Raw genomic sequence first — 71,080 nt, 5'->3', positions numbered from 1 at the left:
AGAGACGTAGCAGAGACTGCAGTAGAGACTGCAGTAGAGGCTGTAGTAGAGACTGCAGTAGTGACTGTAATAGAGACTGCAGTAGAGACTGTAGTAGAGACTGCAGTAGAGACTGTAGTAGAGACTGCAGTAGAGACTGCAGTAGAGGCTGTAGTAGAGACTGCAGTAGTGACTGCAATAGAGACTGCAGTAGAGACCGTAGTAGGGACTGCAGTAGAGACTGTAATAGAGATGTAGTAGAGACTGTAATAGAGATGTAGTAGAGACTGTAGTAGAGACTGCAGTAGTGACTGCGGTAGAGGCTGTAATAGAGCCTGCAGTAGAGACTGTAGTAGAGACTGCAGTAGAGACTGTAGTAGAGACTGCAGTAGAGATGTAGTAGAGACTACAGTAGAGACTGTAGTAGAGACTGTAGTAGAGACTGTAGTAGAGACATAGCAGAGACTGCAGTAGAGACGTAGCAGAGACTGCAGTAGAGACTGCAGTAGAGACTGTAGTAGAGACTGTAGTAGAGACGTAGCAGAGACTTCAGTAGAGACTGTAGTAGAGACGTAGCAGAGACTGTAGTAGAGACTGTAGTAGAGACGTAGCAGAGACTGCAGTAGAGACCGCAGTAGAGACTGTAGTAGAGACGTAGCAGAGACTGTAGTAGAGACGTAGCAGAGACTGCAGTAGAGACCGTAGTAGAGACTGTAGCAGAGACTGTAGTAGAGACTGCAGTAGAGACGTAGCAGAGACTGCAGTAGAGACTGCAGTAGAGACCGTAGTAGAGCCTGTAGTAGAGACGTAGCAGAGACTGCAGTAGAGACTGCAGTAGAGACTGTAGTAGAGCCGTAGCAGAGACTGTAGTAGAGACTTTTAGTAGAGACGTAGCACGAGACTGCAGTAGAGACCGCAGTAGAGACTGTAGTAGAGACTGTAGTAGAGACGTAGCAGAGACTGCAGTAGAGACTGTAGTAGAGACTGTAGTAGAGACGTAGAAGAGACTGTAGTAGAGACTGTAGTAGAGACGTAGAAGAGAATGTAGTAGAGACTGTAGTAGAGACTGTAGTAGAGATGTAGTAGAGACTGTAGTAGAGACGTAGAAGAGACTGTAGTAGAGACTGTAGTAGAGACTGTAGTAGAGATGTAGTAGAGACTGCAGTAGAGGCTGTAGTAGAGATGTAGTAGAGACTGCAGTAGAGACTGTAGTAGAGACTGTAGTAGAGACTGTAGTAGAGACTGTAGCAGAGACTGCAGTAGAGATTGCAGTAGAGACTGCAGTAGAGACTGTAGTAGAGACTGTAGTGGAGATGTAGTAGAGACTGCAGTAGAGACTGCGGTAGAGACTGTAGTAGAGACTGTAGTAGAGACTGTAGCCAGATTGTAATAAACAAATGAACAGAAAGGAAGCTGAGTGAGTGAGTGGCAGAATGCTCTGCTGTGCTGTGTCGGCACTCTGATTCCGTTGGTGCTATTACATAATTACATTTGGACTTGGATCATGCTTTTTAAGTGATTATGTGAGCATATGATGCTTGAACACGTGCCAGCCTGTGCAATGCTCGTTGCTCGTTGCCAACAGTTAATGAATTGGTGTTATGATCCTAGTCCAAAGGATGGCTAGTATGCTATAATTTAGGATCGACATCTGCAAGAAAAAATAAGGAAAATCTGCTAAACAAAGATTGTAAATTAAGACGTCTATGTACTTTGGGGGCCTTTAGATTTTATAAGGATTTATTGACTGCCTGCTGTTGGAAATGTACTGTGTGCTATATTTATAGGAAATTAAAAAATGTTGGTGCATGTCTCTCTCTTTCCTCTCTAGTTCACTGTCCCTTTGTCTTCTCTCTAGTTCTCTTCTCTCCACCAAAGACTCCTCCCTTTCTAGGGAGTGTCTCTGTCCCCTATGTGGTCCAATCCACAGTCCAATATTTATTATTCCGTCTCCTCACTCATGTTCCACTACCCTCTCTCTCTCTCTCTCTCTTTCTCTCTCTCTCTCTGTGCCCTCTTCCTATAGTTATCTCTCTCTCTCTGTGCCCTCTTCCTATAGGTATCTCTCTCTGTGCCCTCTTCCTATAGTTCTCTCTCTCTCTCTGTGCCCTCTTCTTATAGTTCTCTCTCTCTCTCTGTGCCCTCTTCCTATAGTTCTCTCTCTCTCTCTGTGCCCTCTTCTTATAGTTCTCTCTCTCTCTGTGCCCTCTTCCTATAGTTCTCTCTCTCTCTCTGTGCCCTCTTCTTATAGTTCTCTCTCTCTCTGTGCCCTCTTCCTATAGTTCTCTCTCTCTCTCTGTGCCCTCTTCTTATAGTTCTCTCTCTCTCTCTGTGCCCTCTTCTTATAGTTATCTCTCTCTCTCTGTGCCCTCTTCCTATAGTTCTCTCTCTCTCTCTGTGCCCTCTTCTTATAGTTCTCTCTCTCTCTGTGCCCTCTTCCTATAGTTCTCTCTCTCTCTCTGTGCCCTCTTCTTATAGTTCTCTCTCTCTCTGTGCCCTCTTCCTATAGTTCTCTCTCTCTCTCTGTGCCCTCTTCTTATAGTTCTCTCTCTCTCTGTGCCCTCTTCCTATAGTTCTCTCTCTCTCTGTGCCCTCTTCCTATAGTTCTCTCTCTCTCTCTCTCTCTCTCTCTCTCTCTCTCTCTCTCTCTCTCTCTGTGCCCTCTTCCTATTGTTCTCTCTCTCACTGTGCCCTCTTCCTATAGTTCTCTCTCTCTCTGTGCCCTCTTCCTATAGTTCTCTCTCTCTCTCTGTGCCCTCTTCCTATTGTTCTCTCTCTCACTGTGCCCTCTTCCTATAGTTCTCTCTCTCTCTCTGTGCCCTCTTCCTGTAGTTCTCTCTCTCTCTCTCTCTCTCTCTCTCTCTCTCTCTCTCTCTCTCTCTCTCTGTGCCCTCTTCCTATAGTTCTCTCTCTCTCTCTCTCTCTCTCTGTGCCCTCTTCCTATTGTTCTCTCTCTCACTGTGCCCTCTTCCTATAGTTCTCTCTCTCTGTGCCCTCTTCCTATAGTTCTCTCTCTCTCTCTCTCTCTCTCTCTCTCTGTGCCCTCTTCCTATTGTTCTCTCTCTCACTGTGCCCTCTTCCTATAGTTCTCTCTCTCTCTCTGTGCCCTCTTCCTATAGTTCTCTCTCTCTCTCTCTCTCTCTCTCTCTCTCTCTCTCTCTCTCTCTCTCTCTGTGCCCTCTTCCTATTGTTCTCCCTCTCACTGTGCCCTCTTCCTATAGTTCTCTCTCTCTCTCTCTCTCTCTCTCTCTCTCTCTCTCTCTCTCTCTCTGTGCCCTCTTCCTATAGTTCTCTCTCTCTCTCTCTCTCTCTGTGCCCTCTTCCTATTGTTCTCTCTCTCTCTGTGCCCTCTTCCTATAGTTCTCTCTCTCTCTCTGTGCCCTCTTCCTATAGTTCTCTCTCTCTCTCTCTCTCTCTCTCTCTCTCTCTCTCTCTCTCTCTCTCTGTGCCCTCTTCCTATAGTTCTCTCTCTCTCTCTCTCTCTCTCTCTCTCTGTGCCCTCTTCCTATTGTTCTCTCTCTCACTGTGCCCTCTTCCTATAGTTCTCTCTCTCTCTCTGTGCCCTTTCCTATTCTCTCTCTCTCTCTCTCTCTCTCTCTGTGCCCTCTTCCTATTGTTCTCTCTCTCACTGTGCCCTCTTCCTATAGTTCTCTCTCTCTCTCTGTGCCCTCTTCCTATAGTTCTCTCTCTCTCTCTCTCTCTCTCTCTCTCTCTCTCTCTCTGTGCCTCTCTTCCTGTTCTTCCTATTCTCCTCTCTCTGTGCCCTCTTCCTATAGTTCTCTCTCTCTCTCTCTCTCTCTCTCTCTCTCTCTCTCTCTCTGTGCCCTCTTCCTATTTCTCTCTCTCTCTCTCTCTGTGCCCTCTTCCTATTGTTCTCTCTCTCACTGTGCCCTCTTCCTATAGTTCTCTCTCTCTCTGCCCTCTTCCTATAGTTCTCTCTCTCTCTCTCTCTCTGTGCCCTCTTCCTATAGTTCTCTCTCTCTCTGTGCCCTCTTCCTATAGTTCTCTCTCTCTCTGTGCCCTCTTCCTATAGTTCTCTCTCTCTCTCTCTCCTCTCTCTGTGCCCTCTTCCTATTGTTCTCTCTCTCTCTGTGCCCCTCTTCCTATAGTTCTCTCTCTGTGCCCTCTTCCTATAGTTCTCTCTCTCTCTGTGCCCTCTTCCTATAGTTCTCTCTCTCTCTCTCCTCTCTCTCTCTGCCCTCTTCCTATAGTTCTCTCTCTCTCTGTGCCCTCTTCCTATAGTTCTCTCTCTCTGTGTGCCCTCTTCCTATAGTTCTCTCTCTGTGCCCTCTTCTCTCTCTCTCTCTCTCTCTCTCTCTCTGTGCCCTCTTCCTATAGTTCTCTCTCTCTCTGTGTCCTCTTCCTATAGTTCTCTCTCTCTCTGTGCCCTCTTCCTATAGTTCTCTCTCTCTGTGCCCTCTTCCTATAGTTCTCTCTCTCTCTTCCTATAGTTCTCTCTCCCTCTTCCTATAGTTCTCTCTCTCTCTGTGCCCTCTTCCTATAGTTCTCTCTCTCTGTGCCCTCTGTGTTCCCTCTTCTTCTATAGTTCTCTCTCTCTTCCTCTCTCTCTCTCTCTCTCTCTCTCTCTCTCTGCCCTCTTCTATCCTCTCTCTCTCTGTGTTCTCTCTCTCTGTTCTCTCTCTCTCTCTGTGCCCTCTTCCTATAGTTCTCTCTCTCTCTGTGCCCCTCTTCCTATAGTTCTCTCTCTCTCTGTGCCCTCTTCCTATAGTTCTCTCTCTCTCTGTGCCCTCTTCCTATCTCTCTCTGTCTCTCTTCCTATAGTTCTCTCTCTCTCTCTGTGCCCCTCTTCCTATAGTTCTCTCTCTCTCTCTGCCCTCTCTCCTCTAGTTCTCTCTCTCTCTGTGCCCTCTTCCTATTGTTCTCTCTCTCTCTGTGCCCTCTTCCTATAGTTCTCTCTCTCTGTGCCCTCTTCCTATAGTTCTCTCTCTCTCTCTCTCTCTCTCTCTCTCTCTGTGCCCTCTTCCTATTGTTCTCTCTCTCACTGTGCCCTCTTCCTATAGTTCTCTCTCTCTCTCTGTGCCCTCTTCCTATAGTTCTCTCTCTCTCTCTCTCTCTCTCTCTCTCTCTCTCTCTCTCTCTCTCTGTTCCCTCTCTCTGTGCTCTTCCTATGTTCTCTCTCTCTCTGTGCCCTCTTCCTATAGTTCTCTCTCTCTCTCTGTGCCCTCTTCCTGTAGTTCTCTCTCTCTCTCTCTCTCTCTCTCTGTGCCCTCTTCCTATTGTTCTCTCTCTCACTGTGCCCTCTTCCTATAGTTCTCTCTCTCTCTCTGTGCCCTCTTCCTATAGTTCTCTCTCTCTCTCTCTCTCTCTCTGTGCCCTCTTCCTATTCCTATTCTCTCTCTCTCTGTGCCCTCTTCCTATAGTTCTCTCTCTCTCTGTGCCCTCTTCCTCTCTCTCTGTGCCCTCTTCCTATAGTTCTCTCTCTCTCTCTCTCTCTCTTCCTCTAGTTCTCTCTCTCTCCCTCTTCCTCTTCTCTCTCTCTTCTCTGCCCTCTTCCTATAGTTCTCTCTCTCTCTGTGCCCTCTTCCTATAGTTCTCTCTCTCTGTGCCCTCTTCCTATAGTTCTCTCTCTCTCTCTCTGTGCCCTCTTCCTATAGTTCTCTCTCTCTGTGTCCTCTTCCTTCTCTCTCTCTCTCCTCTCTCTCTCTCTCTCTCTCTCTCTGCCCTCTTCCTATAGTTCTCTCTCTCTGTCCTCTTCCTATAGTTCTCTCTCTCTCTGTGCCCTCTTCCTATAGTTCTCTCTCTCTCTGTGCCCTCTTCCTATAGTTCTCTCTCTCTCTCTGTGCTCTTCCTATAGTTCTCTCTCTCTGTTCCCTCTTCCTATAGTTCTCTCTCTCTCTGTGCCCTCTTCCTATAGTTCTCTCTCTCTCTGTGCCCTCTTCCTATAGTTCTCTCTCTCTCTCTGTGCCCTCTTCCTATAGTTCTCTCTCTCTCTCTCTCTCTCTCCCTCTTCCTATCTCTCTCTCTCTCTCTCTCTCTCTGTGCCCTCTTCCTATAGTTCTCTCTCTCTCTCTGTGCCCTCTTCCTATAGTTCTCTCTCTCTTCCTGTGCCCTCTTCCTATAGTTCTCTCTCTCTCTCTGTGCCCTCTTCCTATAGTTCTCTCTCTCTCTCTTCTCTCTCTCTGTGCCCTCTTCCTATAGTTCTCTCTCTCTCTGTGCCCTCTTCCTATAGTTCTCTCTCTCTCTCTCTCTCTCTCTCTCTCTCTCTCTCTCTCTCTGTGCCCTCTTCCTATAGTTCTCTCTCTCTCTGTGCCCTCTTCCTATAGTTCTCTCTCTCTCTGTGCCCTCTTCCTATAGTTCTCTCTCTCTCTCTGTGCCCTCTTCCTATAGTTCTCTCTCTCTCTCTCTGTGCCCTCTTCCTATTGTTCTCTCTCTCTGTGTGCCCTCTTCCTATAGTTCTCTCTCTCTCTCTGTGCCCTCTTCCTATAGTTCTCTCTCTCTCTCTCTCCTCTCTTCCTCTCTCTCTCTCTCTCTGCCCTCTTCCTATAGTTCTCTCTCTCTCTGTGCCCTCTTCCTATAGTTCTCTCTCTCTCTCTGTGCCCTCTTCCTATAGTTCTCTCTCTCACTGTGCCTCTTCCTATAGTTCTCTCTCTCTCTGTGCCCTCTTCTCTCTCTCTCTCTCTCTCTCTCTCTGTGCCCTCTTCCTATAGTTCTCTCTCTCTGTGCCCTCTTCCTATAGTTCTCTCTCTCTCTGTGCCCTCTTCCTATAGTTCTCTCTCTCTCTCTGTGCCCTCTTCCTATAGTTCTCTCTCTCTCTGTTCCCTCTTCCTATAGTTCTCTCTCTCTCTGTGCCCTCTTCCTATAGTTCTCTCTCTCTCTGTGCCCTCTTCCTATAGTTCTCTCTCTCTGTTCCCTCTTCCTATAGTTCTCTCTCTCTCTCTCTCTCTCCCTCTTCTCTCTCTCTCTCTCTCTCTGTGCCCTCTTCCTATAGTTCTCTCTCTCTCTCTCTCTCTCTGTGCCCTCTTCCTATTGTTCTCTCTCTCACTGTGCCCTCTTCCTATAGTTCTCTCTCTCTCTCTGTGCCCTCTTCCTATAGTTCTCTCTCTCTCTCTCTCTCTCTCTCTCTGTGCCCTCTTCCTATTGTTCTCTCTCTCTCTGTGCCCTCTTCCTATAGTTCTCTCTCTCTCTCTGTGCCCTCTTCCTATAGTTCTCTCTCTCTCTCTCTCTCTCTCTCTCTCTCTCTCTCTGTGCCCTCTTCCTATTGTTCTCTCTCTCACTGTGCCCTCTTCCTATAGTTCTCTCTCTCTCTCTGTGCCCTCTTCCTGTAGTTCTCTCTCTCTCTCTCTCTCTCTCTCTCTCTGTGCCCTCTTCCTATTGTTCTCTCTCTCACTGTGCACTCTTCCTATAGTTCTCTCTCTCTCTCTGTGCCCTCTTCCTGTAGTTCTCTCTCTCTCTCTCTCTCTCTCTCTCTCTCTCTCTCTCTGTGCCCTCTTCCTATAGTTCTCTCTCTCTCTGTGCCCTCTTCCTATAGTTCTCTCTCTCTCTGTGCCCTCTTCCTATAGTTCTCTCTCTCTCTCTGTGCCCTCTTCCTGCCTCTTCTCTCTCTCTGTGCCCTCTTCCTATAGTTCTCTCTCCCTCTTCCTGCCCTCTTCCTCTTCCCCATAGTTCTCTCTCTCTCTGTGCCCTCTTCCTATAGTTCTCTCTCTCTGTGCCCTCTTCCTATAGTTCTTCTCTCTCTCTCTGTCTCTCTCTCCTCTCTCTCTCTGTGCCCTCTTCCTATAGCCCTCTTCTCTCTGTGCCCTCTTCCTCTAGTTCTCTCTCTCTCTGTGCCCTCTTCCTCTTGTTCTCTCTCTCTCTCTGTGCCCTCTTCCTATAGTTCTCTCTCTCTCTGTGCCCTCTTCCTATAGTTCTCTCTCTCTCTGTGCCCTCTTCCTATAGTTCTCTCTCTCTGTGCCCTCTTCCTATAGTTCTCTCTCTCTCTGTGCCCTCTTCCTATAGTTCTCTCTCTCTCTCTCCCTCTTCTCTGTTCTCTCTTCTCTGTTCTCTCTCTCTATCTGTTCTCTCTCTCTCTGTGCCCTCTTCCTATAGTTCTCTCTCTCTCTGTGCCCTCTTCCTATAGTTCTCTCTCTCTCTCTGTGCCCTCTTCCTATAGTTCTCTCTCTCTCTGCCCTCTTCCTCTCTCTCTCTCTCTCTCTCTCTGCTGTGCCCTCTTCCTATAGTTCTCTCTCTCTCTGTGCCCTCTTCCTATAATTCTCTCTCTCTCTCTGTGCCCTCTTCCTATAGTTCTCTCTCTCTCTCTGTGCCCTCTTCCTATAGTTCTCTCTCTCTGTTCCCTCTTCCTATAGTTCTCTCTCTCTGTGCCCTCTTCCTATAGTTCTCTCTCTCTCTGTGCCCTCTTCCTATAGTTCTCTCTCTCTCTGTGCCCTCTTCCTATAGTTCTCTCTCTCTCTGTGCCCTCTTCCTATAGTTCTCTCTCTCTCTCTGTGCCCTCTTCCTATAGTTCTCTCTCTCTCTCTCTCCTCTCTCTCTCTATAGTCTCTCTCTCTCTGTCTCTCTCTCTCTCTGTGCCCTCTTCCTATAGTTCTCTCTCTCACTGTGCCCTCTTCCTATAGTTCTCTCTCTCTCTCTGTGCCCTCTTCCTATAGTTCTCTCTCTCTCTGTGCCCTCTTCCTATAGTTCTCTCTCTCTCTGTGCCCTCTTCCTATAGTTCTCTCTCTCTCTTCCTATAGTGTGCCCTCTTCCTATAGTTCTCTCTCTCTCTGTGCCCTCTTCCTATAGTTCTCTCTCTCTCTGTGCCCTCTTCCTATAGTTCTCTCTCTCTCTGTGCCCTCTTCCTATAGTTCTCTCTCTCTCTCTGTGCCCTCTTCCTATAGTTCTCTCTCTCTCTCTCTCTCTCTCTCTCTCTCTCTCTCTCTGTGCCCTCTTCCTATAGTTCTCTCTCTCTCTCTGTGCCCTCTTCCTATAGTTCTCTCTCTCTCTCTCTCTCTGTGCCCTCTTCCTATGTTCTCTCTCTCTCACTGTGCCCTCTTCCTATAGTTCTCTCTCTCTCTCTCTCTGTGCCCTCTTCCTATAGTTCTCTCTCTCTCTCTCTCTCTCTCTGTGCCCTCTTCCTATTGTTCTCTCTCTCACTGTGCCCTCTTCCTATAGTTCTCTCTCTCTCTGTGCCCTCTTCCTATAGTTCTCTCTCTCTCTCTCTCTCTCTCTCCTATTGTCTCTCTCTCTGTGCCCTCTTCCTATAGTTCTCTCTCTCTCTGTGCCCTCTTCCTATAGTTCTCTCTCTCTCTTCTCTGTCTCTCTCTGCCCTCTTCCTATTCTTCTCTCTCTGCCCTCTTCTCTGTGCCCTCTTCCTGTAGTTCTCTCTCTCTCTCTCTCTCTCTCTCTCTCTCTCTGTGCCCTCTTCCTATTGTTCTCTCTCTCACTGTGCCCTCTTCCTATAGTTCTCTCTCTCTCTGTGCCCTCTTCCTGTAGTTCTCTCTCTCTCTCTCTCTCTCTCTCTCTGTCTCTCTCTGTGCCCTCTTCTATAATTCTCTCTCTCTCTGTGCCCTCTTCCTATAGTTCTCTCTCTCTCTGTGCCCTCTTCCTATAGTTATCTCTCTCTCTGTGCCCTCTTCCTATAGTTCTCTCTCTCTCTGTGCCCTCTTCCTATAGTTCTCTCTCTCTCTCTCTCTCTGTGCCCTCTTCCTATAGTTCTCTCTCTCTGTGCCCTCTTCCTATAGTTCTCTCTCTCTCTGTGCCCTCTTCCTATAGTTCTCTCTCTCTGTGCCCTCTTCCTATAGTTCTCTCTCTCTCTGTGCCCTCTTCCCTATAGTTCTCTCTCTCTCTCTGCCCTCTTCCTATAGTCTCTCTCTCTCTCTCTCTCTGTGCCCTCTTCCTATAGTTTTCTCTCTCTCTGTGTCCTCTTCCTATAGTTCTCTCTCTCTCTCTCTCTCTCTCTCTCTGCCCTCTTCCTATAGTTCTCTCTCTCTCTGTGCCCTCTTCCTATAGTTCTATCTCTCTCTCTGTGTCCTCTTCCTATAGTTCTCTCTCTCTCTGTGTCCTCTTCCTATAGTTCTCTCTCTCTCTGTGCCCTCTTCCTATAGTTCTCTCTCTCTCTGTGCCCTCTTCCTATAGTTCTCTCTCTCTCTCTGTGCCCTCTTCCTATAGTTCTCTCTCTCTGTTCCCTCTTCCTATGGTTTTCTCTCTCTCTGTGCCCTCTTCCTATAGTTCTCTCTCTCTCTGTGCCCTCTTCCTATAGTTCTCTCTCTCTGTGCCCTCTTCCTATAGTTATCTCTCTCTCTGTTCCCTCTTCCTATAGTTCTCTCTCTCTCTCTCTCTCTCTCTCTCTGTGCCCTCTTACTATAGTTCTCTCTCTCTCTCTCTCTCTCTCTCTCTCTCTCTCTCTGTGCCCTCTTCCTATAGTTCTCTCTCTCTCTGTGCCCTCTTCCTATAGTTCTCTCTCTCTCTGTGCCCTCTTCCTATTGTTCTCTCGCTCACTGTGCCCTCTTCCTATAGTTCTCTCTCTCTCTCTGTGCCCTCTTCCTATAGTTCTCTCTCTCTCTGTGCCCTCTTCCTATAGTTCTCTCTCTCTGTTCCCTCTTCCTATAGTTCTCTCTCTCTCTGTGCCCTCTTCCTATAGTTCTCTCTCTCTCTGTGCCCTCTTCCTATAGTTCTCTCTCTCTCTGTGCCCTCTTCCTATAGTTCTCTCTCTCTCTGTGCCCTCTTCCTATAGTTCTCTCTCTCTCTCTCTGTGCCCTCTTCCTATAGTTCTCTCTCTCTCTGTGTCCTCTTCCTATAGTTCTCTCTCTCTCTCTCTCTCTCCTCTGTGTCCTCTTCCTATAGTTCTCTCTCTCTCTGTGCCCTCTTCCTATAGTTCTCTCTCTCTCTGTGCCCTCTTCCTATAGTTCTCTCTCTCTTTGCCCTCTTCCTATAGTTCTCTCTCTCTCTGTGCTCTCTCTCTCTCTCTGTTCCTCTTCCTATAGTTCTCTCTCTCTCTGTGCCCTCTTCCTATAGTTCCTCTCTTCTCTCTCTCTCTCCCTCTTCTCTAGTTTCTCTCTCTGTCTCTCTGTGCCCTCTTCCTATAGTTCTCTCTCTCTCTCTGTCTCTCTCTTGCCCTCTTCCTATTGTTCTCTCTCTCACTGTGCACTCTTCCTATAGTTCTCTCTCTCTCTGTGCCCCTCTTCCTGTAGTTCTCTCTCTCTCTCTCTCTTCTCTCTCTCTCTCTCTGTGCCCTCTTCCTATAGTTCTCTCTCTCTGTGCCCTCTTCCTATAGTTCTCTCTCTCTCTGTGCCCTCTTCCTATAGTTCTCTCTCTCTCTGTGCCCTCTTCCTATAGTTCTCTCTCTCTGTTCCCTCTTCCTATAGTTCTCTCTCTCTGTGCCCTCTTCCTATAGTTCTCTCTCTCTCTTTGCCCTCTTCCTATAGTTCTCTCTCTCTCTGTGCCCTCTTCCTATAGTTCTCTCTCTCTCTCTGTGCCCTCTTCCTATAGTTCTCTCTCTCTCTCTCTCTCTGTTCCTCTTCCTATAGTTCTCTCTCTCTCTCTCTCTCTCTCTCTCTCTCTCTCTCTCTCTGTGCCCTCTTCCTATAGTTCTCTCTCTCTCTGTGTCCTCTTCCTATAGTTCTCTCTCTCTCTGTGCCCTCTTCCTATAGTTATCTATCTCTCTGTGCCCTCTTCCTATAGTTCTGTCTCTCTCTCTCTGTGCCCTCTTCCTATAGTTCTCTCTCTATGTTCCCTCTTCCTATAGTTCTCTCTCTCTCTGTGCCCTCTTCCTATAGTTCTCTCTCTCTGTGCCCTCTTCCTATAGTTCTCTCTCTCTCTGTGCCCTCTTCCTATAGTTATCTCTCTCTGTTCCCTCTCCCTATAGTTCTCTCTCTCTCTCTGTGCCCTCTTACTATAGTTCTCTCTCTCTCTCTCTCTCTCTCTCTCTCTGTGCCCTCTTCCTATAGTTCTCTCTCTCTCTGTGCCCTCTTCCTATAGTTCTCTCTCTCTCTCTCTCTCTCTCTCTCTCTTCTCTCTCTCTCTGTGCCCTCTTCCTATTGTTCTCTCTCTCACTGTGCCCTCTTCCTGTAGTTCTCTCTCTCTCTCTCTCTGTGCCCTCTTCCTATAGTCTCTCTCTCTCGCTCTCTGTGCCCTCTTCCTATTGTTCTCTCTCACTGTGCCCTCTTCCTATAGTTCTCTCTCTCTCTCTGTGCCCTCTTCCTATAGTTCTCTCTCTCTCTCTCTCTGCCCTCTTCCTATTGTTCTCTCTCTCTCTGTGCCCTCTTCCTATAGTTCTCTCTCTCTGTGCCCTTCCTTAGTTCTCTCTCTCTCTCTCTCTCTCTCTCTCTCTGTCTCTCTCTTCTCTTCCTATTGTTCTCCCTCTCTGTGCCCTCTTCCTATAGTTCTCTCTCTCCTCTCTGTGCCCTCTTCTTCCTATAGTTCTCTCTCTCTCTCTCTCTCTGTGCCCTCTTCCTATAGTTCTCTCTCTCACTGTGCCCTCTTCCTATAGTTCTCTCTCTCTGTGCCCTCTTCCTGTAGTTCCCTCTTCCTCTCTCTCTCTCTCTGTGCCCTCTTCCTATAGTTCTCTCTCTCTCTGTGCCCTCTTCCTATAGTTCTCTCTCTCTCTGTGCCCTCTTCCTATAGTTCTCTCTCTCTCTGTGCCCTCTTCCTATAGTTCTCTCTCTCTGTGCCCTCTTCCTATAGTTCTCTCTCTCTCTCTCTGCCCTCTTCCTATAGTTCTCTCTCTCTCTGTGCCCTCTTCCTATAGTTCTCTCTCTCTCTGTGCCCTCTTCCTATAGTTCTCTCTCTCTCTGTGCCCTCTTCCTATAGTTCTCTCTCTCTGTGCCCTCTTCCTATAGTTCTCTCTCTCTCTGTTCCCTCTTCCTATAGTTCTCTCTCTCTCTGTGCCCTCTTCCTATAGTTCTCTCTCTCTCTCTCTCTCTGCCTCTTCCTATAGTTCTCTCTCTCTCTGTGCCCTCTTCCTATAGTTCTCTCTCTCTCTGTGCCCTCTTCCTATAGTTCTCTCTCTCTCTCTGTGCCCTCTTCCTATAGTTCTCTCTCTCTGTGTCCTCTTCTTCTCTCTCTCTGTGCCCTCTTCCTATAGTTCTCTCTCTCTGTGCCCTCTTCCTATAGTTCTCTCTCTCTCTCTGTGCCCTCTTCCTATAGTTCTCTCTCTCTCTTTCCTCTTCCTAGGTTTTCTCTCTCTCTGTGCCCTCTTCCTATAGTTCTCTCTCTCTCTGTGCCCTCTTCCTATAGTTCTCTCTCTCTCTCCCTCTTCTCTCTCTCTCTGTGCTCTCTCTTCCTATCTCTCCACTGTGCCCTCTTCCTGTGCCCTCTTCCTATAGTTCTCTCTCTCTCTCTCTGTGCCCTCTTCCTGTAGTTCTCTCTCTCTCTCTCTCTCTCTCTCTGTCTCTCTCTGTGCCCTCTTCCTATAATTCTCTCTCTCTCTGTGCCCTCTTCCTATAGTTCTCTCTCTCTCTGTGCCCTCTTCCTATAGTTATCTCTCTCTCTGTGCCCTCTTCCTATAGTTCTCTCTCTCTCTCTGTGCCCTCTTCCTATAGTTCTCTCTCTCTCTCTCTCTCTGTGCCCTCTTCCTATAGTTCTCTCTCTCTGTTCCCTCTTCCTATAGTTCTCTCTCTCTCTGTGCCCTCTTCCTATAGTTCTCTCTCTCTCTGTGCCCTCTTCCTATAGTTCTCTCTCTCTCTGTGCCCTCTTCCTATAGTTCTCTCTCTCTCTGTGCCCTCTTCCTATAGTTCTCTCTCTCTCTCTCTGTGCCCTCTTCCTATAGTTTTCTCTCTCTGTGTCCTCTTCCTATAGTTCTCTCTCTCTCTCTCTCTCTCTCTCTGTGCCCTCTTCCTATAGTTCTCTCTCTCTCTGTGCCCTCTTCCTATAGTTCTATCTCTCTCTCTGTGTCCTCTTCCTATAGTCTCTCTCTCTCTGTGTCCTCTTCCTATAGTTCTCTCTCTCTGTGCCCTCTTCTATAGTTCTCTGTGCCCTCTTCCTATAGTTCTCTCTCTCTCTGTGCCCTCTTCCTATAGTTCTCTCTCTCTGTGCCCTCTTCCTATAGTTCTCTCTCTCTCTGTGCCCTCTTCCTATAGTTCTCTCTCTCTCTCTGCCCTCTTCCTGTAGTTCTCTCTCTCTCTGTGCCCTCTTCCTATAGTTATCTCTCTCTCTCTTCCTATAGTTCTCCTCTTCCTATAGTTCTCTCTCTCTCTGTGCCCTCTTCCTATAGTTCTCTCTCTCTCTCTCTCTCTCTCTTCTCTCTCTGTGCCCTCTTCCTATAGTTCTCTCTCTCTCTGTGCCCTCTTCCTATAGTTCTCTCTCTCTCTGTGCCCTCTTCCTATAGTTCTCTCTCTCTCTGTGCCCTCTTCCTATAGTTCTCTCTCTCTCTGTGCCCTCTTCCTATAGTTCTCTCTCTCTGTGCCCTCTTCCTATAGTTCTCTCTCTCTGTTCCCTCTTCCTATAGTTCTCTCTCTCTCTGTGCCCTCTTCCTATAGTTCTCTCTCTCTCTGTGCCCTCTTCCTATAGTTCTCTCTCTCTCTGTGCCCTCTTCCTATAGTTCTCTCTCTCTCTGTGCCCTCTTCCTATAGTTCTCTCTCTCTCTCTGTGCCCTCTTCCTATAGTTCTCTCTCTCTCTGTGTCCTCTTCCTATAGTTCTCTCTCTCTCTCTCTCTCTCTCTCTGTGCCCTCTTCCTATAGTTCTCTCTCTCTCTGTGCCCTCTTCCTATAGTTCTCTCTCTCTTTGCCCTCTTCCTATAGTTCTCTCTCTCTCTGTGCCCTCTTCCTATAGTTCTCTCTCTCTGTTCCCTCTTCCTATAGTTCTCTCTCTCTCTGTGCCCTCTTCCTATAGTTCTCTCTCTCTCTCTCTCTCTCTGTGCCCTCTTCCTATAGTTCTCTCTCTCTCTGTGCCCTCTTCCTATAGTTCTCTCTCTCTCTCTGTGCCCTCTTCCTATAGTTCTCTCTCTCTCTGTGCCCTCTTCCTATAGTTCTCTCTCTCTCTCTGTGCCCTCTTCCTATAGTTCTCTCTCTCTGTGCCCTCTTCCTATAGTTCTCTCTCTCTGTGCCCTCTTCCTATAGTTCTCTCTCTCTCTGTGCCCTCTTCCTATAGTTCTCTCTCTCTCTGTGCCCTCTTCCTATAGTTCTCTCTCTCTCTCTCTCTCTCTCTCCTCTCTCTCTCTCTCCCCTCTTCTATAGTTCTCTCTCTCTCTGTGCCCTCTTCCTATAGTTCTCTCTCTCTCTGTGCCCTCTTCCTATAGTTCTCTCTCTCTCTGTGCCCTCTTCCTATAGTTCTCTCTCTCTCTCTCTCTCTCTGTGCCCTCTTCCTATTGTTCTCTCTCTCACTGTGCCCTCTTCCTATAGTTCTCTCTCTCTCTCTGTGCCCTCTTCCTATAGTTCTCTCTCTCTCTGTCTGTGCCCTCTTCCTATAGTTCTCTCTCTCTCTGTGCCCTCTTCCTATTGTTCTCTCTCTCTCTGTGCCCTCTTCCTATAGTTCTCTCTCTCTCTGTGCCCTCTTCCTATAGTTCTCTCTCTCTCTCTCTCTCTCTCTCTGTGCCCTCTTCCTATAGTTCTCCCTCTCTCTGTGCCCTCTTCCTATAGTTCTCTCTCTCTCTGTGCCCTCTTCCTATAGTTCTCTCTCTCTCTCTCTCTGCCCTCTTCCTATTGTTCTCTCTCTCTCTGTGCCCTCTTCCTATAGTTCTCTCTCTCTCTGTGTCCCTCTTCCTGTAGTTCTCTCTCTCTCTCTCTCCTGTGCCTCTTCCTATAGTTCTCTCTCTCTGTGTGCCCTCTTCCTATAGTTCTCTCTCTCTCTGTGCCCTCTTCCTATAGTTCTCTCTCTCTCTCTCTGTGCCCTCTTCCTATAGTTCTCTCTCTCTCTCTGTGCCCTCTTCCTATAGTTCTCTCTCTCTGTGCCCTCTTCCTATAGTTCTCTCTCTCTCTGTGCCCTCTTCCTATAGTTCTCTCTCTCTCTCTGCCCTCTTCCTATAGTTCTCTCTCTCTGTGCCCTCTTCCTATAGTTCTCTCTCTCTCTGTGCCTCTTCCTATAGTTCTCTCTCTCTGTCTCTCTCCCTCTTCCTATAGTTCTCTCTCTCTCTGTGCCCTCTTCCTATAGTTCTCTCTCTCTCTCTCTCTCTGTGTTCCCTCTTCCTATAGTTCTCTCTCTCTCTCTGTGTCCTCTTCCTATAGTTCTCTCTCTCTCTGTGCCCTCTTCCTATAGTTCTCTCTCTCTCTGTGCCCTCTTCCTATAGTTCTCTCTCTCTCTGTGCCCTCTTCCTATAGTTCTCTCTCTCTCTGTGCCCTCTTCCTATAGTTCTCTCTCTCTGTTCCCTCTTCCTATAGTTCTCTCTCTCTCTGTGCCCTCTTCCTATAGTTCTCTCTCTCTCTGTGCCCTCTTCCTATAGTTCTCTCTCTCTGTTCCCTCTTCCTATAGTTCTCTCTCTCTCTCTCTCTCTCTCTCTCTCTCTGTGCCCTCTTCCTATAGTTCTCTCTCTCTCTGTGCCCTCTTCCTATAGTTCTCTCTCTCTCTGTGCCCTCTTCCTATAGTTCTCTCTCTCTCTGTGCCCTCTTCCTATAGTTCTCTCTCTCTCTCTCTCTGTGTGCCTCTTCCTATAGTTCTCTCTCTCTCTGTGCCCTCTTCTTCCTATAGTTCTCTCTCTCTCTGTGCCCTCTTCCTATTGTTCTCTCTCTCTCTGTGCCCTCTTCCTATAGTTCTCTCTCTCTCTGTGCCCTCTTCCTCTCTCTCTCTCTCTCTCTCTCTCTCTCTCTCTCTCTCTGTGCCCTCTTCCTATAGTTCTCTCTCTCTGTGCCCTCTTCCTATAGTTCTCTCTCTCTCTGTGCCCTCTTCCTATAGTTCTCTCTCTCTCTCTCTCTCTCTCTCTCTCTCTCTGTGCCCTCTTCCTATAGTTCTCTCTCTCTGTGCCCTCTTCCTATAGTTCTCTCTCTCTCTGTGCCCTCTTCCTATAGTTCTCTCTCTCTCTGTGTCCTCTTCCTATAGTTCTCTCTCTCTCTCTCTCTCTCTCTCTCTCTCTTCTCTCTCTGTATCTTCCTATAGTTCTCTCTCTCTCTGTGCCCTCTTCCTATAGTTCTCTCTCTCTCTGTGCCCTCTTCCTATAGTTCTCTCTCTCTCTGTGCCCTCTTCCTATAGTTCTCTCTCTCTCTGTGCCCTCTTCCTATAGTTCTCTCTCTCTGTTCCCTCTTCCTATAGTTCTCTCTCTCTGTGCCCTCTTCCTATAGTTCTCTCTCTCTCTCTGTGCCCTCTTCCTATAGTTTTCTCTCTCTCTGTGTCCTCTTCCTATAGTTTTCTCTCTCTCTCTCTCTCTCTCTGTGCCCTCTTCCTATAGTTCTCTCTCTCTCTCTGTGTCCTCTTCCTATAGTTCTCTCTCTCTCTGTGCCCTCTTCCTATAGTTCTCTCTCTCTGTGCCCTCTTCCTATAGTTCTCTCTCTCTCTCTGTGCCCTCTTCCTATAGTTCTCTCTCTCTGTTCCCTCTTCCTATAGTTCTCTCTCTCTCTGTGCCCTCTTCCTATAGTTCTCTCTCTCTCTGTGCCCTCTTCCTATAGTTCTCTCTCTCTCTGTGCCCTCTTCCTATAGTTCTCTCTCTCTCTGTGCCCTCTTCCTATAGTTCTCTCTCTCTCTGTGCCCTCTTCCTATAGTTCTCTCTCTCTCTGTGCCCTCTTCCTATAGTTCTCTCTCTCTCTGTGCCCTCTTCCTATAGTTATCTCTCTCTGTTCCCTCTTCCTATAGTTCTCTCTCTCTCTCTCTCTCTCTCTCTCTGTGCCCTCTTACTATAGTTCTCTCTCTCTCTCTCTCTCTCTCTCTCTGTGCCCTCTTCCTATAGTTCTCTCTCTCTCTGTGCCCTCTTCCTATAGTTCTCTCTCTCTCTGTGCCCTCTTCCTATAGTTCTCTCTCTCTCTGTGCCCTCTTCCTATAGTTCTCTCTCTCTCTCTCTGTGCCCTCTTCCTATAGTTCTCTCTCTCTCTCTCTGTGCCCTCTTCCTATTGTTCTCTCTCTCACTGTGCCCTCTTCCTATAGTTCTCTCTCTCTCTCTGTGCCCTCTTCCTATAGTTCTCTCTCTCTCTCTCTCTCTCTCTCTCTGTGCCCTCTTCCTATTGTTCTCTCTCTCACTGTGCCCTCTTCCTATAGTTCTCTCTCTCTCTCTGCCCTCTTCCTGTAGTTCTCTCTCTCTCTCTCTCTCTCTGTGCCCTCTTCCTATTGTTCTCTCTCTCTCTGTGCCCTCTTCCTATAGTTCTCTCTCTCTCTGTGCCCTCTTCCTATAGTTCTCTCTCTCTGTCTCTCTCTCTCTCCCTCTTCCTATAGTTCTCTCTCTCTCTCTGTGCCCTCTTCCTATAGTTCTCTCTCTCTGTGCCCTCTTCCTATAGTTCTCTCTCTCTCTGTGCCCTCTTCCTATAGTTCTCTCTCTCTCTCTCTGTGCCCTCTTCCTATAGTTCTCTCTCTCTGTTCCCTCTTCCTATAGTTCTCTCTCTCTGTGCCCTCTTCCTATAGTTCTCTCTCTCTCTGTGCCCTCTTCCTATAGTTCTCTCTCTCTGTGCCCTCTTCCTATAGTTCTCTCTCTCTCTGTGCCCTCTTCCTATAGTTCTCTCTCTCTCTCTCTCTGTGCCCTCTTCCTATAGTTCTCTCTCTCTGTGTCCTCTTCCTATAGTTCTATCTCTCTCTCTGTGCCCTCTTCCTATAGTTCTCTCTCTCTCTGTGTCCTCTTCCTATAGTTCTCTCTCTCTCTGTGCCCTCTTCCTATAGTTCTCTCTCTCTCTGTGCCCTCTTCCTATAGTTCTCTCTCTCTCTGTGCCCTCTTCCTATAGTTCTCTCTCTCTGTTCCCTCTTCCTATAGTTCTCTCTCTCTCTGTGCCCTCTTCCTATAGTTCTCTCTCTCTCTGTGCCCTCTTCCTATAGTTCTCTCTCTCTCTGTGCCCTCTTCCTATAGTTCTCTCTCTCTCTGTGCCCTCTTCCTATAGTTCTCTCTCTCTCTCTGTGCCCTCTTCCTATAGTTCTCTCTCTCTCTGTGCCCTCTTCCTATTGCTCTCTCTCTCACTTTGCCCTCTTCCTATAGTTCTCTCTCTCTCTCTGTGCCCTCTTCCTATAGTTCTCTCTCTCTCTCTGTGCCCTCTTCCTGTAGTTCTCTCTCTCTCTCTCTCTCTCTCTCTCTCTGTGCCCTCTTCCTATTGTTCTCTCTCTCACTGTGCACTCTTCCTATAGTTCTCTCTCTCTCTGTGCCCTCTTCCTGTAGTTCTCTCTCTCTCTCTCTCTCTCTCTCTCTGTGCCCTCTTCCTATAGTTCTCTCTCTCTCTGTGCCCTCTTCCTATAGTTCTCTCTCTCTCTGTGCCCTCTTCCTATAGTTCTCTCTCTCTCTGTGCCCTCTCTTCCTATAGTTCTCTCTCTCTCTGTGCCCTCTTCCTATAGTTCTCTCTCTCTCTGTGCCCTCTTCCTATAGTTCTCTCTCTCTCTCTCCCTCTTCCTATAGTTCTCTCTCTCTGTGCCCTCTTCCTATAGTTCTCTCTCTCTCTGTGCCCTCTTCCTATAGTTCTCTCTCTCTCTGTGCCCTCTTCCTATAGTTCTCTCTCTCTCTGTGCCCTCTTCCTATAGTTCTCTCTCTCTCTGTGCCCTCTTCCTATAGTTCTCTCTCTCTCTCTGTGCCCTCTTCCTATAGTTCTCTCTCTCTCTCTCTCTCTCTGTGCCCTCTTCCTATAGTTCTCTCTCTCTCTGTGTCCTCTTCCTATAGTTCTCTCTCTCTCTCTCTCTCTCTCTAGTTCTCTCTCTGTGCCCTCTTCCTATAGTTCTCTCTCTCTCTGTGCCCTCTTCCTATAGTTCTCTCTCTCTCTCTCTCTCTCTGTGCCCTCTTCCTATAGTTTTCTCTCTCTGTGTCCTCTTCCTATAGTTTTCTCTCTCTCTGTGCCCTCTTCCTATAGTTCTCTCTCTCTCTGTGCCTCTTCCTATAGTTCTCTCTCTCTCTGTGCCCTCTTCCTATAGTTCTCTCTCTCTCTGTGCCCTCTTCCTATAGTTCTCTCTCTCTCTGTGCCCTCTTCCTATAGTTCTCTCTCTCTGTTCCCTCTTCCTATAGTTCTCTCTCTCTCTCTGTGCCCTCTTCCTATAGTTCTCTCTCTCTCTCTGTGCCCTCTTCCTATAGTTCTCTCTCTCTCTGTGCCCTCTTCCTATAGTTATCTCTCTCTGTTCCCTCTTCCTATAGTTCTCTCTCTCTCTCTCTCTCTCTTCTCTCTCTCTGTGCCCTCTTACTATAGTTCTCTCTCTCTCTCTCTCTCTCTCTCTCTCTCTCTCTGTGCCCTCTTCCTATAGTTCTCTCTCTCTCTGTGCCCTCTTCCTATAGTTCTCTCTCTCTCTCTCTCTCTCTCTCTCTCTCTCTGTGCCCTCTTCCTATTGTTCTCTCTCTCACTGTGCCCTCTTCCTATAGTTCTCTCTCTCTCTGTGCCCTCTTCCTGTAGTTCTCTCTCTCTCTCTCTCTCTCTCTCTGCCCTCTTCCTATTGTTCTCTCTCTCTCTCTCTCTGTGCCCTCTTCCTATTGTTCTCTCTCTCACTGTGCCCTCTTCCTATAGTTCTCTCTCTCTCTCTGTGCCCTCTTCCTATAGTTCTCTCTCTCTCTCTCTCTCTCTCTCTCTGTGCCCTCTTCCTATTGTTCTCCCTCTCACTGTGCCCTCTTCCTATAGTTCTCTCTCTCTCTCTGTGCCCTCTTCCTGTAGTTCTCTCTCTCTCTCTCTCTCTCTCTCTGTGCCCTCTTCCTATTGTTCTCTCTCTCACTGTGCACTCTTCCTATAGTTCTCTCTCTCTCTGTGCCCTCTTCCTGTAGTTCTCTCTCTCTCTCTCTCTCTCTCTCTCTCTCTCTCTCTCTGTGCCCTCTTCCTATAGTTCTCTCTCTCTCTGTGCCCTCTTCCTATAGTTCTCTCTCTCTCTGTGCCCTCTTCCTATAGTTCTCTCTCTCTCTGTGCCCTCTTCCTATAGTTCTCTCTCTCTCTCTGTGCCCTCTTCCTATAGTTCTCTCTCTCTGTTCCCTCTTCCTATAGTTCTCTCTCTCTCTGTGCCCTCTTCCTATAGTTCTCTCTCTCTGTTCCCTCTTCCTATAGTTCTCTCTCTCTGTGCCCTCTTCCTATAGTTCTCTCTCTCTGTGCCCTCTTCCTATAGTTCTCTCTCTCTCTGTGCCCTCTTCCTATAGTTCTCTCTCTCTCTCTGTGCCCTCTTCCTATAGTTCTCTCTCTCTCTCTCTGTGCCCTCTTCCTATAGTTCTCTCTCTCTCTGTGCCCTCTTCCTATAGTTCTCTCTCTCTCTGTGTCCTCTTCCTATAGTTCTCTCTCTCTCTCTCTCTCTCTCTGTGCCCTCTTCCTATAGTTCTCTCTCTCTGTGTGCCTCTTCCTATAGTTCTCTCTCTCTCTGTGCCCTCTTCCTATAGTTCTCTCTCTCTCTGTGCCCTCTTCCTATAGTTCTCTCTCTCTCTCTGCTCTTCCTATAGTTCTCTCTCTCTCTCTTCTCTCTCTCTCTCTGTGCCCTCTTCCTATAGTTCTCTCTCTCTCTGTGCCCTCTTCCTATAGTTCTCTCTCTCTCTGTGCCCTCTTCCTATAGTTCTCTCTCTCTCTCTGTGCCCTCTTCCTATAGTTCTCTCTCTCTGTGCCCTCTTCCTATAGTTCTCTCTCTCTGTGCCCTCTTCCTATAGTTCTCTCTCTCTCTGTGCCCTCTTCCTATAGTTCTCTCTCTCTTCCCTCTTGTATAGTTCTCTCTCTCTGTGCCCTCTTCCTATAGTTCTCTCTCTCTGTGCCCTCTTCCTATAGTTCTCTCTCTCTCTGTGCCCTCTTCCTATAGTTCTCTCTCTCTCTGTGCCCTCTTCCTATAGTTCTCTCTCTCTCTCTGTGCCCTCTTCCTATAGTTCTCTCTCTCTCTCTCTCTCTCTGTGCCCTCTTCCTATAGTTCTCTCTCTCTCTGTGTCCTCTTCCTATAGTTCTCTCTCTCTCTCTCTCTCTCTCTGTGCCCTCTTCCTATAGTTCTCTCTCTCTCTGTGTCCTCTTCCTATAGTTCTCTCTCTCTCTGTGCCCTCTTCCTATAGTTCTCTCTCTCTCTGTGCCCTCTTCCTATAGTTCTCTCTCTCTCTGTGCCCTCTTCCTATAGTTCTCTCTCTCTCTCTCTCTCTCTCTGTTCCCTCTTCCTATAGTTCTCTCTCTCTCTCTGTGCCCTCTTCCTATAGTTCTCTCTCTCTCTGTGCCCTCTTCCTATAGTTCTCTCTCTCTCTGTGCCCCTCTTCCTATAGTTCTCTCTCTCTCTCTCTCTGCCCTCTTCCTATAGTTCTCTCTCTCTGTGCCCTCTTCCTATAGTTCTCTCTCTCTCTCTCTCTCTCTCTCTCTCTCTCTGTGCCCTCTTCCTATAGTTCTCTCTCTCTGTGCCCTCTTCCTATAGTTCTCTCTCTCTGTGCCCTCTTCCTATAGTTCTCTCTCTCTCTGTGCCCTCTTCCTATAGTTCTCTCTCTCTCTCTGTGCCCTCTTCCTATAGTTCTCTCTCTCTGTTCCCTCTTCCTATAGTTCTCTCTCTCTCTGTGCCCTCTTCCTATAGTTCTCTCTCTCTCTGTGCCCTCTTCCTATAGTTCTCTCTCTCTCTGTGCCCTCTTCCTATAGTTCTCTCTCTCTCTCTGTGCCCTCTTCCTATAGTTCTCTCTCTCTCTCTGTGCCCTCTTCCTATAGTTCTCTCTCTCTCTCTCTCTCTGTGCCCTCTTCCTATAGTTCTCTCTCTCTCTGTGTCCTCTTCCTATAGTTCTCTCTCTCTCTCTCTCTCTCTCTCTGTGCCCTCTTCCTATAGTTCTCTCTCTCTCTGTGTCCTCTTCCTATAGTTCTCTCTCTCTCTGTGCCCTCTTCCTATAGTTCTCTCTCTCTCTGTGCCCTCTTTCTATAGTTCTCTCTCTCTCTGTGCCCTCTTCCTATAGTTCTCTCTCTCTGTTCCCTCTTCCTATAGTTCTCTCTCTCTGTTCCCTCTTCCTATAGTTCTCTCTCTCTCTGTGCCCTCTTCCTATAGTTCTCTCTCTCTCTGTGCCCTCTTCCTATAGTTCTCTCTCTCTCTCTCTCTGTGCCCTCTTCCTATAGTTCTCTCTCTCTCTGTGTCCTCTTCCTATAGTTCTCTCTCTCTCTCTCTCTCTCTCTCTGTGCCCTCTTCCTATAGTTCTCTCTCTCTGTGTCCTCTTCCTATAGTTCTCTCTCTCTCTGTGCCCTCTTCCTATAGTTCTCTCTCTCTCTGTGCCCTCTTCCTATAGTTCTCTCTCTCTCTGTGCCCTCTTCCTATAGTTCTCTCTCTCTGTTCCCTCTTCCTATAGTTCTCTCTCTCTCTGTGCCCTCTTCCTATAGTTCTCTCTCTCTCTGTGCCCTCTTCCTATAGTTCTCTCTCTCTGTTCCCTCTTCCTATAGTTCTCTCTCTCTCTCTCTCTGTTCCCTCTTCCTATAGTTCTCTCTCTCTGTTCCCTCTTCCTATAGTTCTCTCTCTCTCTCTCTCTCTCTCTCTCTCTGTGCCCTCTTACTATAGTTCTCTCTCTCTGTGCCCTCTTCCTATAGTTCTCTCCTCTCTTCTCTCTCTCTCTCTGTGCCCTCTTCCTATAGTTCTCTCTCACTGTGCACTCTTCCTATAGTTCTCTCTCTCTGTTCCCTCTTCCTATAGTTCTCTCTCTCTCTCTGTGCCCTCTTCCTATAGTTCTCTCTCTCTCTCTCTCTCTCTCTCTCTCTGTCTCTCTCTCTCTCTCTCTGTGTGCCCTCTTCCTATAGTTCTCTCTCTCTCTGTGCCCTCTTCCTATAGTTCTCTCTCTCTCTCTGTGCCCTCTTCCTATAGTTCTCTCTCTGTTCCCTCTTCCTATAGTTCTCTCTCTCTCTGTGCCCTCTTCCTATAGTTCTCTCTCTCTCTCTCTCTCTCTGTGCCCTCTTCCTATAGTTCTCTCTCTCTCTGTGCCCTCTTCCTATAGTTCTCTCTCTCTCTGTGCCCTCTTCCTATAGTTCTCTCTCTCTCTCTGTGCCCTCTTCCTATAGTTCTCTCTCTCTCTCTCTCTCTGTGCCCTCTTCCTATAGTTTTCTCTCTCTCTGTGTCCTCTTCCTATAGTTCTCTCTCTCTCTCTCTCTCTCTCTCTCTGTGCCCTCTTCCTATAGTTCTCTCTCTCTCTGTGTCCTCTTCCTATAGTTCTCTCTCTCTCTGTGCCCTCTTCCTATAGTTCTCTCTCTCTCTGTGCCCTCTTCCTATAGTTCTCTCTCTCTCTGTGCCCTCTTCCTATAGTTCTCTCTCTCTGTTCCCTCTTCCTATAGTTCTCTCTCTCTGTTCCCTCTTCCTATAGTTCTCTCTCTCTCTGTGCCCTCTTCCTATAGTTCTCTCTCTCTCTCTGTGCCCTCTTCCTATAGTTCTCTCTCTCTCTCTCTCTGTGCCCTCTTCCTATAGTTCTCTCTCTCTCTGTGTCCTCTTCCTATAGTTCTCTCTCTCTCTCTCTCTCTCTCTCTCTGTGCCCTCTTCCTATAGTTCTCTCTCTCTCTGTGTCCTCTTCCTATAGTTCTCTCTCTCTCTGTGCCCTCTTCCTATAGTTCTCTCTCTCTCTGTGCCCTCTTTCTATAGTTCTCTCTCTCTCTGTGCCCTCTTCCTATAGTTCTCTCTCTCTGTTCCCTCTTCCTATAGTTCTCTCTCTCTCTGTGCCCTCTTCCTATAGTTCTCTCTCTCTCTGTGCCCTCTTCCTATAGTTCTCTCTCTCTGTTCCCTCTTCCTATAGTTCTCTCTCTCTCTCTCTCTCTCTGTTCCCTCTTCCTATAGTTCTCTCTCTCTGTTCCCTCTTCCTATAGTTCTCTCTCTCTCTCTCTCTCTCTCTCTCTCTCTCTCTGTGCCCTCTTACTATAGTTCTCTCTCTCTGTTCCCTCTTCCTATAGTTCTCTCTCTCTCTCTCTCTCTCTGTGCCCTCTTACTATAGTTCTCTCTCACTGTGCACTCTTCCTATAGTTCTCTCTCTCTGTTCCCTCTTCCTATAGTTCTCTCTCTCTCTCTCTCTCTGTGCCCTCTTACTATAGTTCTCTCTCTCTCTCTCTCTCTCTCTCTCTCTCTCTCTCTCTCGCTCTCTCTCTGTGTGCCCTCTTCCTATAGTTCTCTCTCTCTCTGTGCCCTCTTCCTACAGTTCTCTGTCTCTCTCTGTGCCCTCTTCCTATAGTTCTCTCTCTCTGTTCCCTCTTCCTATAGTTCTCTCTCTCTCTCTCTCTCTCTCTCTCTCTCTCTCGCTCTCTGTGTGCCCTCTTCCTATAGTTCTCTCTCTCTCTCTCTCTCTCTCTGTTCCCTCTTCCTATAGTTCTCTCTCTCTCTCTCTCTCTCTCTCTCTCTCTCTCTCTCTCTCTCTCTCTGTGCCCTCTTACTATAGTTCTCTCTCTCTCTCTCTCTCTCTCTCTCTCTCTCTCGCTCTCTCTCTGTGTGCCCTCTTCCTATAGTTCTCTCTCTGTCTGTGCCCTCTTCCTATAGTTCTCTCTCTCTCTGTGCCCTCTTCCTATAGTTCTCTCTCTCTCTCTGTGCCCTCTTCCTATAGTTCTCTCTCTCTCTTTGTCCTCTTCCTATAGCTCTCTCTCTCTCTCTCTGTGTCCTCTTCCTATAATTCTCTCGCTCTCCCTCCTTCCCCTCGGTATTCAACTACTCTTTCTATTCCCCTCCTGCTAGGACATTCCTTCATATGAGGGTGGACAGGCCAGTTGGCCCTAGTTTAACAGACACATTTCTCAGGGTGCTCTCTCTCTCTCTCTCTCTCTCTCTCTCTCTCTCTCTCTCTCTCTGTCTCTCTGCATCTGTCATTCCCCTCCCTGTGAAACATGGCCTCTGTCAATGCTCTGGCTGAATATATCACCCTCTCCCCTCCATCGCCACCCCCTCTCCCTGCCGACTCGCCCGTCTGCGCGGGTCCGTAAAGGTTTAAGCAGTTATTCCAGTCATTATTGGCTGTTAAATCTGGTGACGGTCGTAAAGGCCCCGCCGGCCCCCCAATGCCTCCGAGGTCAGCTGACGGCCTGCTTTATGAGCTCCCAGAGCCCTGCTCCCCTCTCCCCTCCACGCTCCAGAGGATGGATGCAGGATGGATAGGCAGGCCGCAGACCGCCATCCATTACCCCTGTCTGGGGGGAGATGCTGGGCTAACGCGTGCCTTCTGCCCACCAGCCTGCACACTATCAGCCCCATATGCATCGCTCCAGTGAGGCAGCGAGGCAGGGAGGGTGGCAGGGAGGGAGGGAGGCAGGCAGGGAGAGAGGCAGGCAGGGAGAGAGGCAGGCAGGGAGGGAGGCAGGCAGGGAGAGAGGCAGGCAGGGAGAGGGGCAGGCAGGGAGAGAGGCAGGCAGGGAGGGAGGCAGGCAGGGAGAGAGGCAGGCAGGGAGAGAGGCAGGCAGGGAGAGAGGCAGGCAGGGAGGGAGGCAGGCAGGGAGAGAGGCAGGCAGGGAGAGAGGCAGGCAGGGAGGGAGGCAGGCAGGGAGAGAGGCAGGCAGGGAGAGGCAGGCAGGGAGGGAGGCAGGCAGGGAGAGAGGCAGGCAGGGAGAGAGGCAGGCAGGGAGAGAGGCAGGCAGGGAAGGAGGCAGGCAGGGAGGGAGGCAGGCAGGGAGAGAGGTAGGCAGGGAGGGAGGGAGGGAGGCAGGCAGGGAGGGAGGGAGGCAGGGAGAGAGGCAGGCAGGGAGAGAGGCAGGCAGGGAGAGAGGCCTTCTGATTTGTGCCTCCACATTGTATGAAGTGACTAGGCTTCTGCGGCCCACGCACAGAAAGCAACTGTCATCATAGAGATGGCAGTGAGCAATTCATCGGATTTATGGCACATTTCAAGAAATTGTCATATTTTACAATCCCATAAGCCCAGGGAGTGAGTTACTCGCACTCATATTTTCTGTCGTTTTCCCATGTTGTTCGTTGGGGTGAAATTCCCAAGTTCATCGTTGAGTTTCTGGAGGGAGCGACATCAATTTTTATTTGACTTGTTTAAAGGCTACAGACTCATAATAAGCATTGTTATATGAGACTTCTGCTACAAGCGGCAGTGCCATGTCAGGAAGAAGTCAAGGAGAGAGAGGACACGTTCTATCAATATCAGAGAACGTATTACAACAGAAATTCATATATTTCCTGTACAGAAATCCTGATACAGATTTTGAAATTGAATATTTGATGGTCAGATACTCTGAGAAAAGAAACACATATTTTTTCTCATGTGATGGTTGTATTCCAATAAGGGACATTGTTCTTGCTGTAGCTACAGTATGTGCTAATAATTCATAGGAATTGTTATATGAGACTTCTGCTACAACTGGCAATGCCATATCATGACGAGGTCAAGAAGAGAGAGGACACTGTCACACTCTGACCATTATTTGAGTTGTTTGTTTTTATGTTTTGTTTTGTCAGGGTGTGATATGAGTGGGCATTCTATGTTGCATGTCTAGTTAGTCTGTTTCTATGTGTTTTGGCCTGATATGGTTCTCAATCAGAGGCAGGTGTTTGTCGTTGTCTCAGATTGGGAACCATATTTAGGTAGCCTGTGTTGTATTGTGGTTCGTGGGTTATTGTCTATGTGTAGTTGCCTGTGGCTGCACTCGTTGTCATAGCATCACGTTCTTTTTGTTTAAGGTTTCTTTGTATTTTTTGGTCATTCAATAAAAGAATGGATTCACACCACGCTGCGACTTTGGTGAACTCCATACGACGAACGTGACAGACACGTTTGATCAACACCACTGATCTTATTCATCATAACAGTAATCAACATTTGATACAACATTTGAATAGAAATATGAGGTAGTCAGATACTTTGAAAAAAGAAACACATCCTTTTGCCAAAAATAGATAGATTTACCCATGTGAACCATAGTTGATGTTCTATCTATAGCTACAGTGCACGGTTATAATGAATTGTCCTGCCAATGATCCTGGTCTTCACAGAGTGATAGATTCACAGAGTAGAAGTATAGAGTAAATGGTATACAGGAAAGAGAATAGGAGAAAGGGGAAGTGTGGCCTGCTCTCTGTCGTTAAAATATCCACTCCAGAGCCATAGACCCTTGGATGTCTCTTTCCCTCTCTTCTCCTCTCTTCCTTAAAGGGTTTTTGAGGACTGTGTGTGTGCTGCTGCTGCATAGCCTCTTTATTGCCAGGCCCCTGGTGACCTCACGCTGCTGAATGAAGTCATTGAGTGAACTGCATGAAGACAAACCAGCGTTCCACAGGAATTAATCAACTCCATCACAGACAGGACTGGGAAACTGGGCAGCCATATTGGATCTAGTACAGGCTCTGCTGGGACAGAGAGAGTGTGAGGTGAAGGAGCTGGGGACAGAGAGAGAGAGAGACAAGCCGTGTCTGAATACCCATACTTGCGTCCTAAATAGAAGGCCGTTTGAGTGTGCAAAAAAATGTAGCTTAATAGTATGCGTCATTTCGAAAATCGAGTATGCTTTAAACTTTTTTTTTTCTTTTTTTTTGTACCTTTATTTAACCATCTAGGCTAGTTGAGAACAAGTTCTCATTTACAACTGCGACCTGGCCAAGATAAAGCATAGCAGTGTGAACAGACAGCAACACAGAGTTACACATGGAGTTAACAATAAACAAGTCAATAACACAGTAGAAAAAAAAGAGTCTATATACATTGTGTGCAAAAGGCATTGTGTGCAAAATGCCCGGATGGCATGCTCTTTTCAGCTTTAACAACAGCTAATCAATTAGATAGGTGGAAATGCTACCGAAATCAACGAATAGCAGGAAACAACGCAATCGTCATGTCGCAGTCTCAGTATGCGAAAAAATAGAGTATGTGATTTTTCAAAAATCAAGTATGGTTTAAATGCCAGGATGTTATTCTCATTTAGGCTCTTCATCTAGTACAGTTAGATGAAAGCTTTTAAATAATGCTTTGGAAGAGGTGGGCTGGGGGTGATAAGCCCTAGTTCTCTTCTAGTAGCCAAACAACAAAACTTATTGGAAAGATGACGAATAGTGAAGCTTCTGTGGTGGTGTTCAAATGTAGGCTAAGTAGTTTTTGTTCTCCATAAAATGATCAAAGAGTATCGCTTCGTAGGCCACATCTTTGAAAACAGTCTTTCAAAAAAATAATTACGTGGATTTCTGATTTCTCATTGGAAAGTGTTTATTGTTCTCTTGGCCTTCGTCAGAGCTTTTAAACTAAATACTAAACCATCTTCTGATTTCTGAGTTTCTGCACCGGGGACTCAGGATGTGGCTGTGTTGATGATGTCATGTTCACCAGGCCTTCTGATTTCTGAGTTTCTGTACCGGGGACTCAGGATGTGGCTGTGTTGATGATGTCATGTTCACCAGGCCTTCTGATTTCTGAGTTTCTGCACCGGGGACTCAGGATGTGGCTGTGTTAATGATGTCATGTTCACCAGGCCTTCTGATTTCTGAGTTTCTGCACCGGGGACTCAGGATGTGGCTGTGTTAATGATGTCATGTTCACCAGGCCTTCTGATTTCTGAGTTTCTGCACCGGGGACTCAGGATGTGGCTGTGTTAATGATGTCATGTTCACCAGGCCTTCTGATTTCTGAGTTTCTGCACCGGGGACTCAGGATGTGGCTGTGTTAATGATGTCATGTTCACCAGGCCTTCTGATTTCTGAGTTTCTGCACCGGGGACTCAGGATGTGGCTGTGTTAATGATGTCATGTTCATCAGGCCTTCTAATTTCTGAGTTTCTGCACCGGGGACTCAGGATGTGGCTGTGTTAATGATGTCATGTTCATCAGGCCTTCTGATTTCTGAGTTTCTGTACCGGGGACTCAGGATGTGGCTGTGTTAATGATGTCATGTTCATCAGGCCTTCTGATTTCTGAGTTTCTGCTCTGGGAACTCAGGATGTGGCTGTGTTAATGATGTCATGTTCATCAGGCCTTCTGATTTCTGAGTTTCTGTACCGGGGACTCAGGATGTGGCTGTGTTAATGATGTCATGTTCATCAGGCCTTCTGATTTCTGAGTTTCTGCACCGGGGACTCAGGATGTGGCTGTGTTAATGATGTCATGTTCATCAGGCCTTCTGATTTCTGAGTTTCTGCACCGGGGACTCAGGATGTGGCTGTGTTAATGATGTCATGTTCGTCCGGCCTTCTGATTTGAACATATGGATTGTTTTAGTTTTGTGGGAGTGGCTACCTATTTCATTTATGGATCAAGTCTTAGCAGTCATTCTGATCTCGTTCCCAATGATCAGTACTTTAGTTCATTATGTTGCTGTCCAGTGGTTCTGAATTTGCGATGAACCCGACTGTCCACGTTTTTCTGTGCAATAGCCTTTTGATTTGAGCATTTGAACAGTTTTGGTGTGTGTACTAGGCTATTTAATTTAATTTATATATGTTACAGAACTTTAGTTTCACTGATAAATATGTTGAAATGGAACCAAATGATCTGTTTCTGTCTTCAGTCCTTTTAAAATAGGATAAATGGGCTGTATGGACTACAGTATAGGTCCAATGTGATAGTCTGACTGTAACCAGCCTGAATAGGCCTATAACTCCATTCATATTATATTCAGAGTTTAGAGAAATGTAATTCAATTGGAAATAAGCTATTATCAGACTGGTTAATGCAATGCATGTCTGTTGAACTTGGAAAAATCCATGTGCCCCGCCCCACCTACTCAGCCAGGCAGGAGCCACTACTGCGTTGTGGCCGTGGCATAATGCATGCCTTTTACTAAACGGTATGGGCTAAATAGTATGCAGTTAAGTATGTAGTACACTAGTATGTGTATTTGGACACGGCCAGTGAGAGGTTAAGGAGCTGACAGCCAACTGATAACCCAACGTCCTTCATGTTACGAGGACATCAAAGTAGGATGAAAAAAGGAGTGGAAGATGAGGCCTCTCACCACTGGATGAGTGCAGAGTGACCTCCTCCCAACCTTGATGGAGCACTGATGAAGGGAGGAGGGGGAAGGAGAGATGAGGCAGGGCAGACTATCTCACTCTCTTCTCTATATTGTTTAGCCTCCTGAAGCACAATAATTCCTCAAACATTAGTACTCATTTCCATGGTAAGATACAATCTCTCTCTCTCTCTCTCTCTCTCTCTCTCTCTCTCTCTCTCTCTCATCTTCTCCCACTCCTATTGCTTTTCAGTCTGTGTGTCTGTGTAATTTGCGTTGCGTGATGGCATGCAGATCTGTCCTAAAATAAAGAGGAGACCCCCTTTAGACATCACCAATTAGAGAGGCAATTACACTGAGCCTGGCCACTCACTCCTGGCTGTGAGGCGTGTGTGTGTGTGTGTGTGTGTGTGTGTGTGTGTGTGTGTGTGTGTGTGTGTGTGTGTGTGTGTGTGTGTGTGTGTGTGTGTGTGTGTGTGTGTGTGTGTGTGTGTGTGTGTGTGTGTGTGTGTGTGTGTGTGGGTGGGTGCGTGCGTGCGTGCGTGTGTGTGTGTGTGCTCAATTCTGACAGGGCTTGGTGCATGGCTGCAGAGTGGTGTTGTTAGGGGCCACAGTGTGAAGTGGCAGAACAGTGAGAGTATAGTCAGCTTCAGATGAACAGCCATTAGCCGGCCCACCACTTCTTTGTTATGCTAAAAGTGTGTTGCTTCATTCACAGAATGACCCCTTTTACCCTTTTCAACAAAATAGACTTTATTTAGTCATTTTATTGCTGCCTTTCTTGTCGGAGAGGAGATTCATGTGGTGATGTTTCATGGTGTGTGTGTGTGTGTGTGTGTGTGTGTGTGTGTGTGTGTGTGTGTGTGTGTGTGTGTGTGTGTGTGTGTGTATGTGAAGGGGGTGTTAAATGTCTGAATTCCTGAGCTGTGTGAAAGGAGGTTTATTTCTTTGGGTCTGAATTTAAGTAGGAGATCAATGACCCTGAAGATGATTGTCTCATTCACAACACACAGAGAGGAGCACATTCAATAGGTTTACTGCAACTGTGTGTCAGACAGCGCTCTTGAAAAAGGAATGATTGTTTTTCTAAACATGAGATCGTTATTTTGACTGCATTGACATCATTACCATTGATGCTGAAGAGACAGACATAGAAAGATGCTGGGATATGTCTAGATGGGATATGTAATGAACTGTAGTTGTCTTCTAGGTAGATCCTAGGATAGGATAAAGTAATCCTTCTCACCCCCCCCCCCCCTTAAAAGATTTAGATGCACTATTGTAAAGTGGCTGTTTCACTGGATGTCATAAGGTGAACGCACCAATTTGTAAGTCGCTCTGGATAAGAGCGTCTGCTAAATGACTTAAATGTAAATGTAAATCCTACAGCATAGGATGAGGCATTGGTCAGGTTTGGACTGTGAGAGGCTGATCAGAGTGAGAGAGTTCAAATCTTTATGTATGCTATAGAGGTAACAGGGTAAATAGGTCATTGCTTAACTTACAAATGGACTGTGATGCTCTTGCATGGCACTGCGCTGTTGGACAAATAGTTCTGACTGATTTCAACTAATTGTGCTCACCTTCCCCTCTCCTTCTCTTTGAACTGCAGAGGTATGAAGGAGAAACAGGATGAGTTTGCTGCAAACAGTACTGACAGTACACCCTGGCTCCTCACTTCCAATTAACCAGCACACTATTGGGACGTCAGAAGGTATTGCTTTCACTACCATACTTTACTTGATCTGGGTTTTCTGTGTGGATATGAATATTTATGTGTGCTTGCATTCACATACATTTGTGTGTACAATATCAGTTCCTGTGTGTGTGTGTGTGTGTGTGTGTGTGTGTGTGTGTGTGTGTGTGTGTGTGTGTGTGTGTGTGTGTGTGTGTGTGTGTGTGTGTGTGTGTGTGTGTGCGTGTGCATGTGGTTGTGTCCATGTGTGTGTATGTCCATGTATCATATGTGTGTGTTTGGGGAGTAGGGGTTCAGGAGGGCAATAGTGAAAGGAAAGTGTCCTCATGTATATTAAGCTTCACCCTCTTCCCTAATTCACTCCATTGTGAGACGGAGAGGAGCAGGAGGGGAGTGGCGGATGGGCGGGCGGGGAGAGATGACATCATGCAGCATGCAGCAGACAGCGTTTGAAGTGCCAGTCCTGAAGGAACCACTTATAGCAATTAGGATATCCTTGAACAAGCGTTTGCGAAACATTGGCTGGTTTTTGGCATTTGCCTCCCGTTCCTGCCTACTAACTAGCAAGGTTTGATCTCTCATAATTATCTATCCACCGGCTTCCCGGTCCTGACAGCTTTCTCCCTGGAGAGGCCTGGATACCGGGGCTACTCACTGATTGCATCAAAGTGTCAGAAATTGCAACATCAAAAATAATAACTGATATTCCGGCAGCAGGCTCCGCACTTTGAATATTTCCTTTAAAACGCTCTTTAATTTGTGTCTCGCGCGGTGCCAATGTGTGTGTGACTGCGAGGGCATCAAGCAAATAAAAGCAGAGGGGAAGTGCATTCATTATTGAACTCCTATTTACATACGGCAGACTATTCTGTCTGAACTGGCATGAAATAGACATGTTGTTTTATTCTGAGGCTTCTTTAACGTTCGTCACACACGGCTCTTTCTTTCTACAGTTTGCTCTCGCTTTCTCACTCACTCGGCTTCTGTCTCTCCCTTTTTCTTTCTTCCCTTGTTTCTTCTCTCTGTTCTGTTCTCTCCACTTTGAAAGAGTTGCTCCTCAGTCCTGCCCATAGTAGGTCTGTGACCGTATAGACTCTGTTATGCTGAGAGATCCAACGTGGTCAGGGACTGCTGTCTTGGTGAAATGGGCTCAGATGAAGTGGACTTTTTAAGGATGTCAAGGACAAGGCTATATTCTGTAGACGTCATAAAGGGATCCGTGTTCATATTATTGAGATGCTAGCTGCTGTTACCATAACTACAATTAATTATAATTATAATAATTTGTTGGGTGCTTATATTTGCACTATTTCACAAGTGTGCATTACTACGCACGTGGGAATTGGAAATGTGTTTTTTTGCATATCCCAACTCCCCCTCAATTGTTCAACCAAAATGTCAGCCAGCCCTGGTAAGTACAAGTGCAACAGCAAAGGAATAAAAATCCATTCAAACTATTTGTCCAGATTGTCCGCTTGAGAGGGAGAGTTAGCCAGCTGTGTGAGAGTAACATCCATATTTCAACAGCCATCTAGACCCTGCCTGCCCTTGGCCAGTTACGCAGTAATAACACATGTATAATACATTCTCTAGTTCTTGTTCTCCACGTGTACCTGTTTCCTGTTCAGTTGGTAAGGCCCTCTGTTTTAATTATCAAGAACTAGCAGGAAACATTTGCCATGTCTCCCATGTTTCAGCATCTCACTAAAGACCACTGACATCACCTTCTGTGTGTGTCTGTAATAAGGGTTAGCGCCAGGCTAGCCAGTGCTAAGAAATGAGCATTACCAGTAATGAATTGACACAATTGTGTGTGAAAAGCATTGAATTGACAAAGACAATCAGTCAAGGTGTTTCGCTAAGGATGAAATTAAAATCTGTGCTGCGGTGGGCGAATAAGGCTTATGCTGCTTGCTGCTTTAGTGGGAATGCATTCATACCGGAGGAGAGGAGAGGAGAGGAGGAGCATTTGCATTTGCTTTGCAATGATAAATATTGATTTCCCCTGAGGTTTTTAAAGTGATTTGACCCAGTCATTCTTTTAAATCACAGACAGGAGATGATAAATGTCCTACTAATGAGGCCTGCGTATTTTATCTCTCACTCTGTCTCTCCTGCTAGGTACACTCCTCCTGCTAGGTATACTCCTCCTGTTAGGAAAAGTCCTCCTGCTAGGTACGCTCCTCCTGCTAGATACGCTCCTCCTGCTAGGTACACTCCTCCTGCTAGGTACACTCCTCCTGCTAGGTATACTCCTCCTGCTAGGTACACTCCTCCTGCTAGGTACACAATCCTCCTGCTAGGTATACTCCTCCTGCTAGGTACACTCCTCCTGCTAGGTACACTCCTCCTGCTAGGTATACTCCTCCTGCTAGATATACTCCTCCTGCTAGGTACACTCCTCCTGCTAGATACACTCCTCCTGCTAGGTACACTCCTCCTGCTAGGTATACTCCTCCTGTTAGGAAAAGTCCTCCTGCTAGGTACACTCCTCCTGCTAGATACACTCCTCCTGCTAGGTATACTCCTCCTGCTAGGTACACTCCTCCTGCTAGGTACAGTCCTCTTGCTAGGTACACTCCTCCTTTTAGGAAAGGTCATCCTGCTAGGTACACTCCTCCTGTAGGGTACACTCCTCCTGCTAGGTACACTACTCTTGTTAGGAAAAGTCCTCCTGCTAGGTACACTCCTCCTGTAGGTACACAATCCTCCTGCTAGATACACTCCTCCTGTTAAGTACATTCCTCCTGTTAGTTAAAGTCCTCCTGCTAGGTACCCTCCTCCTGTCGGGTACACAATCCTCCTGTAGGGTACACTCCTGCTGGATACAGTCCTCCTGTAGGGTACACTCCTCCTGTCAGGTACACACTCTTCTTGTAGGGTACACTCCTCCTGCTAGATACCTTCCTCCTGTTAGGTACAGTCCTGCTGTCGGGTACACAATACTCCTGTAGGGTACCCTCCTTCTGTTAGGTACACACTCCTCCTGTTAGGTAAAATCCTCCTGCTAGGTACAGTCCTGCTGTCGGGTACACAATACTCCTGTAGGGTACCCTCCTTCTGTTAGGTGCATTCCTCCTGTTGGTTAAAGTCCTCCTGCTAGGTACAGTCCTCCTGCTAGATACCTTCCTCCTGCTAGGTACAGTCCTCCTGTCGGGTACACAATCCTCCTGTAGGGTACTCCTCTCCTGTTGGGTGCACTCCTCCTGTAGGGTACACTCCTCCTGTCGGGTACACAATCCTCCTGTAGGGTACACTCCTGCTGGATACAGTCCTCCTGTAGGGTACACTCCTCCTGTCAGGTACACACTCTTCTTGTAGGGTACACTCCTCCTGCTAGATACCTTCCTCCTGTAGGGTACATTCCTCCTGTAGGGTGGTTCTTTCTCTGAAGCTCCTGCAATGCTGCCTTCACATCTTCACAGGCTTCTGAAAAGGTACTGTTATTCAGGGCTAAATCCTCGCCATGCTTTTCAGAGAACAGGAGAATAAAAGGCACATAATGTATCCCTTTATATGCTGGGAGAGATTGCTCAGAAAATTAAAATCAAACACACAATCTCATTGTTTTGCAAATGCAGCCTTTAAAAGAGCTCCACTAATCTCAAAAATGTGTCTTCAGAATTTCAACCATGTCAGTATTTGTAGACATTATAATAATCTTCCTATATACCCAAGGACTGTTTTCTCTTCACCCCCCTCTCGCTCTCTCTCTCTCTCTCTCCTCTCCTCTCTCTCCTCTCCGTTCAAAAGGTAAGCACCAAGCACTTTGCCTATACACATGACAAAGACCAGTTAGCAGAAGCTGTTAACAGCAAAGCTCTCATTATCAGGAGCATGGAGAAGTGTGGCTGTGTGTCAATGTGGAGAACAAGAATATTTTCAGGTCCAGATGTAGAGCATCATTGATAGGGGGTGCCCCCGCCTTCCTCGTTTACACCAGAGCTCTGATCAATCTGTGCCGACAGGGCAGGGGCTTTGTGTGCCACGCGGCAGGGACAAATGTTTGCCAGGGAGCGGGGACACACCTGAAAGAGAAGAGGAGAAGAGGAGACGAGGAGAAGAGGAGAGGAGCGCCACCCAGCCCTACACACTAGGATTAGTCCCATCCTCTGCTTTGACGGATTAGCGCATAGGGAAATTGCCCGATTATTGGTATGAAATGTTTGAAAGTCAAAGAGTTGTGATAGGGGGAGAAAATGGGTGAAATGGTGTCTGAAAAAGAGGGAGAAAGTGTTGGCGGTGCTTATCTGTACCCCCTTCCCCTCCTCTCTCTCTTTTCCCTCCCTCCCTCCCTCCCCCTTTTGGAAAAGAGAGGGGTACAAAAGACAGACGAGGGCACAGACAGGAGACAGAAGGAGCCTGGGCCCTCTACAGAGCAGACACATTGAGTTACCCTTCATGAATTATTGTTCATCATCATATTAACAGGGCTGAATGTGGGGAGATAAGGAGTGTTTGAGAAGCAGAATGTCCCAGCGAGATATTTCAATCCTCTTTTAGCTCCTCCTTATTCATTCATTTAGGTGAGTGAATGTGAAATGTAGCAGGACCTTTATAGACGGAGCGACAGGAGCCCAAAAATGATGACATAATCACCTCCCATTTAATTGCTTGATTAGTCCATCTTACGTCTCTTTCACTCTCTCTCTCTCTCTCTCTCTCTCTCTCTCTCACTCCCTCTCTTTCTCTCTCTCTCGCTCTCTCTCTCTCTCTCTCTCTCTCACTCCCTCTCTTTCTCTCTATCACTCACTCCCTCTCTTTCTCTCTATCACTCTCTCTGTCTCTCTCTCTCAGATCCCAGTGTCTGTCAACTGTCTCCTCCCCACAAAGCTTCCATGTTCTGTCAGACAGATTACCCATTATGACAGAGGGGGGCTGTAGCATTTGCATAGTTTTGAATTATGTTGATCTTATGCGTTATTATACAACATGCGTTGACACATACCCGAATTATATCACTTAAAATGCACATATAAAAGGTGCTTGCTTACAGATCAGTTGCCTTGTTTTCACCTATTTAACCTCGCTGAGCTGTGCAACCCACACACACACACACATTTAAACACAATCGCACGAACACCCCCCACACACACACACACACACACACACTGCCATAGAAGGATGTTTTCACAGGGTAAGATAATATCTGCCCCTACCTGGTACTTGGCCTTGTAGGGAACCACAGAGACCAAAGCAGAGCAGAGCAGAACATAGATAAGCCATAACGTGGACCAGAGATTCAATTTAAAGTGCTACTATTGTTGATTACCTCTGCTGACTCCAGGACAATACGTGGTTCCCATAAATGGGTGACATAATGACATAATGGTGGTGTCCTCTCTATCAACGTTCGTATTTCTACCAGATGGAAAGGACAAACCAACACTAGAGGCATTATACAATAGTTTAAGGCCAAATGGGGAAGTGTGAATCCATGCTATCTGGATTTACTCTTTACATACAGTATATCTGACTTTTCTACCACTTTCAGACATCAGATGGGAGCATAACGACATCTTGCTTCTCCTCTATAATCTTGACTCCCACCTAGAACAGCTTTTAGAGTCAGGGTTGGGGACAATTAAGAATTTCTGAATTGAATAAAACATGATTTTGAATTTGAATCTGCCAAACCCACATTAAACAAACAATTCAAATGAAATTCTCATTCAATGAATCTGTAATCGAAATGATTTGTCACTTATTAATGAATATAATACACATACAATTTCAAATATCAGTTTGATTGTTCATTTGTCATACAGTAGTTTTATTTGTCATGAGATATTTGATTGTTCCTTTCCATACTGCAGTGTTTGATCTAATGCATCCTGTTTTTTGTTCTGATATTTAAAAACATTAAGGGAAGTAAATAATTATTATAGACAACCCACAGCATGATCTTAAAATATATCCAGACCACTGTAGTTATTTCAGATTGTTTTAGGAGTTTTAAAAATAAAATGCTACATGGTATTGATAACCATACATGATTTCTATGGTCTTTATATGGTGAATAATCAAAGCTAATTCAAATTCAAGAATAGAATTAGAATTGAATTAATGAGCAATTTGCAACTCAATTCAGAATTGACCCCAACCCTGCTTTAAATGCACACATACGCACACACACGCACACAAGCACTCACACACGCACACACGCGCACGCACACAGAAGCACACACACACACACACACACCATTGGTATACAGGGAACGCATGTTTAGAGGCAGCGCTAACATCTGAGTTGAGATATGAGGTCAGGTCAAGGAAAAAGTGCCCCACAACTATCAGGTGCAAAAGCACATCCCTGAATCCCCAGCAGAAGAAGAGAAGAAGAAGAGATTTGTGAGGCCTGTGGATTAGGTTGGTAATTACTGTGGTTCTGATCACAGGAAGTGCAGACCCTGTCTGTTAAATGTCATCCGTGACCAGTGGATGAGATCCGGTGTGACCCTCTCTCTCTCTCACGGTCCGGGACCCATTACTCCAGTCAGACAGAGGCCCCTCTCTCCCTGGCCCTCCATAATGAAAATAGTGTGTGTATCAGTCTGAACCCCACAGCTACGGTGACAAACATGGGGAACGCAAAAAGCGTGTGTTTTACAATTTCCCTCCCTCGTAAAAGTCTGGTTGTAAAACTGAGAATTTACGCCCTTCATTAGAGGTAATACAATGCACATAACTCTAAGGTACAACAATTGGGACAGCCATAAAGTAACCGTTTATACCTTCTCAAAACTACTGACTTCTCAGTGACCCTGGAGGAGCCAGCGTTAGGGCAGGCTAGATTTACTATGCTGACTATACAGCCTGATAGGCCTCTGCATTTTCAGGAATTTAAAAGTGCCAAAATGTAAAATTGCTTAAATATTTATTCTGTGTAGCCCTGTCAGAAATATTAGTCTCCAAACTATTATTTACGACTTGCAATTTAAGATTTTTGTTTGAGGAGATTTTTGTTTGATTGATGCCTAAGCTCAATTTAATAGCCAGCTAGAAAGGTAAGAACCTCTGGTGTACTGATAGGTATTCTGTAGTTTCTTATCGTGAGCCTCACCCAATCCCTCTGTTAGACTGAAATGTGACGTCGAATGAAACCCTCAGGTAAACATTCTGCTAGTATGTCTCATGAGGGTGTACCACAACACATTAGCTTCTAGGTGGAAACACAATACAGAACTCTAGCTTCATGTCCACATCCCGGTTCAACCCTAACTCTAGCTTCATGTCCACATCCCAGTTCAACCCTAACTCTAGCTTCATGTCCACATCCCAGTTCAACCCTAACTCTAGCTTCATGTCCACATCCCAGTTCAACCCTAACTCTAGCTTCATGTCCACATCCCGGTTCAACCCTAACTCTAGCTTCATGTCCACATCCCGGTTCAACCCTAACCCTAGCTTCATGTCCACATTGTACTTCCGGCGCCGACAGAGATGGCCGCCTCGCTTCGCGTTCCTAGGAAACTATGCAGTTTTTTGTTTTTTTACGTGTTATTTCTTACATTGGTACCCCAGGTCATCTTAGGTTTCATTACATACAGTCGAGAAGAACTACTGAACATAAGAGCAGCGTCAACTCACCATCAGTACGACCAAGAATATGACTTTCACCCAGGACAATGGAATGGATCCCACCCGGCGACCCCAAAAAACGACTTCGAAAAAGGGGAAAACGAAGTGGTCTTCTGGTCAGACTCCGGAGACGGGCACATCGTGCACCACTCCATAGCATTCTCCTCGCCAATGTCCAGTCTCTTGACAACAAGGTTGATGAAATCCGAGCAAGGGTAGCATTCCAGAGGGACATCAGAGACTGTAACGTTCTTTGCTTCACGGAAACATGGCTCACTGGAGAGACGCTATCAGAGACGGTGCAGCCAGCTGGTTTCTCCACGCATCGCACCGACAGAAACAAACATCTTTCTGGTAAGAAGAGGGGCGGAGGCGTATGCTTTATGGTTAACGGGACGTGGTGTGGCCAAAACAACATACAGGAACTCAAGTCCTTCTGTTCACCTGATTTAGAATTCCTCACAATCAAAAATAGACCGCATTATCTACCAAGGGAATTCTCTTCGATTATAATCACAGCCGTATATATTCCCCCCCAAGCAGACTTTATTTGACTCTTTGCAAACTGGAGGCTGCATTCATTGTAGCTGGGGATTTTAACAAGGCTTATCTGAAAACAAGACTCCCTTCATGTCCACATCCCAGTTCAACCCTAACCCTAGCTTCATGTCCACATCCCAGTTCAACCATAACTCTAGCTTCATGACCACATCCCAGTTCAATCCTAACCCTAGCTTCATGTCCACATCCCGGTTCAACCCTAACTCTAGCTTCATGTCCACATCCCGGTTCAACCCTAACTCTAGCTTAATGTCCACATCCCAGTTCAACCCTAACTCTAGCTTCATGTCCACATCCCAGTTCAATCCTAACCCTAGCTTCATGTCCACATCCCGGTTCAACCCAAACTCTAGCTTAATGTACACATCCCAGTTCAACCCTAACTCTAGCTTCATGTCCACATCCCGGTTCAACCCTAACCCTAGCTTCATGTCCACTTCCCGGTTCAACCCTAACCCTAGCTTCATGTCCACAATTGTAACCCTAACCATAACCCTAACCATAACCCTAACCCTAACCATAACCCTAACCATAACCGTAACCATAACCCTAGCCCAGGGTACTTAGACAGAGCATTTTAACATGCATGTCAACATACTGTAATTGTGAATGAAAACAATTAATTAAATAACTCCACTCTCCAGTCCATTCATGACCTGTTCAACATGACCTGGTGAGTCATTCAATCACCGGACAATCATCAAACTCAACCCCAGGGAGATGCACTGCGGCCTGGGTAAACCTGAGTGGAGAGGTGCCCCTTGATGACATGAGAAGAAAAAGGTTGACTTTCCAGGTTGGTTTGAGGAGATGGAATGAAAAACAAATGTCAAGGTGGGTGACAGAGAGCGTCTGTGTCTTATCAGTGAAGCCAGTGTGAGTGATGGCTCTTATCTGGCCCCCTGCTGCACTGCCGTTTATTATCCCAGGGAGGCAGGGCTGTATTGGGGAGAGGGCTGGGAGCCCCCGGCATGATCCATTACTCTGGAGGTCCCTCTTCTCTTCCCCTCTTATCTGACCGCTACATGGATAACCACAGGCCTGATTTGTTTACCACGCCATGCCATTTGAATGAGGAGCAGTCACAGGAAATGATTCCTTTGCTCTCTTTATCTGGGAGGGTGAGTTATGGAGGGGCTGGACGGAGTGTGCCTGATCATCCTGCAGTGAACTCGACACACATGCACACACACACACGCACGCACACACACATGTACGCACACACATACACACACACAAGCTCAGCTCCTCCATTTATTTTTCTCTTCTATGAAACGAGTAGAGGTTGAAAGGAGAACAGGATAAATGGAGAAGGGATAGCAGTGTGAGGCTCACTAGTTCCTCAGGGACAGAGGCAGGTGTGTGGCCCGGTTGTCTCTTCTGGTGAATTGAATTGCATTCATTCCTGTTATCATGTTTCCTCATGGTTATCTCTTGGCCTGTGTGTGTGTGTGTGTGTGTGTGTGTGTGTGTGTGTGTGTGTGTGTGTGTGTGTGTGTGTGTGTGTGTGTGTGTGTGTGTGTGTGTGTGTGTGTGTGTGTGTATACAGGAACCAAGACGTGATATGATTTAAAGCAACACCATTCCAGCTGTAGTCAGTTTTTATTCTTTGGGGGTTATCTACATGACCAAAACCCCAGAATAGAGAAACTAGTTCAAAACGTCTATCTTTAGAGTCATGTTATTGAAAGGAAAACCTCAATAAAGACTGCATTTTTTCTTGTTCCGTTTCCTATCTCCATCTGTGTTGGGGCTAAGTCTGCCGGTCCCTGACAGTGTGCTGCGCTGTGTGTGTTTTCATTTCAAACTCTCACGTCCATCAAATCACCAGGGGTCTCTCCCAAAATACATACCTGCCGGGGGCCTAATGTGGAGGGAGGGGTGGAGAGAGATATGGAGGGAGGGATGGAAGGGTTGTTGGGGGAGAGGTATTTAGGGCTACTGACTGGCCGCCCATTCCCTTGAGGCTCAGTGGCAGGTAGGCTTTCTGTCGAGATCCTGCTCAGCTCTCACTGAAGCTGAAATAACAAGTTTGTTTGAAACCACAGAGGCGGGGGGTCATCATCTGTGAGTGTGAGCCAATACAGTAAATCCCTGAGATCCCCGCCAAAACACACACACATACACACACACTTGGTGACATGGCGTACCCCACACCCGCTCCCATTTCAGCCGGTGCTGGGGTCGCTAAAGCAGAACATCCTGAAGGATGCTAATTGCAAAACCGAACCTCCAAAATCAGGCGAGTGGGCGACCGTCGAGAGGCGTCATGTGGGAATTTCAGGGCTGGAGGGGGAAGAGGAATGCAAAACATCCTGTGTCCTCATTAAGAAGTTGTGATGAGACCTTTGAGCTCAGTGTTGCATGCCAGCTTGTGCCAGCCAGTGAACGATCTCATCTAAGATGCCATTTTAGGAGATGAAGAGGAAGAGGCCTCTCCTGGTGAACTTTACTGTAAGTCCCCATCCCTCAAAGACACACTGGCTGGTGGTACAACAGTAATGGGTTAAATCATCACTCCTTAAATCATTTGTATCACATTCCAATGATAAAACTAGGGGAGGGGACAACTAGGGGACAAAAATGTCCACCCCATCCCCATTGAAAGTTGCACCCCTGGATCCTGTGTGTCGGCCCCACTGGCCTGTGTAGCTATCGCTTTTTTTCTATAGTCTTACACCATGGTGTTTCTCTATTGTGTCTCTATTGTGTCACATGCACCGAATACAACAACTAATTCACCTTACAGTGAAATGCTTACTTACAAGCCCTAACCAAAAATGCAGAAACAAATAAAGAGCAGCAGTAAAATAACAATAGTGAGGCTACAGTGGGGTAAAAAAGTATTTAGTCAGCCACCAATTGTGCAGGTTCTCCCACTTAAAAAGATGAGAGAGGCCTGTAATTTTCATCATAGGTACACTTCAACTATGACAGACAAAATTAGATTTTTTTTTCTCCAGAAAATCACATTGTAGGATTTTTAATGAATTTATTTGCAAATTATGGTGGAAAATAAGTATTTGGTCAATAACAAAAGTTTATCTCAATAATTTGTTATATACCCTTTGTTGGCAATGACAGAGGTCAAACGTTTTCTGTAAGTCTTCACAAGGTTTTCACACACTGTTGCTGGTATTTTGGCCCATTCCTCCATGCAAATCTCCTCTAGAGCAGTGATGTTTTGGGGCTGTTGCTGGGCGACACAGACTTTCAACTCCCTCCAAAGATTTTCTATGGAGTTGAGATCTGGAGACTGGCTAGGCCACTCCAGGACCTTGAAATGCTTCTTACGAAGCCACTCCTTCGTTGCCCGGGCGGTGTGTTTGGGATCATTGTCATGCTGAAAGACCCAGCCACGTTTCATCTTCAATGCCCTTGCTGATGGTAGGCTTTGTTACTTTGGTCCCAGCTCTCTGCAGGTGATTCACTTAGGTCCCCCTGTGTGGTTCTTTTGCTCACCGTTCTTGTGATCATTTTGACCCCACGCGGTGAAATCTTGCGTGGAGCCCCAGATCGAGGGAGATTATCAGTGGTATTGTATGTCTTCCATTTCCTAATAATTGCTCCCACAGTTGATTTCTTCAAACCAAGCTGCTTACCTTTGCAGATCCAGTCTTCCCAGCCTGGTGCAGGTCTACAATTTTGTTTCTGGTGTCCTTTGACAGCTCTTTGGTTTTGGCCATAGTGGAGTTTGGAGTGGGACTGTTTGAGGTTGTGGACAGGTGTCTTATATACTGATAACAAGTTCAAACAGATGCCATTAATACAGGTAACGAGTGGAGGACAGAGGAGCCTCTTAAAGAAGAAGTTACAGGTCTGTGAGAGCCAGAAATCTTGCTTGTTTGTAGGTGACCAAATACTTATTTCCACCATAATTTGCAAATAAATTCATTAAAAATCCTACAATGTGATTTTCTGGATTTTTCCCCCCCATTTTGTCTGTCATAGTTGAAGTGTACCTATGATGAAAATTACAGGCCTCTCTCATCTTTTTAAGTGGGAGAACTTGCACAATTGGTGGCTGACTAAATACTTTTTTGCCCCACTGTATATACAGGGGGTACCGGTACAGAGTCAATGTGGAGACTATAAACAGGGGGTAGCGGTACAGAGTCAATGTGGACACTATGTACAGGGGGTACCGGTACAGAGTCAATGTGGAGACTATATACAGGGGATACTGGTACAGAGTCAATGTGGAGGCTATATACAGGGGGTACCGGTACAGAGTCAATGTGGAGGCTATATACAGGGGGTACTAGTACAGAGTCAATGTGGAGGCTATATACAGGGGGTACCGGTACAGAGTCAATGTGAAGGTTATATACAGGGGGCACCGGTACAGAGTCAATGTGGAGACTATATACAGGGGGTACCGGTACAGAGTCAATGTGGAGACTATATAAAGGGGGTACTGGTACAGAGTCAATGTGGAGACTATATACAGGGGGTACCGGTACAGAGTCAATGTGGAGACTATATACAGGGGGTACTGTTACAGAGTCAATGTGGAGGTTATATACAGGGGGTACCGGTACAGAGTCAATGTGGAGACTATATACAGGGGGTACCGGTACAGAGTCAAGGTGGAGGTTATATACAGGGGGTCGCGGTACAGAGTCAATGTGGATACTATATACAGGGGGTACTGGTACAGAGTCAATGTGGAGACTATATACAGGGGGTACCGATACAGAGTCAATGTGGAGACTATATACAGGGGGTATCGGGACAGAGTCAATGTGGAGGCTTCGAGGAGAAACACAGCTGCCACAAATGATTTATCATCGAATAAAAACACCTTGAGGATTGATTCTAAACAACGTTTGCCATGTCTCTGTCGATATTATGGAGTTAATTTGGTAAAAAGTTCGGCGTTGTAGAGACTGCATTTTCAGATTTTTTCTTAGCCAAAAGTGATGAACAAAACGGAGCGATTTCTCCTACACAAGTAATCCTTTTGGAAAAACTGAACATTTGCTATCTAACTGAGAGTCTCCTCATTGAAAACATCCAAAGTTCTTCAAATGTAAATTATTTTATTTGAATACTTTTCTTGTTTTTGTGAAAATGTTGCCTGCTGAATGCTAGGCTTAATGCTATGCTAGCTATCAATACTCTTACACAAATGCTTGTGTAGCTATGGTTGAAAATCTGAGATGACAGTGTTGTTAATAAAAGGCTAAGCTTGTGAGTGAATATATTTCTTTCATTTCATTTGCGATTTTCATGAATAGTTAACGTTGCGTTATGGTAATGAGCTTGAGGCTATAATTACGCTCCCGGATACGGGATTGCTCGACGCTAGAGGTTAAAGGTCTTACTCACATCGGCTGTGGAGAGCATAATAACACAGTCGTCCTGAACAGCTGATGCTCTCATGCATGTTTCAGTGTTACTTGCCACGAAGTGAGCATAGAAGTAATTTAGCTCGTCTGGTAGGCTAGTGTCACTGGGCAGCACTCGGCTGTGCTTCCCTTTGTTGTCTGTAATAGTTTGCAAGCCCTGCCACATCCGACGAGCATCGGAGCCAGTGTAGTACGATTCGATTGTGGTCCTGTATTGATGCTTTGCCTGTTTGATGGTTCGTCAGAGGGCAAAGCGGGATTTCTTATAAGCTTCCGGGTTAGAGTCCCGCTTACCCTTTAGCTCAGTGCGGATGTTGCCTGTAATCCATTGATTCAGGTTGGGGTATGTGGGGACGATGTCATCGATGCACTTATTGATGAAGCCAGTGACTGATGTGGTGTACTCCTCAATGCCATCTGAAGAATCCCAGAACATATTCCAGTCTGTGCTATCAAAACAGTCCTGTAGCTTAGCATCTGCTTCATCTGACAACTTTTTAATTGACCAAGTCATGGGTGCTTCCTGCTTTAATTTTTGCTTGTAAGCCGGAATCAGGAGGATAGAATAATGGTCAGGTTTGCCAAATGGAGGGCAAGGGAGAGCTTGGTACATGTCTCTGGTTGCACCTTTAACCTCTTAAGTCGACCCTCTACTTTTTTGAACATTCTGTTAAAAATCGCGCAACATTTCAGCGCCCTGCTACTCATGCCAGGAATATAGTATATGCATTTGCTTAGTCTGTGTGGATAGAAAACACTCAGACGTTTAAAAAACTGGTTAAATCACTGCTGTGGCTTTACCAGAACGGCATTTACATCGAAAAGCACAGGAAAAACTGATCACTGAAAATGGGAAAATATATCCATGCGCTACTTGAACCCATTGATAAACGTGAACCACAATTAATTGACTGAGGTTGCAGTACCTACAGCTTCCACACGGTGTCTAGAGTCTTGTCATTTCCCTTCGAGTTTTTTCTTGGTCAAACACATACAGGACACCGTATCTCCTCCGGTCTAGGACCGGATATTTTCGTTGAGTTTCTAGCCGGACATTTTTCCAGATGGACAGCTAATGATCTTTACATCGCCTCCTGATGAATTGTATCGCTTATTAACGTTTACTAATACCTAAAGTTGCATTACAAACGTATTTCGAAGTGTTTTGTGAAAGTTTATCGTCGACTTTTTTAATTTTAAAAAATGACGTTACGTTTTGAAACGATGTTTTTTTCGTTTATCACACAGTCTACATATAACGATATCTAGGCTTTATATGGACCGATTTAATCGAAATAAAGACCCAAATAGTGTTTATGGGACATCTAGGAGTGCCAACAAAGAAGATGGTGAAAGGTAATGAATGTTTTCTATTTTATTGTGCGGTTTGTGTAACGCCGAAATGCTAATTATTTTGTTTACGTCCCCTGTGGGTCTTTTGGGGTGTTGCATGCTATCAGATAATAGCTTCTCATGCTTTCGCCGAAAAGCATTTTAAAAATCTGACTTGTTGCCTGGATTCACAACGAGTGTAGCTTTAATTCGATACCCTGCATGTGTATTTTAATGAACTTTTGAGTTTTAACTAATACTATTAGCATTTAGCATAGCGCATTTGCATTTCCAGAGCTCTAGTTGGGACGCAAGCGTCCTGAGTAGAAGCAACAGGTTAACATGCTGGTGGAAATTTGGTGAATGGATTTAAGTTTCCCTGCATTAACGTCTTGCGTCTATGGGTGCGCTATGTCATTATTGGATAAAAAGACGTGCCCGTTTTAAGCGCGATATTTTGTGACGAAAAGATGCTCGACTATGCATGGAATTGACAGCCTTGGAAAGACAAAACTCTGACGTCTCCAAAACTGCAAAGATATTATCTGTGCGTGCCCCAGAACTAATGCGACAGGCGAAACCATGATGCAACTTCTAACAGGAAATTAACAGGATTTTTGACGCTGTGTATACTAACGTCTCCTTATATGGCTGTGAATATGCTGGAAACGAGCTTATGCGCTCTGCCGTTCATCCAAGATGTCTGCAGCATTGTGGCGTATTTGTAGGCATATCATTGGAAGATTGGCCATAAGAGACTACATTTGCCAGGGGGCCATCCGGTGGCCTTTGTCTAAATTGGTGCGTAATTCCCAGTGGCATTCATTTTACCTTGCGATACAGAAGGAGAAGGATACTTCCAGGAATGATACATCATTGAAGAGATATGTGAAAAACACCTTGAGGGTTGATTCTAAACAACGTTTATCATGTTTCAGTCGATATTATGGAGTTAATTTGGAAAAAAGTTTGGCGTTTGGATAACTGAATTTTCGTTTTTTTTTGGTAACCAAATGTGACGCACCAAATGGACCGATTTCTCCTGCACAAAAAATCTTTCAGGAAAAACTGAACATTTGCTATCTAACTGAGTCTCCTCATTGAAAACATCCGAAGTTCTTCAAAGGTAAATTATTTATTGAATGTTTTTGTGAAAATGTGGCCTGCTAATGCTAACGCTAAATGCTAATGCTAAATGCTAACGCTAAATGCTAAATGCTAGTTTGCTATGGTAGAGAAGCATATTTTTGAAAATCTGAGATGACAGTGTTGTTAACAAAAGGCTAAGCTTGAGAGCAAATAGATTCATTTCATTTGCAATTTTCATGAATCGTTAACGTTGCGTTATGGTAATGAGCTTGAGGCTGTAGTCACGATACCGGATCCGGGATGGCTCGACGCAAGAAGTTAAAGTCCTCGGCCTCTAGGAGCACCCCCTGTGCATGAGCGTTTTCCTGTTTGCTTACAGCTTATTGAGTGCGTTCTTAGTGCCAGCATCTTAGTGCTAGCAATACAGATGTAAACTCTCTAGGTAGATAGTGTGGTCTACAGCTTATCATGAGATACTCTACCTCAGGTGAGAAAAACCTTGAGACTTCCTTAGATATCGTGCACCAGCTGTTGTTTACAAATATACATAGACCGCCACCCCTTGTCGTACCAGGGGCTGCTGTTCTATCCTGCTGATACAATGTAAAACCAGCCAGATGTATGTTGTTCATATCGTCATTCAGCCACGACTTAGTGAACATAAGATATTACAGTCGGTAATGTCCCATTGGTAGTTTAATCTTGCTCATAGGTGATACATTTTATTTTCTAATGATTGCCTGTTTGCCAATAGAACAGATGGCAGTGGGATTTTGCTCGCTTGCTTATGACTTCTCAGAAGGCAGCCCCACCTCCGCCCACTTTTTCTCCATCTTCTCTGTCACGGTTGTCGTAAGAACTGGACCAAGGCGCAGCGCACGTAGAGTTCTACATTTTTTATATAAAGTGAAACTTAAGCAAAGCAAAACAATAAACGAACAACGAAACGTGACTACGTGGTGCACATGCACAAACACTAAATAATATCCCACAAAACAGGTGAGAACAGGGAACCCTTAAGTATGATCTCCAATTAGAGACAACGATAATCAGCTGCCTCTAATTGGGAACCACACTCAATCTCAAAACATTTGGGCATTTTCCTGGGAAAGCAGTATATCCTTCACGTCGGACTCATCGGACTCGTAAAAGGAAAAAGTTTCTACCAGTTCCTGGTGTATAATCGCTGTTCTCATGTCCAGAAGTTATTTTCAGTCATAAGAGACGGTAGCAGCAACATTATGAAAAAAATAAGTAAAAAAATGTATTACAAACAATGCAACAAAAATGAACAAAATAACCCAGTTGGTTAGGAACACGTAAAACGTGCCTCTCTGGTGCCATTCTTGTCACGTTCTGACCTTTATTTCCTTTGTTTTGTCTTTATTTAGTATGGTCAGGGCGTGAGTTGGGTTGGGCAGTCTATGTTTGTTTTTCTATGTTTGGTTTCTGTGTTCGGCCTAGTATGGTTCTCAATCTGAGGCAGGTGTCGTTAGTTGTCTCTGATTGAGAATCATACTTAGGTACCCTGGGTTTCACTTTTGGTTTGAGGGTTTGTTTCCGTGTGAGTGTTTGTTGCCACACGGTACTGTTTCGGTTTCGTTCATGTTCACGTTTTTTGTTTTGTATTTCATAGTGTTCACTTTATGTCTTAAAATAAACGTTATGGACACTTACCACGTTGTGCATTGGTCCTCCGAACCTTCTCGCCGTTACAGAAACACCCAACAACCCAGGACCAAGAAGCGTGGTAACAGGCAGCAGCAGCAGGGAGGAGATATTAGACGGCAAGGGACCCTGGGCACAGCCGGGTGAATATCGCCGCCCCAAGGCAGAGCTGGAGGCAGCGAAAGCCGAGACGCGGCATTATGAGGAGCTAGCTCGGCAGCGCGGCTGGAAGCCCGAGAGGCAGCCCCAAAAATGTATTGGGGGGCGGCACACGGGGAGTGTGGCGAAGTCAGGTACGAGACCTGCGCCAACTTCCCGTGCTTACCGGAGAGCAAGAGGGACCGGGCAGGCACCGTGTTATGCGGTGGAGCGCACAGTGTCCCCGGTGCGTGTGCATAGCCCGGTGCAGTACATTCCAGCTCCTTGTATCGGCCGGGCTAGAGTGGGCATCGAGCCAGGTGCCATGAAGCCGGCTCTACGCATCTGGTCTCCAGTGCGTGTCCTCGGGCCGGCGTACATGGCACCAGCCAGTCTCTCCGTCTTCTCCCTACGGGTGCTCCCGCCTGTCCAGCGCTGCCAGAGCCTTCCTCCTCTCCTGAGCCGCCAGCGTCTCCCGTCTGTCCTGAGCCGCCGGAGTCTCCCCTCTGTCCTGAGCCGCCGGAGTCTCCCGTCTGTCCTGAGTCGCCGGAGTCTCCCGTCTGTCCTGAGCCGCCGGAGTCTCCCGTCTGTCCTGAGCCGCCGGAGTCTCCCGTCTGTCCTGAGCCGCCGGAGTCTCCCGTCTGTCCTGAGCCGCCGGAGTCTCCCGTCTGTCCTGATCCGCCGGAGTATCCAGGCTATCCTGAGCCGCCGGAGTCAGTCAGCCAGGAGCCGCCAGAGCCGGCAGTCAGCCAGGAGCCGCCAGAGCCGCCAGTCAGCCAGGAGCCGCCAGAGCCGGCAGTCAGAAAGGAGCCGCCAGAGCCGCCAGTCAGCCAGGAGCCGCCAGAGCCGGCAGTCAGACAGGAGCCGCCAGAGCCGCCAGTCAGCCAGGAGCCGCCAGAGCCGCCAGTCAGCCAGGAGCCGCCAGGGCCACCAGCCAGCCAGGATCCGCCAGTGCCGCCAGTCAGCCAGGAGCCGCCAGAGCCGCCAGTCAGCCAGGACCTGTCAGAGCCGTCAGTCAGCCAGGAGCTACAAGAGCCGCATGTCATGCGGTTGAGGAGGCGGACAAAAACTGTGGTGAAGTGGGGTCCACGTCCCGCGCCAGAGCCGCCACCGCAGACAGACCTCCCCTAAAGGTTTTGTGGCCGGAGTCCGCACCTTTGGGGGGAGTACTGTCACGTTCTGACCTTTATTTCCTTTGTTTTGTATTTATTCAGTATGGTCAGGGTGTGAGTTGGGGTGGGCAGTCTATGTTTTCTTTTTCTATGTTTGGTTTCTGTGTTCGGTCTAGTATGGTTCTCAATCAGAGGCAGGTGTCGTTAGATGTCTCTGATTGAGAATCATACTTATGTAGCCTGGGTTTCACTTTTGGTTTGTGGGTGTTTGTTTCCGTGTGAGTGTTTGTTGCCACACGGTACTGTTTCGGTTTCGTTCATGTTCACGTTTTTTGTTTTGTATTTCATAGTGTTCAGTTTATGTCTTAAAATAAACATTATGGACACTTACCATGCTGCGCATTGGTCCTCCGATCCTTCTCGCTACTCCTCCTCAGAAGAGGAGGAAGAATGGCGTTACAATTCTACAATTGTAGATGTATGGCTCATCAGGCTCAGGTAGAATTAGGCTTTCATTTTCATGCTGAAATCATGCTGAAAGCTCAAATCAAATCCAGACATATTTATATGCTTTAGACACTTTCTGTTTTGCAGAGAAATACCAGGGAGAAAAGGGATTTATTCTCAGGTTTGAGCATTTGTAAAATACAGGTAAAATATTAAACCCTAGTGAAGACCCATGCTTCTAGTGAAGACCCACACTAGATTTTTTTGCCTGATGCTCAGCAGAACAGACTGTTGTTTCTCCTGTATGCCTGAAGCCTGTATATACACATATTTAACAAACACACATGCATATGCACACTCGTATGCATGAAAACACACACACACACACACACACACACACACACACACACACACACACACACACACACACACACACACACACACACACACACACACACACACACACACACACAGTGAAAACAGCTTTCATTCACGCACAGAGACACATACAGCACACGTACAGCGCACGTACACATGTCCAGCATGACGTTGGCAAGCCCTCTAACTCATTCTTTATAACGGTGTCACAAGAAATAATGAAAAAATAATACGTTACCATAACTCCTGTGGTTTGTATTGGAGAAAATCTCACTAATGCAAAAGCTTAGCACAGCCAAATGGCATGTTATTGCAATGTGTCTGTGATTAATTTCTTCTGTAAAAGGAGCATTTATAAATGGGAGTTATCCTCCGTCACTTAATAGCGTTCAATTAATCACCGTCCGAGCTTAGTTGCTACCAAAATAATGACAATTTAATAACACTCCAAGTATAGGGGAGCCAGATGACCCAGCGTTTATAAATGTCAGTGGTCTGGGCCGTCATCTACAGTGACAGGGAAACATGTGCTAGGCCCAGCAGTGTCTGCTTCTATGTAATGCAACAAATGCACCATCCCCATAGTGAGCAGGCTATGTATAACTGTGATAATCACACAACAATGGCTTCATTTATCAACCTACAGTATGAAGAGTGCTAATGTAGTAGCGATTAGGTTGCCTGCCTGGGATGCCTGCCTTTCTGTTTTCTGGTCTGTTCTGGGTTCTGTTTCATAGGGCAGGGAGGACGGAACAGGTCAGAACAGAACAGAAAGGGACACAACAACCAGCCAGCCTGCCTGCCTGCCTGCCTGCCTGCCTGCCTGCCTGCCTGCCTGCCTGCCTGTCTGTCTGTCTGTCTGTCTGTCTGTCTGTCTGTCTGTCTGTCTGTCTGTCTGTCTGTCTGTCTGTCTGTCTGTCTGTCTGTCTGTCTGTCTGCCTCTGTGTTTTCTGCTCAATTGTGGGTCTGTTTGATTGGGCAGGGAGGGAGGACGGGACAGAACAGAAGAGGACACAAGAGTCTGTCTGTCTGTCCTTCCGTCTGTCTGTCTGTCTGTCTGTCTGACTGTCTCTTTGTTTTCTGGTCTGTTGCAGGGTTAGTTTCAGTGGGCAGGACAGGAGAGCCTGCTTGGTCCGATGCCTACAGGATGATGTCAGAGGTGTCATTGAGGACATCTGCTCTTTCTCACTGTCTGTCCTTCATGCACGCAGACACACATTCACACATACACTCAAACATACACACACACACTCACATGTATTTTGGAGGCATTGTTTAATCAACCCTCTTCATTACAGTTTGACAGGAGACGCCTTGCCCTTCTGTGGTAATGTAGCCATAGCATAAGACAATTGACTGTAACAGCTCTTCCTGTGCACCTTGCAGCCCATCATGTTTTAAGTGTAAGAGTGTACTGTATGAGGCCATCTCCTTCACAGTGTAGGTCCCCAGCATGTCCGAGTGGAACAGCCCATCATGGGCAGTCTGTCAGGCCCATGACAAACTGCTTCCCTGTATTGTACCAATGACACAACTACAACAATCCCTTAAATGATGAAAGTGACTTCTGCTGCCCTAAACAATGCTAACAGCCACACTGTATCTATGAATAGATGTGATGATGGAAAGGGATGACTCCCATCCTAAGGGGAAAAGGTGTAGCTGTAACTGTGATACTTTATTTAGATATTTCACCATCCTTGTTATGTAGTATCTCTACCGTTGTGTGGAACGTTCAGAATGCAGTCTGGTAGCACATTGTGTAACCAATCGGCTATTATGTGTATGTTAACTTGTTAGCAACTGTACAGCAGAAGAGAGAAAATAGGAACTATGTGAACTTGATCTGTTTGTCTGGCCTGTCCTTCCTGAGTATGACCGATAGCTTGGCGAATGAGAGGGAGAGAGAGAGAGAGAGAGAGAGAGAGAGAGAGAGAGAGAGAGAGAGAGAGGCTGGTGGGACATGACAAAAGGTCACAGAGAAATGGTAAATGATTCTCCTCCTGGCTATCATGGTAATATCCAGTAACCATCCCCTTCTTCCTCCTCATGTAGGACAGAGGCAGAATCACTCTCTCCTTACCCAGGGTCCTGGTGAAAAGTAGTGCACTATAAAGGGAATAGGGTGCTATTTGTGACTCACACTTCACTGTGTTTAGCCCAGGACCTGGCTGCATGAGGTTTAGCGCAGGTCACAGAGTTGGTGAGGTACATCCTTTATCTTAGCACTGGGAGGGCAGCGGTAGGGTGGAGCAGGGTTATGACTAACACAGTGATGGATTCTGGCAGGGTTTAAACCTACAGATCCAGCCTCTTCTGGTGGTTCTGACCTAAGCTGTGTGAGAGGAATGCCTTGCATGTCCTCTCCCTAACGGGCTGACATCCTGCTCCGTGCTTCAAAAGGAGTCTGATGCTGGGTGCAAGAGGATCTCTGCTCCACTGACCAGAGGACCCACTGGTGGGAGCGGCCATTTGTATTGTCCTTTATTGTATTGTTGTTGTTTTAATACAAATATATATATATTTAAAAGAGGACCTCTGCTTCTATTACCATGATTGGATGAATGAATAAATGAAAGACTGAGCCTTATGCTCTGGCAGTAGAAACACTTATGGTCAGGACAGAGGGATCAAACATCTGAAGAAGAGAGATGCTGATAGGTTGGTTTATTATTGATATTTACATTAAGGTTGTCTGTGGAGGAAAAGGTGTGGAGGCTCTGTGTGTGAGGCAACTGTTCTACCACTGGTCGAGCCCAAACACAAAGCACCAATCACACCTCAATCTGAACCAATCACATTTTCCGTATCCACACGACCTCTTGACCCTGGTTTAAATAACACAACTTTTAAAAAGCCACAAGCAAACCCACTGTTTTCTAGCCCACTCTACTAACATCTCATGCTTGGGGGGGGGGGGGGGTCCTGTTACGTAAGACAGATTGTAGGGCCTGTGGTTGTAGAAGAAACTGGTGAACTATACCCCAGGCTAGATTACTTTGTGTGACATTAAAGGGCCACTCTAAAAGGTACAACAGTGTGGTAAATAGCCGGCATAATGTAAAGTGTTTAACAGAATTGGCTCTCATTTTCACTTTCACGGCTGGTTGAAGGCACTCAGGCAGTCGAGAGGAGCTCTTTCACATGTTAATCATTGATGGGGACTGTTTAAGAACAAATACGTTGTGCAGGACAAGTGTAAAGGGCAGACAAAGCCCCCACTGAACTATTCCCAACTGACACCATGATCATAATAATATTCTGGGCTTCATAAGATTGGCTGTTTGTGAATGTGGCTTTCGGGGAGAGTTTACAAGAGCTGTCTTGTTGTTATTTTTGTGTATAAGTGCAGAATGATTATGTGGCGTGTTTATTCTGGTAACTAACATGTGTTTGTGTGGGCTGGGCCTGTAAGAGGCTGTAAGGCACCACATCTGTTGCTTCCCATTTTGCCTTATGCGACAGGATTTGCAATCATAGCCCTCCTTAGGGTGTGTGTTGTGTGTACACCATCCTCTTTTATTCACGTTTTTATATTCATAAAATATAAATACAATTATACATTATGGAACATTTGCTGCCAAATATCCAGAAAATGTGTTTCTGGTCTTTTGCTCCTTTCTGGTTTTCACCAGCAGGGAGGAGACAAGCTTGGCTGGGTCCCTGATAGAGATTTATAAAGGTTTCATGGGTGTATATGTGCAAGTGTGTCAGGTTTATTTCCTACTTCACTGAGAGAAAGTGGGGGGAAAGCACGAGATCAGGCATTTCTTTTGGTTCCACCTCCCCATGTTCCCATAAGGGTGGGTTAGCGTTTCAGTGCCTAATGATAATTACAATGAATTCTCGCTACTAACTCTCAACGATGGGTGGAAGTTTGAGGTAAATGTTGGGGAGAGAAGGTATTTGTGACCTGCTGGATTGAAACGGAGACAGATTGCAGCAGCAAGGTGTTGATAATGCTGTAAGATTAATGCCTCAGCCACGCATAATCGCCCTTATCCTCCGTTCTCCCCTCAGCAGATAGAATTGTTCAACTTCCCTGACTCCTGCCCACAGCAAGATGGATGGCACACGTGGTGCTGCTGTCAGAGTGGACACACACACACACACACACACACACACACACACACACACACACACACACACACACACACACACACACACACACACACACACACACACACACACACACATACACACACACACACACAGGGTGAAAACAGCTTTCATTCAAAGTGCACTTAATCCCGCCATCTCTCCTCCAGTCATTTCCATTCTCCTTTTTTCTGTTGTGGATCTCTCTGCTCCTCTCCTTCCCCTCCTGTGTTTCTCTAGTTTACTATGGTCTGGCTTTCTGACATGCGTGCAAATTGGCAAATTACAGGATGGTGGCTGTCACTAGGCAGATTCCTGTGGTCACAAGAGGGCTGAGGGAGGTGTGGAGGCTGGGAGGTGCTAGCATGGAGGGTTGACACTATGGGGTGGACGTTAGCCCTAGTTTCCCTGTCTTAACATTGTTAACGTGAGCTGGTCTGATTGACACACTGCTGGTTTGAAAGGGCCAGCCCCCTGTCTCTCTTCTCTGTGTGCTATAGGGATCTAGGAGGGCCTTCCTCCCCTTCCTCCCCCATCCTCCCCACAGCCTCCCCATCTCTCCTTTGTGTCCCCTCCTTCATGTTGTTCTTCCCCTCCACTTCATTTGCCTCAGAGGCCCATGCAGAGTTGTCATGGTAGAGGGGAGAGAGGAGACCCCCTGGTTTTCTCCCCTACTCTTTTCTCATCTTCTCAGGCAGAGTAGATACACTATATATACAAAAGTATGTGGACACCACTTCAAGTGGATTCGGATAGTTCAGTCACACCCGTTGCTGACATGCGATTTCCATAAACAAACATTGGCAGTAGAATGGCTTTATTGAAGAGCTTAGTGACTTTCAACGAGACACCGTCATATGATGTCACCTTTCCAACAAGTCAGTTCGTAAAATGTCTGCCCTGCTAGAGCTATCCCGGTCAACTGTAAGTGCTGTTATTGTGAAGTGGAAACGTCTAGGAGCAACAACGGCTCAGTCACAAAGTTGGACCGCTGATTGTTGAAGCGTGTAGTGTGTAAAAATTGTCTGTCCTCGGTTGCAACATTCAATACCGACTTTCAAACTGCCTCTGGAAGCAATGTCAGCACAAGAACTGTTAGTTGGGAGCTTAGCGAAATGGGTTTCCATGGCTGAGCAGCCGCACAAGCCTAAGGTCACCATGCACAATGCCAAGGGGCGGCTGGAGTGGTGTAACGCTCGCCACCATTGGACTCTGGAGCATCTGGCAGTCCGACGGACTAATCTGGGTTTGGCGGAAGGCTACCTGCCCCAATACATAGTGCCAACTGTAAAGTTTGGTGGAGGAGGAAAAAAGGTCTGGACCTGTTTTTCATGGTTTCATGGTTTGGGCTAAGCCCCTTGTTCCAGTGAAGGGAAATCTTAACCCGACAGCATACAATGACATTCTAGACAATTCTCTGCTTCTAACGTTGTGGCAACAGTTTGGGGAAGGCCCTTTCCTGTTCCAGCATGACAATGCCCCCATGCACAAAGAGAGGACCATACAGAAATGGTTTGTCGAGATTGTTGTGGAATAACTTGACTGGTCTGCACAGAGCCCTGACCTCAACCCCAACAAACACCTTTGGGATGATTGGAACGCCAACTGAGAGCCAGGCCTAATCACCCAACATCAGTGCCCGACCTCACTAATGCTCTTGTGGCTGAATGGAAGTAAGTCCTCGCAGCAATGTTCCAACATCTAGTGGAAAGCCTTCCCAGAAGACTAGAGGCTATTATAGCAGCAAAGGGGGGACCAACTCCAAATTAATGCCCATGATTTTGGAATGAGATGTTCGACGAGCAGGTGTCCATATACTTTTGGTCATGTAGTCTAGCACTCGCCATCAAATCCCAGCCATCCCTAGCCACCAAGCCTTATTCCAGGCCTGAGCATCAGGCAGGGGTCTGGGTCAGTCCTGGGTGGAAACAACATGGAGGTGTTATTCCAACAGTGGCCAGGCCAGGGACCCTCCTCATCCTCCTCTCTGTGTCAGGTCCCCTCCAGCTGATCCCCAAAAAGGATGTCTCACTTCAAGGGAGCAGGAAGCATGTGTGGCAGATTTGACTTCTGGGTAAATAATGCTGCTGAGACACTGTTTGTCTCTGACCTGTACTGGGGTCAATGAGAATAGAGGACATAATGAGAGAGGGAAGGGGAGGGAGATGGAAGACTAGTAGATACATAATGAGAGGGGGAGGGGGAGGGAGATAGAGGACTAGGATATACATAATGAGAGAGGGAATGGGAGGGAGATGGAGGACTAGGATATACATAATGGGAGGGGAGGGAGATGGAGGACTAGGAGATACATAATGAGAGAGGGAGGGGGAGGGAGATGGAGGACTAGGAGATACATAATGAGAGAGGAAGGGGAGGGAGATGGAGGACTAGGAGATACATAATGAGAGAGGGAGGGAGGACTAGGAGATACATAATGAAGAGAGGGAGGGGGGATGGAGGACTAGGAGATACATAATGAGAGAGAGATGGAGGACTAGGAGATACATATTGAGAGGGGGAGGGAGATGGAGGACTAGGATATACATAATGAGAGATCGAAGGGACGGGAGATGGAGGACTAGGAGATACATAATGACAGAGAGATGGAGGACTAGGAGATACATATTGAGAGGGGGAGGGAGATGGAGGACTAGGAGATACATAATGACAGATCGAAGGGGCGGGAGATGGAGGACTAGGAGATACATAATGAGAGAGGGAGGGGGAGAGATGGAGGACTAGGAGATACATCATGAGAGAGGGAGGGGGAGAGATGGAGGACTAGGAGATACATAATGAGAGAGGGAGGGGGAGGGAGATGGAGGACTAGGAGATACATAATGAGAGAGGGAGGGGGAGGGAGATGGAGGACTAGGAGATACGTAATGAGAGATGGAAGGGGAGGGAGATGGAGGACTAGGAGATACGTAATGAGAGACGGAGGGGGAGGGAGATGGAGGACTAGGAGATACATAATGAGAGAGGGAGGGAGAGAGATGGAGGACTAGGATATACATAATGAGAGAGGGAGGGAGGACTAGGAGATACATAATGAGAGAGGGGGAGAGAGATGGAGGACTAGGAGATACATAATGAGAGAGAGAAGGGGGAGATGGAGGACTAGGAGATACATAATGAGAGAGGGAAGGGGGGAGATGGAGGACTAGGAGATCCATAATGAGAGAGGGAGGGAGGACTAGGAGATACATAATGAGAGAGGGGGAGAGAGATGGAAGACTAGGAGATACATAATGAGAGAGGGAGGGAGAGGGAGATGGAGGACTAGGAGATACATAATGAGAGAGGGGGGAGATGGAGGACTAGGAGATACATAATGAGAGATGGAAGGGGAGGGAGATGGAGGACTAGGAGATACATAATGAGAGACGGAGGGGGAGGGAGATGGAGGACTAGGAGATACATAATGAGAGAGGGAGGGAGAGAGATCGAGGACTAGGAGATACATAATGAGAGAGGGAGGGGGAGGGAGATGGACTAGGAGATACATAATGAGAGAGGGAGGGAGGGAGGACTAGGAGATACATAATGAGAGAGGGAAGGGGGAGATGGAGGACTAGGAGATACATAATGAGAGAGGGAAGGGGGAGATGGAGGACTAGGAGATCCATAATGAGAGAGGGAGGGAGGACTAGGAGATACATAATGAGATAGGGAGGGAGAGAGATGGAGGACTAGGAGATACATAATGAGAGATGGAAGGGGAGGGAGATGGAGGACTAGGAGATACATAATGAGAGACGGAGGGGGAGGGAGATGGAGGACTAGGAGATACATAATGAGAGAGGGAGGGAGAGAGATGGAGGACTAGGAGATACATAATGAGAGAGGGAGGGGGAGGGAGATGGACTAGGAGATACATAATGAGAGAGGGAGGGGGAGGGAGATGGAGGACTAGGAGATACATAATGAGAGAGGAAGGGGAGGGAGATGGAGGACTAGGAGATACATAATGAGAGAGGGAGGGAGGACTAGGAGATACATAATGAGAGAGGGAGGGGGATGGAGGACTAGGAGATACATAATGAGAGAGACATGGAGGACTAGGAGATACATATTGAGAGGGTGAGGGAGATGGAGGACTAGGAGATACATAATGAGAGAGATCATCATGATGAAGGGGGGAGGGGAGATGGAGGACTAGGAGATACATAATGAGAGAGGGAGGGAGGACTAGGAGATGGAGGACTAGGAGATACATCATGAGAGAGGGAGGGGGAGAGATGGAGGACTAGGAGATACATAATGAGAGAGGGAGGGGAGGGAGATGGACTAGGAGATACATAATGAGAGAGAGAGGGAGGGAGGACTAGGAGATACATAATGAGATGAGAGAGGGATACATAATGGGGGGGGAGATGGAGGACTAGGAGATACATAATGAGAGAGGGAACGGGGGAGATGGAGGACTAGGAGATCCATAATGAGAGAGGGAGGGAGGACTAGGAGATACATAATGAGAGAGGAGGACTAGGAGATAATGAGAGAGGGAGGGAGAGAGATGGAGGACTAGGAGATACATAATGAGAGAGGGAGGGAGAGGGAGATGGAGGACTAGGAGATAAATAATGAGAGAGGGAGGGGGAGGGAGATGGAGGACTTGGAGATATATAATGAGATAGGGAGGGGAGGGAGAAGGAGGACTAGGAGATACATAATGAGAGATGGAAGGGGAGGGAGATGGAGGACTAGGAGATACATAATGAGAGACGGAGGGGGAGGGAGATGGAGGACTAGGAGATACATAATGAGAGAGGGAGGGAGAGAGATGGAGGACTAGGAGATACATAATGAGAGAGGGAGGGGGAGGGAGATGGACTAGGAGATACATAATGAGAGAGGGAGGGAGGACTAGGAGATACATAATGAGAGAGGGAGGGAGAGAGATGGAGGACTAGGAGATACATAATGAGAGAGGGAGGGAGAGGGAGATGGAGGACTAGGAGATACATAATGGGAGGGAGATGGAGATGGAGGACTAGGAGATACATAATGAGAGTTGGAGGGGGAGGGAGATGGAGGACTAGGAGATATAAAATGAGAGAGGGAGGGAGGACTAGGAGATATATAATGAGAGAGGGAGGGAGGACTAGGAGATACATAATGAGAGAGGGAGGGGGAGATGGAGGACTAGGAGATACATAATGAGAGAGGGAGGGAGGACTAGGAGATACATAATGAGAGAGGGAAGGGGAGAGAGATGGAGGATTAGGAGATACATAATGAGAGAGGGAGGGAGGACTAGGAGATACATAATGAGAGAGGGAAGGGGGGGAGATGGAGGACTAGGAGATACATAATGAGAGAGGGAAGGGGGAGATGGAGGACTAGGAGATCCATAATGAGAGAGGGAGGGAGGACTAGGAGTTACATAATGAGAGAGGGGAGGGAGAGAGATGGAGGACTAGGAGATACATAATAAGAGAGCGAGGGAGGACTAGGAGATACATAATGAGAGAGGGAGGGGGGGAGAGAGATGGAGGATTAGGAGATACATAATGAGAGAGGGAGGGAGGACTAGGAGATACATAATGAGAGAGGGAAGGGGGAGATGGAGGACTAGGAGATACATAATGAGAGAGGGAAGGGGGAGATGGAGGACTAGGAGATCCATAATGAGAGAGGGAGGGAGGACTAGGAGATACATAATGAGAGAGGGGAGGGAGAGAGATGGAGGACTAGGAGATACATAATAAGAGAGGGAGGGAGAGGGAGATGGAGGACTAGGAGATACATAATGAGAGAGGGAGGGGGAGGGAGATGGAGGACTAGGAGATACATAATGAGATAGGGAGGGGAGGGAGATGGAGGACTAGGAGATACATAATGAGAGACGGAAGGGGAGGGAGATGGAGGACTAGGAGATACATAATGAGAGACGGAGGGGGAGGGAGATGGACTAGGATATACATAATGAGAGAGGGAGGGAGGACTAGGAGATACATAATGAGAGAGGGAAGGGGGAGATGGAGGACTATGAGATACATAATGAGAGAGGGAAGGGGGGGAGATGGAGGACTAGGAGATCCATAATGAGAGAGGGAGGGAGGACTAGGAGATACATAATGAGAGAGGGAGGGAGAGAGATGGAGGACTAGGAGATACATAATGAGAGAGGGAGGGAGAGGGAGATGGAGGACTAGGAGATACATAATGAGAGAGGGAGGGGGAGGGAGATGGAGGACTAGGAGATACATAATGAGAGAGGAAGGGGAGGGAGATGGAGGACTATGAGATAAATAATGAGAGAGGGAGAGAGGACTAGGAGATACATAATGAGAGAGGGAGGGGGGATGGAGGACTAGGAGATACATAATGAGAGAGAGATGGAGGACTAGGAGATACATATTGAGAGGGGGAGGGAGATGGAGGACTAGGAGATACATAATGAGAGATCGAAGGGGCGGGAGATGGAGGACTAGGAGATACATAATGAGAGAGAGATGGAGGACTAGGAGATACATATTGAGAGGGTGAGGGAGATGGAGGACTAGGAGATACATAATGAGAGATCGAAGGGGCGGGAGATGGAGGACTAGGAGATACATAATGAGAGAGGGAGGGGGAGAGATGGAGGACTAGGAGATACATCATGAGAGAGGGAGGGGGAGAGATGGAGGACTAGGAGATACATAATGAGAGAGGGAGGGGGAGGGAGATGGACTAGGAGATACATAATGAGAGAGGGAGGGAGGACTAGGAGATACATAATGAGAGAGGGAAGGGGGAGATGGAGGACTAGGAGATACATAATGAGAGAGGGAAGGGGGGGAGATGGAGGACTAGGAGATCCATAATGAGAGAGGGAGGGAGGACTAGGAGATACATAATGAGAGAGGGAGGGAGAGAGATGGAGGACTAGGAGATACATAATGAGAGAGGGAGGGAGAGGGAGATGGAGGACTAGGAGATACATAATGAGAGAGGGAGGGGGAGGGAGATGGAGGACTAGGAGATACATAATGAGAGAGGGAGGGGAGGGAGATGGAGGACTAGGCGATACATAATGAGAGAGGGAGGGGGAGGGAGATGGAGGACTAGAGGATACATAATGGGAGGGAGATGGAGATGGAGGACTAGGAGATATATAATGAGAGAGGGAGGGAGGACTAGGAGATACATAATGAGAGAGGGAGGGGGAGGGAGATGGAGGACTAGGAGATACATAATGAGAGAGGGAGGGAGGACTAGGAGATAGATAATGAGAGAGGGAAGGGGAGAGAGATGGAGGATTAGGAGATACATAATGAGAGAGGGAGGGAGGACTAGGAGATACATAATGAGAGAGGGAGGGAGGACTAGGAGATACATAATGAGAGAGGGAAGGGGGGGAGATGGAGGACTAGGAGATACATAATGAGAGAGGGAGGGGGAGATGGAGGACTAGGAGATCCATAATGAGAGAGGGAGGGAGGACTAGGAGATACATAATGAGAGAGGGGAGGGAGAGAGATGGAGGACTAGGAGATACATAATAAGAGAGGGAGGGAGAGGGAGATGGAGGACTAGGAGATACATAATGAGAGAGGGAGGGGGAGGGAGATGGAGGACTAGGAGATACATAATGAGATAGGGAGGGGAGGGAGATGGAGGACTAGGAGATATATAATGAGAGACGGAGGGGGAGGGAGATGGAGGACTAGGAGATAAATAATGAGAGAGGGAGGGAGAGAGATGGAGGACTAGGAGATACATAATGAGAGAGGGAGGGGGAGGGAGATGGACTAGGAGATACATAATGAGAGAGGGAGGGAGGACTAGGAGATACATAATGAGAGAGGGAAGGGGGAGATGGAGGACTATGAGATACATAATGAGAGAGGGAAGGGGGAGATGGAGGACTAGGAGATCCATAATGAGAGAGGGAGGGAGGACTAGGAGATACATAATGAGAGAGGGAGGGAGAGAGATGGAGGACTAGGAGATACATAATGAGAGAGGGAGGGAGAGGGAGATGGAGGACTAGGAGATACATAATGAGAGAGGGAGGGGGAGGGAGATGGAGGACTAGGAGATACATAATGAGATAGGGAGGGGAGGGAGATGGAGGACTAGGAGATACATAATGAGAGAGGGAGGGGGAGGGAGATGGAGGACTAGGAGATACATAATGAGAGAGGAAGGGGAGGGAGATGGAGGACTAGGAGATACATAATGAGAGAGAGATGGAGGACTAGGAGATACATAATGAGAGAGGAAGGGGGGATGGAGGACTAGGAGATACATAATGAGAGAGAGATGGAGGACTAGGAGATACATATTGAGAGGGGGAGGGAGATGGAGGACTAGGAGATACATAATGAGAGATCGAAGGGGCGGGAGATGGAGGACTAGGAGATACATAATGAGAGAGAGATGGAGGACTAGGAGATACATATTGAGAGGGTGAGGGAGATGGAGGACTAGGAGATACATAATGAGAGAGGGAGGGGGAGAGATGGAGGACTAGATACATCATGAGAGAGGGAGGGGGAGAGATGGAGGACTAGGAGATACATAATGAGAGAGGGAGGGGAGGGAGATGGACTAGGAGATACATAATGAGAGAGGGAGGGAGGACTAGGAGATACATAATGAGAGAGGGAAGGGGGGAGATGGAGGACTAGGAGATACATAATGAGAGAGGGAAGGGGGAGATGGAGGACTAGGAGATCCATAATGAGAGAGGGAGGGAGGACTAGGAGATACATAATGAGAGAGGGAGGGGAGAGATGGAGGACTAGGAGATACATAATGAGAGAGGGAGGGGAGGGAGATGGAGGACTAGGAGATACATAATGAGATAGGGAGGGGAGGGAGATGGAGGACTAGGAGATACATAATGAGAGATGGAAGGGGAGGGAGATGGAGGACTAGGAGATACATAATGAGAGAGGAGGGGGAGGAGATGGAGGACTAGGAGATACATAATGAGAGAGGGAGGGAGATGGAGGACTAGGAGATACATAATGAGAGAGGGAGGGGGAGGAGATAGGAGATACATAATGAGAGAGGGAGGGAGGACTAGGAGATACATAATGAGAGAGGGAGGGAGAGAGATGGAGGACTAGGAGATACATAATGAGAGAGGGAGGGAGGGGAGATGGAGGACTAGGAGATACATAATGAGAGAGGGAGGGGAGGGAGATGGAGGACTAGGAGATACATAATGAGATAGACGGAGGAGGGAGATGGAGGACTAGGAGATACATAATGAATAAGAGGGGGAGGGAGAGAGATGGAGGACTAGGAGATACATAATGAGAGAGGGAGGGGAGGGAGATGGACTAGGAGATACATAATGAGAGAGGGAGGGAGGACTAGGAGATACATAATGAGAGAGGGAAGGGGAGATGGAGGACTATGAGATACATAATGAGAGAGGGAAGGGGGAGATGGAGGACTAGGAGATCCATAATGAGAGAGGGAGGGAGGACTAGGAGATACATAATGAGAGAGGGAGGGAGAGAGATGGAGGACTAGGAGATACATAATGAGAGAGGGAGGGAGAGGGAGATGGAGGACTAGGAGATACATAATGAGAGAGGGAGGGGAGGGAGATGGAGGACTAGGAGATACATAATGAGATAGGGAGGGGAGGGAGATGGAGGACTAGGAGATACATAATGAGAGAGGGAGGGGAGGGAGATGGAGGACTAGGAGATACATAATGAGAGAGGAAGGGGAGGGAGATGGAGGACTAGGAGATACATAATGAGAGAGAGATGGAGGACTAGGAGATACATAATGAGAGAGGAAGGGGGGATGGAGGACTAGGAGATACATAATGAGAGAGAGATGGAGGACTAGGAGATACATATTGAGAGGGGGAGGGAGATGGAGGACTAGGAGATACATAATGAGAGATCGAAGGGGCGGGAGATGGAGGACTAGGAGATACATAATGAGAGAGAGATGGAGGACTAGGAGATACATATTGAGAGGGTGAGGGAGATGGAGGACTAGGAGATACATAATGAGAGAGGGAGGGGGAGAGATGGAGGACTAGATACATCATGAGAGAGGGAGGGGGAGAGATGGAGGACTAGGAGATACATAATGAGAGAGGGAGGGGGAGGGAGATGGACTAGGAGATACATAATGAGAGAGGGAGGGAGGACTAGGAGATACATAATGAGAGAGGGAAGGGGGGGAGATGGAGGACTAGGAGATACATAATGAGAGAGGGAAGGGGGGAGATGGAGGACTAGGAGATCCATAATGAGAGAGGGAGGGAGGACTAGGAGATACATAATGAGAGAGGGAGGGAGAGAGATGGAGGACTAGGAGATACATAATGAGAGAGGGAGGGGGAGGGAGATGGAGGACTAGGAGATACATAATGAGATAGGGAGGGAGGGAGATGGAGGACTAGGAGATACATAATGAGAGATGGAAGGGGGGAGATGGAGGACTAGGAGATACATAATGAGAGACGGAGGGGGAGGGAGATGGAGGACTAGGAGATACATAATGAGAGAGGGAGGGAGAGAGATGGAGGACTAGGAGATACATAATGAGAGAGGGAGGGGGAGGGAGATGGACTAGGAGATACATAATGAGAGAGGGAGGGAGGACTAGGAGATACATAATGAGAGAGGGAAGGGGGAGATGGAGGACTAGGAGATACATAATGAGAGAGGGAAGGGGGGGAGATGGAGGACTAGGAGATCCATAATGAGAGAGGGAGGGAGGACTAGGAGATACATAATGAGAGAGGGAGGGAGAGAGATGGAGGACTAGGAGATACATAATGAGAGAGGGAGGGAGAGGGAGATGGAGGACTAGGAGATACATAATGAGAGAGGGAGGGGAGGGAGATGGAGGACTAGGATATACATAATGAGATAGGAGGGGAGGGAGATGGAGGACTAGGAGATACATAATGAGAGAGGGAGGGGGAGGGAGATGGAGGACTAGGAGATACATAATGAGAGAGGGAGGGGGAGGGAGATGGAGGACTAGGAGATACATAATGGGAGGGAGATAGAGATGGAGGACTAGGAGATACATAATGAGAGTTGGAGGGGGAGGGAGATGGAGGACTAGGAGATATATAATGAGAGAGGGAGGGAGGACTAGGAGATATATAATGAGAGAGGGAGGGAGGACTAGGAGATACATAATGAGAGAGGGAGGGGGAGGGAGATGGAGGACTAGGAGATACATAATGAGAGAGGGAGGGAGGACTAGGAGATACATCATGAGAGAGGGAAGGGGAGAGAGATGGAGGATTAGGAGATACATAATGAGAGAGGGAGGACTAGGAGATACATAATGAGAGAGGGAGGGGGAGGGAGATGGAGGACTAGGAGATACATAATGAGAGAGGGAGGGAGGACTAGAAGATACATAATGAGAGAGGGAGGGGAGGGAGATGGAGGACTAGGAGATACATTATTAGAGAGGGAGGGAGGACTAGGAGATACATAATGAGAGAGGGAGGGGGAGGGAGATGGAGGACTAGGGAGGGAGGGAGGGAGGGAGGGAGAGAGAGACAGATGGAAGGTGGGAGATGGAGGGAGAGAGATAGAGATGGAGGGAGGGAGGGGAGACAGAGAGAGAGACAGATGGAAGGTGGGAGATGGAGGGAGACAGAGAGAGATGGCAGGAGAGAGAGAGACAGATGGTAGGAGGGAGAAGGAGATGGAGGGAGAGAGAGAGAGATGGAGGCACGGAGAGGGAGATGAGGGAAGGGAGAGGGAGATGGAGAGAGAGAGAGAGAGAGACGTTGCACCAACTGGTCGTGTGACTGTGAACCATGGTGAGGCCACACAGTGTGCTTGAAATGAGTTTCTCAGCATCACCTCTGAGTCTATTCACTACAACCACTGTACTTATCCTCACCCCTACGGTATACTCAGTCATTCATATTTTGCAGGCTATAGGCTAGGCTATCCTTGATGTTTGCTGTATATAGGAAATATAAATCAAATCAAATTTTATTTGTCACATACACATGGTTAGCAGATGTTAATGCGAGTGTAGCGAAATGCTTGTGCTTCTAGTTCCGACAATGCAGTAATAACCAACGTGTAATCTAGCTAACAATTCTAAAACTACTACCTTATACACACAAGTGTAAAGGGATAAAGAATATGTACATAAAGATATATGAATGAGTGATGGTACAGAGCGGCATAGGAAAGATGCAGTAGATGGTATCGAGTACAGTATATACATATGAGATGAGTATGTAAACAAAGTGGCATATTTTAAAGTGGCTAGTGATACATGTATTACATAAAGATGCAGTAGATGATATAGAGTACAGTATATACGTATACATATGAGATAAATAATGTAGGGTATGTAAACATTATATTAAGTAGCATTGTTTAACGTGGCTAGTGATATATTTTACATCATTTCCCATCAATTCCCATTATTAAAGTGGCTGGAGTTGAGTCAGTGTGTTGGCAGCAGCCACTCAATGTTAGTGGTGGCTGTTTAACAGTCTGATGGCCTTGAGATAGAAGCTGTTTTTCAGTCTCTCGGTCCCAGCTTTGATGCACCTGTACTGACCTCGCCTTCTGGATGATAGCGGGGTGAACAGGCAGTGGCTCGGGTGGTTGTTGTCCTTGATGATCTTTATGGCCTTCCTGTGACATCGGGTGGTGTAGGTGTCCTGGAAGGCAGGTAGTTTGCCCCCAGTGATGCGTTGTGCAGACCTCACTACCCTCTGGAGAGCCTTACGGTTGTGGGCGGAGCAGTTGCCGTACCAGGCGGTGATACAGCCCGACAGGATGCTCTCGATTGTGCATCTGTAGAAGTTTGTGAGTGCTTTTGGTGACAAGCCGAATTTCTTCAGCCTCCTGAGGTTGAAGAGGCGCTGCTGCGCCTTCTTCACGATGCTGTCTGTGTGGGTGGACCAATTCAGTTTCTCTGTGATGTGTACGCCGAGGAACTTAAAACTTACTACCCTCTCCACCCACTACTGTTACATCGATGTGGATAGGGGGGTGTTCCCTCTGCTGTTTCCTGAAGTCCACAATCATCTCCTTAGTTTTGTTGATTATTATTATTAGGTTATTTTCCTGACACCACACTCTGAGGGCCCTCACCTCCTCCCTGTAGGCCGTCTCGTCGTTGTTGGTAATCAAGCCTACCACTGTTGTGCCGTCCGCAAACTTGGTGATTGAGTTGGAGGCGTGCATGGCCAGTCGTGGGTGAACAGGGAGTACAGGAGAGGGCTCAGAACGCACCCTTGTGGCCCAGTGTTGAGGATCAGCGGGGTGGAGATGTTGTTACCTACCCTCACCACCTGGGGGCGGCCCGTCAGGAAGTCCAGTACCCAGTTGCACAGGGCGGGGTCGAGACCCAGGGTCTCGAGCTTGATGACGAGTTTGGAGGGTACTATGGTGTTAAATGCTGAGCTGTAGTCGATGAACAGCATTCTCACATAGGTGTTCCTCTTGTCCAGATGGGTAAGGGCAGTGTGCAGTGTGGTTGAGATTGCATCGTCTGTGGACCTATTTGGGCGGTAAGCAAATTGGAGTGGGTCTAGGGTGTCAGGTAGGGTGCAGGTGATATGGTCCTTGACTAGTCTCTCAAAGCACTTCATGATGACGGAAGTGAGTGCTACGGGGTGGTAGTCGTTTAGCTCAGTTACCTTAGCTTTCTTGGGAACAGGAACAATGGTGGCCCTCTTGAAGCATGTGGGAACAGCAGACTGGGATAAGGATTGATTGAATATGTCCGTAAACACACCAGCCAGCTGGTCTGCGCATGCTCTGAGGGCGCGGCTGGGGATGCCTTCTGGGCCTGCAGCCTTGCGAGGGTTAACACGTTTAAATGTTTTAAAAGAGTCTTACCAGAAAGATGTTTGTTTCTGTCGGCGCGATGCGTGGAGAAACCAGCTGGCTGCACCGACTCCGATACCGTCTCTCGAGTCAGCCATGTTTCCATGAAGCAAAGAACGTTACAGTCCCTGATGTCCCTCTGGAATGCTACCCTTGCTCGGATTTCATCAACCTTGTTGTCAAGAGACTGGACATTGGCGAGTAGTGTGCTGGGGAGTGGCGCGCGATGTGCCCGTCTCCGGAGCCTGACCAGAAGACCGCTTCGTTTGCCTCTTTTACAACGTCGTTGTTTTGGGTCGCAGGCTGGGATCCATTCCGTTGTCCTGGGTGAAAGGCAGAACACAGGATCCGCTCCGAGAAAGTCATATTCTTGGTCATACTGATGGTGAGTTGACGCTGCTCTTATATTCAGTAGTTCTTCTCGATGACCTGGGGTACCAATGTAAGAAATAACAAGTAAAAAAAAAAACTGCATAGTTTCCTAGGGACGCGAAGCGAGGCGGCCATCTCTGTCGGCGCCGGAAGTAGATATAAATATATATGAAAAGCAAAACATGTCTATTTTCCTTCTGGACAAATCCCCCTCTTACTCTGCAGTGGTTGGACTGATTCATTTTGCCCCTCACTGTTAGCCCCTCACAGGCCGTGTGTACGTGTGTGTGTCTGTGTGTGTCTGCCATCCTAATGGCTAGTGTTTATGGTGAGAGTGGAGGAAGTGTGGTCTAGGGAGGGAACCCTTATGGAGCTGTTTTAATTAAGGTGGAGACGACACCTCTTCTCCCTTTTCTCTCATGCTCATCTTTCACCTGGGAGACACAGGGGAACTGTGACACCGGCCCTGCTGGCATGCCTCTGATTAAAGCAGGGCCTCATTTACCACGGCCCGCTGTCAACAAAACACCACTAATGGCATTAAGCCCAGGCCTGGGAGCCAACCGGGGCCACGGGACCAAACCTAGGGGACAATCCCCACAGAGGCTCAAATGAGAGAAAACAAATTTAGCCTAATCTCTGATACGAGAGCCTAATCTCCCACTGATATTATCTGGTAGGAGGACTCATGTGTTTTGTTACGTTACAGGGAGCATGGCCTATG

Source organism: Oncorhynchus nerka, linkage group LG27, assembly GCF_034236695.1.
Source record: "Oncorhynchus nerka isolate Pitt River linkage group LG27, Oner_Uvic_2.0, whole genome shotgun sequence".
In the NCBI taxonomy this organism is placed as follows: domain Eukaryota; kingdom Metazoa; phylum Chordata; class Actinopteri; order Salmoniformes; family Salmonidae; genus Oncorhynchus; species Oncorhynchus nerka.
This window is presented reverse-complemented; position numbering follows the sequence as displayed.